Consider the following 72,089-nt stretch of genomic DNA (forward strand, 5'->3'; position numbering starts at 1 on the left):
CAAATCGTGCGGTTAGCGTGTTTGGACGCTGCTGTGGCCCAGGAGGGACCAGGAGGTCGCAAATTGGACCAGGAGGTAGAGGGAACGTCGAGCAAGACAAGGAGCCCTCTTAGCAGCAGGTAGCACCCGGAGAAGTGCCAGAAACAGGCACTACGAAGATGCGTGAAACGGTGCTCACCCGAAGTTACACAAAGGAGTCCCACGTCGCCGGAGACCAACTTAGAAAGTCGTGCAATGCAGGTTAGAGTGCCGTGGACCCAGGCTTGGCTGTGCACAAAGGATTTCCGCCGGAAGTGCACAGGGGCCGGAGTAGCTGCGAAAGTCGCGGTTCCCAGCAATGCAGCCTAGCGAGGTGAGGCAAGGACTTACCTCCACCAAACTTGGACTGAAGAGTCACTGGACTGTGGGGGTCACTTGGACAGAGTTGCTGGATTCGAGGGACCTCGCTCGTCGTGCTGAGAGGAGACCCAAGGGACCGGTAATGCAGCTTTTTGGTGCCTGCGGTTGCAGGGGGAAGATTCCGTCGACCCACGGGAGATTTCTTCGGAGCTTCTAGTGCAGAGAGGAGGCAGACTACCCCCACAGCATGCACCACCAGGAAAACAGTCGAGAAGGCGGCAGGATCAGCGTTACAGAGTTGCAGTAGTCGTCTTTGCTACTATGTTGCAGTTTTGCAGGCTTCCAGCGCAGTCAGCAGTCGATTCCTTGGCAGAAGGTGAAGAGAGAGATGCAGAGGAACTCGGATGAGCTCTTGCATTCGTTATCTCAGGAATCCCAAGAGACAGAGACCCTAAATAGCCAGAAAAGAGGGTTTGGCTACCTAGGAGAGAGGATAGGCTAGCAACACCTGAAGAAGCCTATCAGAAGGAGTCTCTGACGTCACCTGATGGCACTGGCCACTCAGAGCAGTCCAGTGTGCCAGCAGCACCTCTGTTTCCAAGATGGCAGAGGTCTGGAGCACACTGGAGGAGCTCTGGGCACCTCCCAGGGGAGGTACAGGTCAGGGGAGTGGTCACTCCCCTTTCCTTTGTCCAGTTTCGCGCCAGAGCAGGGCTAAGGGGTCCCTGAACCGGTGTAGACTGGCTTATGCAGAAATGGGCACCAAATGTGCCCATGAAAGCATTTCCAGAGGCTGGGGGAGGCTACTCCTCCCCTGCCTTCACACCATTTTCCAAAGGGAGAGGGTGTAACACCCTCTCTCAGAGGAAGTCCTTTGTTCTGCCATCCTGGGCCAGGCCTGGCTGGACCCCAGGAGGGCAGAAGCCTGTCTGAGGGGTTGGCAGCAGCAGCAGCTGCAGTGAAACCCCAGGAAAGGCAGTTTGGCAGTACCAGGGTCTGTGCTACAGACCACTGGGATCATGGGATTGTGCCAACTATGCCAGGATGGCATAGAGGGGGCAATTCCATGATCATAGACATGTTACATGGCCATATTCGGAGTTACCATTGTGAAGCTACATATAGGTAGTGACCTATATGTAGTGCACGCGTGTAATGGTGTCCCCGCACTCACAAAGTCCGGGGAATTGGCCCTGAACAATGTGGGGGCACCTTGGCTAGTGCCAGGGTGCCCTCACACTAAGTAACTTTGCACCTAACCTTTACCAGGTAAAGGTTAGACATATAGGTGACTTATAAGTTACTTAAGTGAAGTGTAAAATGGCTGTGAAATAACGTGGACGTTATTTCACTCAGGCTGCAGTGGCAGGCCTGTGTAAGAATTGTCAGAGCTCCCTATGGGTGGCAAAAGAAATGCTGCAGCCCATAGGGATATCCTGGAACCCCAATACCCTGGGTACCTCAGTACCATATACTAGGGAATTATAAGGGTGTTCCAGTAAGCCAATGTAAATTGGTAAAATTGGTCACTAGCCTGTTAGTGACAATTTGGAAAGAAATGAGAGATTATAACCACTGAGGTTCTGATTAGCAGAGCCTCAGTGAGACAGTTAGGCACTACACAGGGAACACATACATATAGGCCACACACTTATGAGCACTGGGGTCCTGACTAGCAGGGTCCCAGTGACACATAACAAATATACTGAAAACATAGGGTTTTCACTATGAGCCCTGGGCCCTGGCTAGCAGGATCCCAGTGAGACAGTGAAAACACCCTGACATGCACTCACAAACAGGCCAAAAGTGGGGGTAACAAGGCTAGAAAGAGGCTACTTTCTCACACAACCCCCCCCCCCCAAACGAAGGACAATAAGGCTAACCTTGGCCAGTTGAGACTTTATTGTCTAAGTGGTGATAAGTAGAGAGTAGCTCTGCAATAGACTGGTTACTCCCTTTATCATCCACTATATGGTTACTTCCCTGTGGGGATGTAAACCACCCTGCTTGAAGTGTTTTAGCTAAGCAACAATGTGAAGATGTATTTTCAGAGTTTCTATCAGTAAGTTTTCGTTTAGAGCAGTGGGAATTGTCCACTGAACCTATTTGTAGTGATGGAAATGCCAGACAGGGATGCTGTCTCAGAAAAGCCATAGCTGGGCAAAACTTTTGTCCATATGGCAGGAAGAGAGAACAAGGATGCTGTTTCTCTTGAGTTGGAGCAGGGCAGGGATGCTGTCCTATGAGCTCCACACTAGGGCAGGGATGCTGTCCTAAGTGTTGTGAGGCAGTGCAGGGTTTCTGCACTAAAGTTTCTGTGGGAGGGTTGGAGGGATGCTCCATGTTAACTAAAATGGTGCTCTTTTTCTCACCAATATTAGTTATCCCACAGAGAGGTACTTCTACCTCAGGGAGTCCAGCTTTGCCAGCTGATGATTCCCTTGGAACAGGTGCCACCCCAGGAGAGGTTTCTCCCACCACAGGAATGGTATCCTGAATGGTAGGGTGGTTAGGGGATACTGTGATACCCTTTTTACCTGTTGATGGAGAGGGATCCTGAGTTTTCAGGCCTTCTCTCCTTTGCTTTTTCATTTCAGTAGAAATGAGAGGGAACAATTCCTCAGGGATGCCCAGCATGGCTGCATGGGCATAAAACTCTACATCAGCCCAACCTGAGGCCTCTAGGTCATTACCTAAGAGACAGTCTACAGGTAAGCTAGGTGATACCACCACCTGCTTAGGGCCAGTAACTCCACCCCAACTAAACTGAATTATAGCTAAGGGAAGAAACTTAGTGGAGTTATGGACATCAATAATCTTATACTGTTGTCCAATGATGTGTTGATCAGGGTGCACTAGGTTTTCAGTCACCAAAGTGATACTGGCACCTGTGTCCCTGTAGGCCAAGGCCTCAACACCATTTATTGAAACTGTCTGCTTGTACTTATCCATTGTAAGGGGACAAGCAGCCAGTGTGGCAAGGCCAATGCCACTAGGTGTGACAGAAACTGTCATGGGACTGACTACCCCAGTTTCTACTATGGACCCATAAGTGAACCCAACTACACCCTTAACTTGACTGTTGCCAGCAGTCCCACCACTAGTACCACTACTGCTAGGGGCACTAGAGCTTGATGTATTAGTGGTGGTAGGCTCAGGGGGTTTACCTGGACAGGACTTATCCCCTGGCCTATGGCCTCTGTTTTTACACACAAAGCACCAAGGCTTTTTAAATTGTGTAGGTTGAGAAGAAGAGGAAGAATTTGTTTTATCCCCACCCCCTGAAGAGTGTTTAAGATTTGAAGTGGGATCTTTGGTTTTACCCTTATCCCCATGCTTATCTTTAGATTTTTCACCATCTTTCTTCTTATTGTTCTCTTTGTCACCCCCTGTATGAACTTTTCTGTTCACCCTTGTTCTGACCCATTTGTCTGCCTTCTTTCCCAATTCTTGGGGAGAGGTCAGATCAGAGTCCACCAAGTACTGGTGCAACAAATCAGACACACAATTATTAAGAATATGCTCTCTCAGGATCAAGTTATACAGGCTGTCATAATCAGTAACTTTACTGCCATGTAACCACCCCTCCAAGGCCTTCACTGAATGGTCAATGAAATCAACCCAGTCTTGTGAAGACTCCTTTTTGGTCTCTCTGAACTTTATCCTGTATTGTTCAGTGGTTAAGCCATAACCATCCAGGAGGGCATTCTTAAGAACTGTAAAATTATTGGCATCACTTTCTTTCACAGTAAGGAGCCTATCCCTACTTTTTCCACTAAATGATAGCCATAGGATAGCAGCCCACTGCCTTTGAGGGACATCCTGTACAACACAGGCCCTCTCAAGTGCAGCAAACCACTTGTTAATGTTATCCCCCTCCTTATAAGGGGGAACTATCTTATGCAGATTCCTGGAATCATGCTCTTTTGCAGGATGACTATGGGGAATACTGCTGCTGCCACCATGGGTTTCAAAACCCAACTTCTGTCTTTCCTTCTCTAGTTCTAAAGACTGTCTATCCAAATCCAGCTGTTGCTTTTTAAGCTTCAGTCTGGTTTGTTCCACCCTCAACTTATTGAGTTCCCTTTCTAACATTCTGTCATCAGGGTTGGTGGGAGGGACATTTCTAGATACAGAAGTATGAGGAGAATGGACAGAAGGAGACCTGTCCCTTACAGAGGGCACCCTAACAGCTTGGCTGACAGTGTAATGTGAGAGCACACCATCTGTATGATGTGACTCCACCTCAGTACCAACTATGCTAGACTGTCTAGTAATGGTCAGGCTAGGAAGTTTCTTTCCTGAATCTTTTCCTGGGGGAGTCCCTGGATCAGATTGGGAACCATTAGCTACTTTTTCAACAGATGGGGCACTTTTAGCCTTATCCTGTTCTCTAAGCATGTTAAGTAACAATTCCAAGGAAGGATTCTTCCCTACACTCAAACCTCTCTCTACACAGAGACTCATTGCTCCTTTCCAGCTAAGGTGGTCATATGCAAGTTTGGACAGATCAACATTTTGGCCTGTGCCAGACATTTTTAGAGAGAGTTAAAGTGATAGAAAAAGAGAAAAAAGTTTTCAGAACTTTTAGAAAGACAGAAAAAAAACTTTTAAAACTTTTTAGAACTTTTTAGAAAGTTTAGAAGTACTTTTCAGCACTTAGAAAAGAGTGAAAAGAGGAAATGCAAAACCTTTTGGTTATGTGTATATACACTGAACTTCTTTTGTATATTTTTCTCTTATGAAAAGTACAATGACAAGAGTGGCAAGTAGTCTCAAAGCACTGATCCCACCGCTGCACAGCCAATGTAGGAGGCTGGACTGGCTTGTAGTGAGTACCAAGGGGTACTTGCACCTTGCACCAGGCCCAGTTATCCCTTATTAGTGTATAGGGTGTCTAGCAGCTTAGGCTGATAGATAATGGTAGCTTAGCAGAGCAGCTTAGGCTGAACTAGGAGACGTGTGAAGCTACTACAGTACCACCTAGTGTCATATGCACAATATCATAAGAAAACACAATACACAGTTATACTAAAAATAAAGGGACTTTATTTTTATGACAATATGCCAAAGTATCTTAGAGTGTACCCTCAGTGAGAGGATAGGAAATATACACAAGATATATATACACAATAGCAAAAATATGCAGTATAGTCTTAGAAAACAGTGCAAACAATGTATAGTTACAATAGGATGCAATGGGGACACATAGGGATAGGGGCAACACAAACCATATACTCCAAAAGTGGAATGCGAACCACGAATGGACCACAAACCTATGTGACCTTGTAGAGGGTCGCTGGGACTATTAGAAAATAGTGAGAGTTAGAAAAATAACCCTCCCCAAGACCCTGAAAAGTGAGTGCAAAGTGCACTAAAGTTCCCCTAAGGATAAAGAAGTCATGTTAGAGGAATAATGCAGGAAAGACACAAACCAACAATGCAACAACGATGGATTTCCAATCTAGGGTACCTGTGGAACAAGGGGACCAAGTCCAAAAGTCACAAGCAAGTCGGAGATGGGCTTATGCCCAGGAAATGCCAGCTGTGGATGCAGGGAAGCTTCTACTGGACAGAAGAAGCTGAGGTTTCTGCAGGAACAAAAAGGGCTAGAGACTTCCCCTTTGGTAGACGGATCCCTCTCGCCGTGGAGAGTCGTGCAGAAGTGTTTTCCCGCCGAAAGAACGCCAACAAGCCTTGCTAGCTGCAAATCGTGTGGTTAGCGTTTTTGGACGCTGCTGTGGCCCAGGAGGGACCAGGAGGTCGCAAATTGAACCAGGAGGTAGAGGGGACGTCGAGCAAGACAAGGAGCCCTCTTAGCAGCAGGTAGCACCCGGAGAAGTGCCAGAAACAGGCACTACGAGGATGCGTGAAACGGGGCTCACCCAAGTTACACAAAGGAGTCCCACGTCGCCGGAGACCAACTTAGAAAGTTGTGCAATGCAGGTTAGAGTGCCGTGGACCCAGGCTTGGCTGTGCACAAAGGATTTCCGCCGGAAGTGCACAGGGGCCGGAGTAGCTGCAAAAGTCGCGGTTTTCAGCAATGCAGCGTAGCGAGGTGAGGCAAGGACTTACCTCCACCAAACTTGGACTGAAGAGTCACTGGACTGTGGGGGTCACTTGGACAGAGTTTCTGGATTCGAGGGACCTCGCTCGTCGTGCTGAGAGGAGACCCAAGGGACCGGTAATGCAGCTTTTTGGTGCCTGCGGTTGCAGGGGGAAGATTCCGTCGACCCACGGGAGATTTCTTCAGAGCTTCTAGTGCAGGGAGGAGGTAGACTACCCCCACAGCATGCACCACCAGGAAAACAGTCGAGAAGGCGGCAGGATCAGCGTTACAGAGTTGCAGTAGTCGTCTTTGCTACTATGTTGCAGTTTTGCAGCCTTCCAGCGCGGTCAGCAGTCGATTCCTTGGCAGAAGGTGAAGAGAGAGATGCAGAGGAACTCGGATGAGCTCTTGCATTCGTTATCTCAGGAATCCCAAGAGACAGAGACCCTAAATAGCCAGAAAAGAGGGTTTGGCTACCTAGGAGAGAGGATAGGCTAGCAACACCTGAAGGAGCCTATCAAAAGGCGTCTCTGACGTCACCTGATGGCACTGGCCACTCAGAGCAGTCCAGTGTGCCAGCAGCACCTCTGTTTCCAAGATGGCAGAGGTCTGGAGCACACTGGAGGATCTCTGGGCACCTCCCAGGGGAGGTACAGGTCAGGGGAGTGGTCACTCCCCTTTCCTTTGTCCAGTTTCGCGCCAGAGCAGGGCTAAGGGGTCCCTGAACCGGTGTAGACTGGCTTATGCAGAAATGGGCACCAAATGTGCCCATGAAAGCATTTCCAGAGGCTGGGGGAGGCTACTCCTCCCCTGCCTTCACACCATTTTCCAAAGGGAGAGGGTGTAACACCCTCTCTCAGAGGAAGTCCTTTGTTCTGCCATCCTGGGCCAGGCCTGGCTGGACCCCAGGAGGGCAGAAGCCTGTCTGAGGGGTTGGCAGCAGCTGCAGTGAAACCCTAGGAAAGGCAGTTTGGCAGTACCAGGGTCTGTGCTACAGACCACTGGGATCATGGGATTGTGCTAACTATGCCAGGATGGCATAGAGGGGGCAATTCCATGATCATAGACATGTTACATGGCCATATTCGGAGTTACCATTGTGAAGCTACATATAGGTAGTGACCTATATGTAGTGCACGCGTGTAATGGTGTCCCCGCACTCACAAAGTCCGGGGAATTGGCCCTGAAAAATGTGGGGGCACCTTGGCTAGTGCCAGGGTGCCCTCACACTAAGTAACTTTGCACCTAACCTTTACCAGGTAAAGGTTAGACATATAGGTGACTTATAAGTTACTTAAGTGCAGTGTAAAATGGCTGTGAAATAACGTGGACGTTATTTCACTCAGGCTGCAGTGGCAGGCCTGTGTAAGAATTGTCAGAGCTCCCTATGGGTGGCAAAAGAAATGCTGCAGCCCATAGGGATCTCCTGGAACCCCAATACCCTGGGTACCTCAGTACCATATACTAGGGAATTATAAGGGTGTTCCAGTAAGCCAATGTAAATTGGTAAAATTGGTCACTAGCCTGTTAGTGACAATTTGGAAAGAAATGAGAGAGCATAACCACTGAGGTTCTGATTAGCAGAGCCTCAGTGAGACAGTTAGGCACTACACAGGGAACACATACATATAGGCCACAAACTTATGAGCACTGGGGTCCTGACTAGCAGGGTCCCAGTGACACATAACAAACATACTGAAAACATAGGGTTTTCACTATGAGCCCTGGGCCCTGGCTAGCAGGATCCCAGTGAGACAGTGAAAACACCCTGACATGCACTCACAAACAGGCCAAAAGTGGGGGTAACAAGGCTAGAAAGAGGCTACTTTCTCACACCTATGATTTATAGGACACCCATTAATAATGTACCGGGAAATCTAGAAGGATTGAGGGTCACATGACTGATGGACTTGAGACAACTGGGGGATTTGGACAGCGAGGAGATATTTCTGTATCCACAAGAGGTTGCCATTCGGACAGGCTCCACACTTGTGCAGGGAAGTGATACACCATGTTTATTTCACTCATTCTTTGCTGAAAGAGATTAAGAAAGCAAGACGTCAGACAGAAAATCTTTTGCACTTATTATGGCAGTCTTCCAGATTGAAGAATATCTGGGACAAAATTCACAAATGATTAAACTCAGTACTATAGGTAATGCTAATATCAAATTCAAAGGTTTAATTACCGGAAATATGGGAACAGCACAGTATTAAAATATAACAGAATGATGTGTATTCTGGTATATGTTATTGTGTGTAAGATATAGTCAGATTCTAGCGTAGTCCAAAAATAGCATGTCTGACATTGGTAGTTAAATATGGATTGCCTTATGCTCGTGCAAACATTTGTTTACGAGGGTAGAGGCTGACCTGCGAAACACAAGAAAATCCTGGGACCCTCGATTAAATACACAGAGAATACTGGGAGAGAAAAAGGGAACTGATTTCAAAGAATGTCAATAATCAGGAAATGCCTGAAGTTAAGTCTCCTGAAGCCCCCGACCCCAATATGATAGTTCACTGGTAATGTGAATTGATAGTCCGCATGGTTAATTCATGCCAGCAAAATGCGAAATGGGCCTGAGAGGACATGCAGTTATTTGAATCTTGTGATTTCTCTCACTGCTAATTCTTTGAAGAACCCATGTTCTTTTGTAACTTTTTCCCAGTTGTGTACAAAATGGCAAATCCTTCCACCTCTGAACTTAGAGGGGAAGAACATTGATAACTTACCTTGAGGGGAATTTCTTTTTTGAATTTCCATAGATGTTTACACATGGTAAGTGTCCCCTGTGACCCCGACCTCTGGACAGAAAGAAAATGGCGCTCCTTTGATTGTCATTCCAGGTGCCCCTGTGACAGGGAAATCCTTTCTATAGTCTGGTAGAGGAAACCGCCCCCTCCCAGCCCTAGTGAAAGGGTTTAGTTGGAAAACTTTATCCATAATTAATAGAGCCTTATCCAAAGACGTAAATGTGTTGTCCAACCTAGTTACTTGTTTTTCAAAAGGATCTCCGAACAGGAGGCCTCCAGCTGAAGGACTAGCACCATCAGTTGTGAGATCACAAAGACTGGGGTTGATACATAAAAATATGGATCTACAGCGTTCAGCCGATAGGCACAGTTGGCATTGCCCAAATGACTCTTTAACCCCAACCTACTAGAATTGGACATGAGTGTTCGGGGTAGTGGAAGGTGGCATTGGCTGAGCGCTGTGTCTAGCACACAGTTAGAATTGCCACTGATTATCTATGTGAGGTGGGACCAGCGGACCAGTTGCACCGTCAGCTCTGACAGGAATTGCAAAAGGTCGGTATTTGGTGAGTAGACATTTCCTAGTAATATCACTGTGCCTTCCACAAACAAGTAGCGCCCGCCGCTACGGTATCCAAGCATTTGACGGGGACCTCGGACCTAATCCACACACGTGCCCCCTTGAAGAGCTAGAGGTCGTGCTGTAGTGCTGGCCCTGTCAGCATCTCTATAATCTGTGGTCTTCCCCCTCTCTGGCGTGGGTTTCCTGTAGGAGGGCGATGTGCGCCTCTTTACATCTGAGGTATGCATGTACCACGTGTCATTTTGGAGTGGAGCCCATACCCTGGACATTCCACGTTCTTAGTGTTATTCTGCCCATACTGTGTGAGGATGTGTCCTAGAGGGAGCTCTGGGCCTGCGGCCTGCAGCGATGCACTCGTGTGCCTGTGTTACACAATATTAACTGATGATCAGGCTTTGCCAATGCTTGTTTAATAGAGCCTATACCCTGGACATTCCACATTACTAGTGTTATTCTACCAATAGTGTGTGTAGTTGTGTCCAGGTGGGAGGTCCGGGCCTGAGGCCTGCATTGATGCACTTGTGTCCTTGTTTTACTGCACTATTAACTGATGATCAGGATTTGCCAATGCTTGTTTAGTAGAGCCCATACCCTGGACATTCCACATTACTAGTGTTATTCTACCTATAGTGTGTCCTAGAGGGAGGTCCAGGCCATAGGCCGGCAGAGATGCACTTGTGTCCCTTTCTTACCTTGCACTATAAACTGATGATCAGGCTTTGCAAGTGCTCATTTAGTGGAGCCCATGCCCCTGTTGTTCCACATTATTAGTGTTATTCTACCCATAGTGTGTGAGAGTGTGTCCTAGCGGGAGGTCCAGGCTTGGACCTGCAGCGATGCACCCGTGTCCCTGTGTTACTGCACTATTAACTGATGACCAGGCTTCACTAATGCTTGTTTAGTAGAGCCCATACCCCGGACATTCCACATTATTAGTGTTATTCTACCGATAGTGTGTGTAGTTGTGTTCAGGTGGGAGGTCCGGGCCTGAGGCATGCAGCGATGCACTCGTGTGCCTGTGTTACTACGCGCTATTAACTGATGATTAGGCTTTGCCATAACTAAAACTTTCCAACTCCCTCCCCAGGTCGACAGAGCAACTTCTGCCCGTCCAAACGATGTAACTGTGTTGTAACATCCACAACATGTGGTTCAGTGAGTCCTAGTGGGGTTGCAAGTGAGTGGGTGCCCATTTGCGTGGTTGCTACTGTGCTAGACATGGTGGCTCCATCAGGTGTACCAGCAGGTGGTATTTGCAAGGGATGAGAAACAGAAGGTTGTGACAGGCTGTGAACCAGGACGGTGAGCCCCCTTTAGTTACTGAGGGGCAGAGGTGCAGGGAGTAGTTGTGGACAGGGAGCTATTGCACAGCAGCATGGGTTGCATTTAACACCTGCATTCCATAGATCAACCAGTACTGAAATGAATTCTTTGGTGGATTGAAATGTTATGTTTGGATTATGGTTGTAACGTTCATTTTGAGTGCTCATGATTCTTTGTAGAAGCTCTGTCTGAGTTGGGCCTCCGAATTTCGAAATTGGGATGTGGTGGTCATTACTGATATATTTCCCTGAGCAGCTGTGCTGAAGAAGGTGCTCCAGACCCTAGTCCAGACCCCAGTCTGGCCAACACAACTTTGCAGCGTGTGCTGCACCTGCCCTGGGCCTACTTAGAGGTGGAATGTGCAGGGCTCCCTCGAGTTGCCAGTGTGGCACATTGCTGTGGTCAATCCATTCCCAAACCTCAGCAGGTTCCGAGAAGAAGTATGACCGTTGGTCCACGATCACCTTTCATTTTGCTGGGAAGAAAGTGTTTATTTTAATCCCATGTGTCTAACCATCATTTAGCACTCATGAACAATACCTGCCTGCATTGAACTTCGTTAGTATATTCTGGAAAGATCATTACATGTGTATTTGTGACGGAGATACAGCCTGCACGCCTGGCAGCGCTAAGTCTCTGTAGTTCAGTATTTTGGCTATTACCAGCTTGGTGGGCCCCTCTGATGGGGGAGCCATGGGGGGGCACCCGATAAGCCCTTTCCACAGTGAAACAGGAAGAGGGCCAGTGGGTGCAACCTGTGTGGAAATCCAATTTTCTATGGAGTTGGTGGGATTCGCACACTCTATGCCCTCAGGGGGCTCCACAATGTGGACATTATTGTGCCCTGAGCGCTCTATGGCGTTTTCGACCTTACTCTCCTGAAAGCGGAACTTGTCTATTAGGTTAGTGATCTTGTTGATAAGGTCCTTGGTTTTGGGCTGAAGATTCTGGATGGTCGACTCCGTACCCCCGTAGGGCAAGCGGTGGGGGGGCAGAAAAGCCTTTTCTTTTTGGATGTCTAAATGACGGCTCCTGTGAGCCTCTTGCTGACGAGCACTGGCGAGGCACCTGTGCGCCTACTGAGTGGTACAAAAACCTGTGAAGACGTTTGCTGGCATTTCAAGTGACCCCTTCAGTTACATACGCTCTCTGCTGATGACGGCCGAAAGCCAGAAACACGTGTCCAGAGATACGGCACTCGCTGCACCTACCTTAGGTGAAAGACTTTCTACAGCGATACGGCACTTCCTGCACCTACTTAGGGTGAATAATTTTTTTGAAAAATTCTGCTAACTTATATTTAAATGACTGCATTTACCATGATGCTTTGGGGCTGTTTTCCGCTTGAATGCAAGGCAGTGTGCTCCTTTTTTCTGTTTGGATGTCTAAATGACGGCTCCTGTGAGCCTCTTGCTGACGAGCACTGGCGATGCACCTGTGCGCCTACTGAGTGGTACAAAAACCTGTGAAGACGTTTGCCGGCATTTCAAGCGACCCCTTCAGTTACATACGCTCTCTGCTGATGACGGCCGAAAGCCAGAAACACGTGTCCAGAGATACGGCACTCGCTGCACCTACCTTAGGTGTAACACTTTCTACAGTGATACGGCACGTGCTGCACCTACTTAGGGTGAATAATTTTTTGAAAAATTCTCACTATTTATATTTAAATGACTGCATTTACCATGATGCCTTGGGGCTATTTTCCGCTTGAATGCAAGGCAGTGGGCTCCCTTCTTCTTTTTGAATGTCTAAATGACAGCTCCCGTGACCCTCTTGCTGACGAGCACTGGCGATGCACCTGTGCGCCTACTGAGTGGTACAAAAACCTGTGAAGACGTTTGCCGGCATTTCAAGCGACCCCTTTGGTTACATACGCTCTCTGCTGATGACGGCGAAAGCCAGAAACACGTGTCCAGAGATACGGCACTCGCTGCACCTTACTTTTTTACAGTGATACGGCACGTGCTGCACCTACTTAGGGTGAATAATTTTTTGAAAAATTCTCACTATTTATATTTAAATGACTGCATTTACCATGATGCCTTGGGGCTATTTTCCGCTTGAATGCAAGGCAATGTGCTCCTTTTTTCTGTTTGGATGTCTAAATGACGGCTCCTGTGAGCCTCTTGCTGACGAGCACTGGCGATGCCCCTGTGCGCCTACTGAGTGGTACCAAAACCTGTGAAGACGTTTGCAGGCATTTCAAGCGACCCCTTCAGTTACATACGCTCTCTGCTGATGACGGCCGAAAGCCAGAAACACGTGTCCAGAGATATGGCACTCGCTGCACCTACCTTAGGTGAAAGACTTTCTACAGCGATACAGCACTTGCTGCACCTACTTAGTGTGAATAATTTTTTGAAAAATTCTCGCTATTTATATTTAAATGACTGCATTTACCATGATGCCTTGGGGCTATTTTCCGCTTGAATGCAAGGCAGTGGGCTCCCTTTTTCTTTTTGGTAGTCCAGTGTGCCATTCCTCTTTTTTCTCTGGGGGACACAAGCTCCTCAGTGCCCTTTGCATTAAGCTGCATCAAGCGGGGCATAGTGGCCTCGTCCAGCCTCCGTCTAGTTTGCCTTGAGGGGCGTCTGGCGCATCCACAGCAACACCAGGGCCCCCATCTGAGTTGACTGTCAGGTCCAGGGGCTTTCAATGCCCTGCGGATGGTGAGAGATTACAGACCCGACCAAGAGCCCTTTTACGGCACGTCTGCCATTTTGCAGCAGTTGGCCTTGCCCCTCCAACAGGTATCCTTTTGTTGCTAGCTGTATAGTGTTAATGAATACACTTACAGCAGTAAAGGCAGGTTTATGGCCATTAACAGATTTGTCAGTGGACATTGATACTCTTGGTGTCCTAAAAGCTGTGGTGATCAGTTGAATGATTTCTTTGTTGCTCAAATGGATTTATTGTTACAAACAGGGATTTGTAGATTGTTTATAATTGGAAATTCGGTGCAGGTACTCATAGCCAACGAGTTGACAAGTTTCTATTTGCCACCACTTTCCAATTGACTAGTTTAATTTACGAATTACAATTGTAGAAAGAGCTATTGAGTAACAAAGACTTCTGAGAAAACCCAAGAACTATTCCTGAGGTTACCACTCGACATGAGGCTGAATGTTACTTCACACTCCAACTGTTTGTTCGTAAAATACAATAAGCCTTAAACATGTTTGACTTTTTGTTTCTGCTCAACCTTGTAAAAATGGCACAGCACCACTGAATCATCACTAAAAGTGTTGCTCCAGTAGTGCTAAGGGCTTGTAAATAACCCCCTTAGTTCCTCACAAGATTTCCTCCCCGTTGCTAGCGATTTACCGCACAGGTCCATACATTACTCTATGTGCCCAATGACAGCAATCCAGCTGTTCCTCTTCTTGTGCTGAGGTGTTTCCTTTTTTTAATTTAGGGATAAAACATCAATTATGATCTGTGTGAGAGAATGTGACATCCTGAATAAAGTGATTGTGTTTCTTTTTCATCTGCAGAACACCACAGCCTTTTTTCTCAACACCATGCATGCAGTCATATGACCGAGGTTCGACTAATAAATCTTCTTGTCTGCCAACCTCAGGTCTTTCATCTGGTACGTTCAAATGTCAAATAAGTATGCCACTGAGAATATCTCTTAATATCAAGAGAAAGAGAGAATTATGTTGGTCTGTCACACTTCCGCCTAAGTCACAAGTGTACACAGCAAGGTGCAGAGAGAACTCTAATTTGTAAAGCTACAGTTATCCCTATAATGATTTATCTCATTAGGCCCAGGAATTATATTTATCAGATGCACAGACCTGCACCCACCAAGGAGGCATGCTTTAACAGCGGGTCACACTCCACGTTGGGTTGGCTGTGCAGTACCTAATGGGCCTCCATCAGCAGCATGTTCTTAGAGATCTTTTGTATTGTTTATGCGCAGTGGGCGAAAGACCGATGCTTTTAATCCCTTGATAAGTGTGAGGATGGAACATGTTTAGATTGGGTGATATATAGATAGAATGACCTATGAATAACCTGTATTTTGTTAGTTGGTTTCATCCATATTACTATTAAAAAGAAAGAAGGTTGTCGACCAGCGGGTCATAATCATCCCACAAGACCAAGATAATTAATTACCATTCTGATATGGACACTCCATTGCCATAGTCAAGTAACTCATTGCAGTGATAATTGTAGCCCTACAAATTGCTGTTTTCTCTGGGTCGCCACACGTTGTTACATATACAACTGAGAATACCCCCAGCTGATCGCCTTCCTAGGAAGACTGCTCCTCTATATAGGATCTGTTCTCCGGTGTCCTTCTTCTAACTGTCTTTCCAGTTCTCTCTTCCAAGATAAATATATGTATACAGAGGTCGGATCCAGGTGGTGAGAAGGAAGGTATCATCTTGGCCCACAGTAAGTATGTTGGTCTAGCTGCAGAGGCTTAACCTATGTATTCCGTGGAATTGGCGTTGAGCTCTAGGGCAATTAACAATAAATCAGAAGATTTAGGCCCTCATTACAACCCTGACGGTAAATCCCGCTGACCGCCGACGGCCGCCAATATGCCGTGTCCACGGCGGAAATCCGCTACGGGTATTATGACCCACACTTAGAAAACCTCCACTATACAGACACCCACACAAGTCCGCCACACCAAAGGTCAGTGATAAACTGGCAGTACCAAAACCCACACCGTTACGCCAACAGAAATACGGCCACAGTATCACGACCCACGAATCAACACGGTGGTCATTCAGTCGCGGTAATCCATTGGCGTACTCACCGCCGCGCTCAAAATACCCACACATTTACAAAACACAACCACAATTGGATAATTCTAAGTGCACACACCTGATACACATACACACACCACACCCACACACTCACACCACTATAAAACCCACACCCACATTACCCACAACCCCTTACAACAACATTTTTTTTGAAGAAGAAGAGACACATAAAAGCTACGACAACACCAGCATTCAGAGGCATATAACACCATCACACATACACCATCCACTCACCTCAAATAACACACCCCAACACTTCACCCACACATCACATCAACCATCACCTCACACATCACCTACACCACATCATGGCTCATCAGAGACACCCCAGGTTTTCTGAGGAGGAGCTCAGGGTCAAGGTGGAAGAAATCATCCGGGTAGAACCACAGCTATTCGGATCACAGGTGTGGCAGACGTCCATTGCAAGGAAGATGGAGCTATGGCAGAGAATTGTCGACAGGGTCAACGCAGTGGGACAGCATCCAAGAACACAGGATGACATCAGGAAGAGGTGGAACGACCTACGGGGGAAGGTACGTTACGTGGTATCCAGACACCAGGTAGCTGTACAGAGGACTGGCGGTGGACCCCCATCTCCTCCCCCACAACTAACAACATGGGAGGAGCAAGTCTTGGCGATCATGCATCCTGAGGGCCTCGCAGGAGTAGCAGGAGGACTGAACTCTGGTAAGTCATATCTTTACTACTTTATCCCCCCACCCTACCTGCATGTCATCACAAACTTCTACCCCTACCCTCACACCCATCACCCCAACACCTCACAGATACCCCACTATTACAACCCACACATCCCAATACCAAGCCCTGCATGTGACAACTATGCATGGACACCCATCACAGACCTGCATGGACACCCATCACCACAGCATGTCCAAGGGAGAGACTCACCCAGGGCACACAGTCACCACTCACACAAGGGCCTAGGCGTTAAATCAAGCACAGTAGTAGAGGGAAACACACCCATTACACAAGATGGCACACACAGATACAATAACAATGCATTTACACCCCAACAAGACCCCTACCCAACATCACCAGACAGGAGGTGCCAGCCATATCCAGTCCCCCCACAGAAGAGGCCCACAGTGACGACAGCAGCTCTGCACGCCTGGCCAGCCCGGCCCATCAGGGACCTCTGGACAGTCAGTTCCCCTGCCACAGTCCCAAACCACCACAGAACCTCTCCCCTCAGGAAACACCAGCACAGCACCCACCCAGCGGGCCCATGCCACTGTCCCCAGGACACGTCAATCAGCAGTGTGTCCACCACTATATGGACCCAGGCAAACCCATTAACACAGGACAATCAGGGGCCTGGGGTCAATGGTAGTGGGCACACGGTTCAGGGGACAGAGGCACAGGACAACAGGGAAACTGGAAGGACTGCTGTGCGACAGGGGGAGGACAGGCCCAGGGAACCCACTCTCCATGAGGCACTCTCAAACATCATGGGAGCATACCACCATTCCCAGTAAACCATGGGCACGGTACTGGCCAAGTTTCAGGAGACCCAGCGGCTGCAGGAGGAACAGTACCTGGGGATCAGGGAGGACTTGAAGTCGATTAACACCGCCCTGGTCACCATTGCAGGGGTGCTGGCAGACATGGGCAACACCTTGAGGGAGGCAGTGGCACAACAAAGGGCCCCTGACACTAGCCAAACCGAGGAACAGCCTTCCACCTCCACCGGCGCTAATGGACAGGAGGCCCTGCCACAGGACCAACAGGCCACCAGCACCCCACCCCCTGCAGAAGGAGAAGCACCCCGCAAACAGTCCCTGCGATCCAGGCACAAGACAGAGAACATTGCCAAGACCCCCGCCAGGAAATAAAACTCTCCTGATTGTCACCCTTCTGTCCCACTATGTCACCCTGTCCACATTGAACTGCCATTACTCCCCTTCCAATGCCCCATTGGACAATGCACCTGTGATACAAAGAGACTGGACTCTACCATGGATATTCCTCCACCACCACCCCAGCCCATTGCACATCCCGTCTACTTATTAGCACTTAAATAAACACCCTTGAATCACAAAACAATCTGGAGGCAGTCTGTACTTTCACCAATGTATTATTACAACCTCTTAGACAAATATCAATGTATATGTTCGTTTGCACATACCAAAGTATGACAGTTGTTGGGCAGCAGTAAACATAGCAGAAGGCAGAATGTGGTACCCAGATCTGTGAAAAGGAAAGCCAAAGTAAACTGTCAGGGTCCATACACAGAGGTAAAAAGGCCGACTTATACAATATCCTACAGTAGTCAGATATGAGATGAGCTGTGCCAGTCTCCTACCTGTGTCTCATTGGAAGTACTGCATGATGATGTTGTTTCGGTTGTCATTCTCTTCCTCCTCTGCCTCCTCTTCCTCACTGTCCACAGGCTCAACAGATGCCACCAGACCAACATCAGGGCCATCCTCCTGCAGAAAAGGCACCTGGTGTCGCAATGCCAGATTGTGCAACATGCAGCATGCCACGATTATCTGGCACACCTTCTTGGGTGACTAGTATAGGGAGCCACCTGTTAGATGGAGGTACCGGAATCTGGCCTGCAGAAGGGCAAACACTCTGGTCAACAGGTTTGAAAACATTGGCTGAGACATCCCAGATGCCATGGCCACTGTTGTTTGAAAGGAACCACTGGCCAGGAAATGGAGCACTGACAGGACCTGCACCAGAGGGGGGATACCTGTGGGATGGCGGATAGCTCACATCAGGTCTGGCTCCAATTGGGCACACAGTTCTTGGATTGTGGCACGATCAAGGTGATAATGATGTGTCTGTCTTCCATTGTCGACAGGTCCACCAGGGGTCTGTACACCGGAGGATGACGCCATCTCATCATCTGCCCCAGCGGATGGGCCCTATGGAGGAGAATGGTGAGCAAAGGGTCATATACCACATAGGTTGCACAAGGGTTTTTGCACTAATGTGATTAAATCGGTGTGTGGCTTTGTCTGTCCGTATTTGTGCCCAAATGTGCTGTGACGCAGTTAGGTGCCCTGCCATGTGCCCCCCTGAAATGGCGGCTGCCTGACCTGCAAGGAGGGACAAGGGGAAATGAGGTAACTGCGCTGGCGTTGTGCTGCGTCGCGGTAGGCGGTCGAAGACCGCCGTGCAATTCAGCATTGGTTATCATTGGGCCCTATGGGTTCCAGGAGCTAATGACGATGTACGCCGTCGGTGACGGTACGCACCGCCGCAGAGGTGACCGCCATTTTCTATCTGTTCACTCACTTGATACCTGACCTTCTACAGGAGAGGACCTACACTGCAAGTGCTGCTCTGACCTCAGTCTGGAAGCGACAATGGCTCGAGTGTCTGGGGAAAGGGCCCCTGCCTTCACTGTGGAGGAGTTGGAGAGACTAGTGGATGGGGTTCTCCCCCAGTACACGCTACTCTACTGTCCTCCAGACAAACAGGTGAGTACACTGTGAGCATGATGCGTGGGACATGAGTGTATGGAGTGGTGTGGATGTAAGAGACATGTTGGGGGGGGGCTGAGGCCTGCATGTGAGGATGGTGAGTGTATGTGTGTCAGGGCATGGGTGGGAAGTGGTGGTCAATGGGTATGAAGAACCGGATGGGGGAGTGATTTCCTTTCCTCCTGTACCTTTCCTCTAGGTCAGCGCCCACCAGAAGAAGGGTATTTGGCGTGCCATCGCCAACGAAGTGCGGACCCTGGGCGTCTATCATAGACAGAGAACCCACTGCCGCAAGCAATGGGAGGACCTGCGCCGCTGGATCAGGAAGACAGCGGAGGCCCAGCTGAGGCTGGCTTCCCAACGTGGAAGGGGTGCCCGTTGCACCATGACCCCCCTGATGTTCCGGATCCTGGCGGTGACATATCCGGAGTTGGATGGGCGCTTGAGGGCATCACAGCAGCCACAAGGGGGTGAGTACAGTCTCATTCAGCTGATTCTGAGCGCTTTACAAGGTGATTGGGTGGGGGATGTGGGCTGTGGGTTCCCCTAGGCGAGGGAGAACTTCCTAGGGTAGGTCCCTTGTTTGGCTGGCTCTATGGCACTCCAACCACAATAGTGGTAGTGGCCATCTACAACTAGTCAGGCTCCTGTGGGTTCCAGGTGTGCAGCAAATGGGGTTAGGCATAGTCCCCCATGGGCAGGTGATTTTCCTAAGAACTGTTAGTGCATGGCCTAGTGCATAGGGCTGCTCCCTGTGTGTTGTGTCCACCAACGGTAGTGGTTTTGCTGGCATTGACCATGTGTCTCCTCTGTCATTCACCCCCTTTTTGTTTTGTCACCCTGTTCTTGTGTGCATTAGCACCATCTGGCGGAGAAGCAGTGGCACCGGAGCAGGAGGGAGCTGGAACCCACATGGCCCAGGAGGGTGAATGTACGGAGTCTGAAGGCACCAGTGGGATGGAGGGTGAGGGGAGCTCCACGACGGGGACAGCAGGGTACACCAGCGACAGCAACTCCTCCTCTGATGGGAGCTCCCTTGCGGTGGCGGGCACCTCTGTGCCCACCGCAACAACAGGTACAGTGGCCACCCCCCTACCAGCACCGCCCTCCCAGCAGCCCCTCAGCATGTTACCTGTGCCTGCTCACCCAGGAGGGTGGGCATCTCCTTCGCCCAAGGCACCTCAGGCCCTGCCCCAGTCAGCCCTGCTGCCCTCAGTGCTGCCCTCAGTGAGGAGGCTATTGACCTCCTGGGATCCCTCACTGTTGGGCAGTCAACCATTTTGAATGCCATCCAGGGTGTCGAGAGGCATTTGCAGCAAACAAATGCATACCTGGAGGGCATTCATTCTGGCGTGGCAGCCCAACAGAGAGCATTTCAGGCTCTGGCCCCAGCACTGATGGCAGCCATTGTCCCTGTGTCCAGCCTCCCCCCTCCAACATCCACTACCCAGACCCAATTCCCTCTACCTCAGCCTATCCCAAGCACACCATCAGACCAGCATGCACACACATCAACACACAAAAGTGGCTCAGGCAAACATAAGCACCACACATCACACAGGCACTCACACAAGCACCATACCCATGCAGACACACCAACATCCACTGCCTCCTCTGTGTCCCCCTCCTCCACATCCTCCACCTCCCTCCCAGTCTTGTCTCCACTCACACCTGCATGCACTACATCCTCAACCACTACCTCCATCACCAGCACGCCCATCACTGCAATCACCACCCCCACTACCATTCACACGTCCCCTGTGTCCTCTCCCAGTGTGTCTGTGACCCCCTCCTCCCAAAGCACACACCCACTCAACAGGCATCCACCTCACAACAGCCTCCAACCCATGCACCTTCACCCAAGCTCAGCAGACGTACACCTCCTACAACCCCTACCTCTTCCTCCACTCCCAAACCCCCTCCATCTTCCCATCCCAGTGTGTCTAAAACACTTTTCCTGGCTAATGTTGACCTCTTCCCTACACCTCCCCCCCCATCCTTCCCCTAAGGCCAGGTTGTCTAGAGCCCAGACCAGCACCTCAGCCACCAAATCGTCATCCACTGTGGTCCCTGCAATTCTGGGAGGGTCAAAGGGGGCACCCATCAGGGTTGCCAGTGTGCCACCTACTGAAGCCAAGGAGCAACCTATTCCACCACCTGCCAAGGTAAAGAAGGGGCCAGCATGCAGAAGAGAAAAGCTGCACCACCCACCCAGCAAGGCCTCATCCAGAACCAAAGAGGACAGTGCCAAGGTCCCAGCAGCGACTTCCAAGGTAGGGAAGGGACACAAGAGCAAAGGAAAGTCGCCTCAAGGCACGGAGCCTCTGGGTGAGGGACTGGTGACCCCCATTTCTCAAGTCAGGCCAGCAACCTGTACCGCGGTGAGCACTGCACAACGACCGCCACCTGCACTGCTACCTGCACCGCCACCTGCACCGCCACCTGCACGGCAGCTGCCACAACTACAGTCCCCAGCATCATCCCCAGTGGGCAGCCTTCCGAGGCTCCAGGAAACGGCCTGGCGTCTCCCTCCACTACTATAGACACCTGCACCACAGGCACCACCGGCAGCATCTCCGCCGCAGACACCGACACAGCCACCACCACCTGCCCTGGGATGTGCCCAGCCAGTGCCACTACAGCGGACATCAGCATCATCCCAGTGGGCAGCCGTCCGATGCTGCAGGAGACGTCCTTGACCCTGCCCACACTACATGAGGCACCAGCACTGGCACTACCAGGAGTTTGCAGCCTAAGTCGTCGCAAGGTGGATTGTGGCTCTGCCTCCATGGAGTATCATGCTACCTGTTAACGGAACATCTTGTGGCTCAGACACCCAGGTGAGGGAATGGGAACTGCCACACCCCTGGTGCTGCAACACCGGGCACCAAGCCCCCTACAGAACCAGTGGAGAACAGCATCCACTAACCCAGTCCTTGGCATGATGAAGCACTCTGGGCACCAAGCCCCCTCCAGAACCAGTGGAGAACAGCATCCACTAACCCAGTCCTTGGCAGGATGAAGCACTCTGGGCACAAAGCCCCCTCCAGAACCAATGGAAGACGCCACCCACTTGAGAGACTGTGACTTTGTACTCCCCAGGACCAAGCAGTGGGCAACCCACCCACTTGAGAGACTTGAGAGACTGTGGCTTTGCACTCCCCAGGACCAGACAGTGGGCAACCCACCCACTTGAGAGACTTGAGAGACTGTGGCTTTGCACTCCCCAGGACCAAGCAGTGGGCAACCCACCCACTTGAGAGACTTGAGAGACTGTGGCTTTGCACTCCCCAGGGCCAGGCAGTGGGCATGGAGCCCCATCGAGGAGTAGTGGCGTCACCCCATCATCCGGCTGAGGTGCCTCCCCTCCCCCTGAGGTGCCTGTTTTTTTCAACATGATGCCCCTGCAGTGTTCTCTCCGTTTTGAGGCAGATGTCATGTGTGGGCTTTGCCCATGCTTTGTGGGACCAATGGTCCACGGACATTTAATGGGACAGTGTACAGACCTGTGTACTTGCTGTTAATATTTGTATATACTGATGATTTAAAGTTATCTTGGGCTATCTGATTGTTTGAATATTACACTAGTTAAACTCATTTTATTTGGTCCTTGCATTCTTCCAGGGGGTGATGGGGTGTATGTGTGATGTGATTGCACATGTGTGTGTGTGTGTTGTTGTGGGTGGGGGGTGAGGGGTGCGGGTGTTGCATGCGTGTGTCACTCACTTTTCCCTCCTTCCCGGTGTGCTAGGTGCAGTATTCACCGTCGTCGTCGCCGCCGTCTTTGATGTTCCTGGTAGATGAGGAGGTAGACCAGCATCGGCAGGACCTGTAACTTCGGCTCCATGGCGTCCTGGTTGTTCATTGACTGTCGAGAGGTGAGTGGTTTCCCTTTCACAGACTTTTTCTGCCATGCTTTTGATGTCATTGGTACCGCCCCGGGAAAAGTTGGCAGATTGGTGCCTCGTAATAGTGTGGGCGGAACATTGTCTTCCACCTGTCTGTTGGCAGTTACCGCTGCGGTGTTTGTTTCTACCGCTGTAGCGGTCGGAGTGTTAAAGTGGCTGTCTGTGTTGGCGGTTTCCGCCATGGACGTAATTCCATTTTTTTTTTCGCCGGACTGTTGGAGGTATTACCGCCGCTTTAACATCGACCGCCAGGGTTGTAATGAGGGCCTTAATGTTTTGTTGTCAATAGCTTGGCACAGAGCCCCACATATAGCCAGTGGGTGGTGGAAATTGTCAGATGTTACTAGACATGACGAAGAAATGTAACAAATGCCCTTTGTCCTTCCCCACCCCCGGTGAAGTTGATTGCAGAAATCTATAAGTAACGAGGTTCCAGTAGTAAATAACCTTTATAATAGATGCATTAACAGTGATCGGAGACCTCTGTACGGACGGTTCATTTTGTGGGTGATATTCAAGAGTGCACTAGATGCAGACCCTTAGAGGTCTTCCTTTATTAAAGACTGGGTGGCACCTGCAGACAGATGCATCAAACCTTCCCTGAGTCCCCTTGTAGTCTTGAGGAGCATGATTTGCTTCTCGCTTCTTCCTCCGGAGGTAAATTGGTCACGTGATTCAACGGTACTACACAGGATAAGGCCCTCCTTAACAGTGCCCAGGGCTTGGGAGCGGTTGCAGGGTGAGCTTGGTGATACCATTACTGACCAGCAGTGGTGCTTCCGTACGCACATGCAAATACTCATTTCTAACTACCGGCTCCACCTCATCCACCTTAAGTATTTGCATTGTTTCTACCGCACGCCCCTTCACCTGCACCACATGGGGCTTCGACACAATGCACGCTGTGCACGTTGTGGGAAAGAAGGGGCTGAGTTCTTTATCTGGCGTGGAACTGCCCGTGCATAGTGGGATACTGGGATAGAGTACATGAGGTTATTACTGTCATTACGGCACATGCGATACCCCAAAGGCCAATATTGGCCCTATTGGGGTACATGAAGGATTTTCCTGCTAATGTTTGTAGACTTACTGTGCTGTTGCTGCTCTAGGCTAAGCTGTGGATTACGATGTGTTAGGCTGTGCTGCACTGCCCACTAGTGATGTTTGTCCAGCTGAAGCTGCGTTCTGCCAGGACCGTAAGGAAGACTATTGGGCTTTAACGCCATCACCCATCAGACCAAAGGACATATGGGCACCTGTAGGAAGTTGGCTCTGTATATACTATTTCAAAGTAAGAAATAGTGTGCACAGGGTCCAAGGGTTCCCCTTAGCGGTAAGATAGTGGCAAAAAGAGATAATTCCAATGCTCTATTTTGTGGTAGTATGGTCGAGCAGTAGGCTTATCAGAGGGTAGCGTTAAGCATTTGTTGTACACACACAGGCAATAAATGAGGAACACACACTCAAAGACTTACTCCAGTCCAATAGGTTTTTATATTGAAAAATATATTTTCTTAGTTTATTTTAAGAACCACAGGTTCATGATTTACAAGTAATACCTTAAATTTAAGGTACTTCACTTAGATACTTTAGGAACTTTGAATAAAAGCAATATCACATACAGTCTTTGTAAAAATTGCAATAAGCTATTTTCAAAGTGGACACAGTGCAAAAATCAACAGTTCCTGGGGGAGGTAAGTAAAGGTTAGTTTTGTAGGTAAGTAAAACACTTACAAGTCTCAAAGTTGGGGCAAAGGTAGCTCACCGTTGGGGGTTCAAGGCAACCCCAAAGTTACCACACCAGCAGCTCAGGGCCGGTCAGGTGCAGAGGTCAAAGAGGTGCCCAAAACACATGGGCTTCAATGGAGAACAGGGGTGCCCCGGTTCCAGTCTGCCAGCAGGTAAGTACCTGCGTCCTCTGGGGGCAGACCAGGGGGGTTTTGTAGGGCACCGGGGGGGGACACAAGAAGGCACAGAAAGTACACCCTCAGCGGCACAGGGGTGGCCTGGTGCAGAGTGCAAACAGGCGTTGGGTTTTAGATAGGAAGTAATGGAGGGACCCGGGGGTCACTTCAACGATGCAGGCAGGTACAGAGGGGGCTTCTTGGGGCAGCCACCACCTGGGCTAGGCAGAGGGTCGCCTGGGGGTCGCTCCTGCACTGGAGTTCGGTTCCTTCAGGTCCTGGGGGCTGCGGGTGCAGTGTTGGTTCCAGGCATCGGGTCCCTTGTTACAGGCAGTCGCGGTCAGGGGGAGCCTCTGGATTCTCTCTGCAGGCGTCACTGTGGGGGCTCAGGGGGGTCGTCTCTGGTTACTCACGGGCTCGCAGTCACCAGGGAGTCCTCCCTGAGGTGTTGGTTTTCTGCAGGTCGAACCGGGGGCGTCGGGTGCAGAGTGGGAAGTCTCACGCTACAGCGGGAAATGAGAAGTCTTGCAAGTTGCTTCTTTGTTGCAAAGGAGTTGCAGATTTTTTAACAGAGCCGCTGTTCACGGGAGTTTCTTGGTCTTTGGGTGCAGGGCAGTCCTTCAGAGGTCGCTGGTCCCTGTTGGATGCGTCGCTGTTGCAATTTTCTTCGAAGTTGGGAGACAGGCCGGTAGGGCTGGGGCCAAAGCAGTTGTCGTCTCCGTCTTCTCTGCAGGGCTTCAGGTCAGCCGTCCTTCTTCTTGTTAAGGTTTCAGGAATCTAGTTTCCTAGGTTCTGGGGTGCTCCTAAATACTGAATTTACGGGTGTGTTTAGGTCTGGGAGGGCAGTAGCCAATGGCTACTGTCCTTGAGGGAGGCTACACCCTTTTTGTGCCTCCTCCCTGTGGGGAGGGGGGCACATCCCTAATCCTATTGGGGGAATCCTCCAAACTCAAGATGGAGGATTTCTCAAGGCAGGGGTCACCTCAGCTCAGGACACCTTAGGGGCTGTCCTGACTGGTGGGTGTCTCCTCCTTGTTTTTCTCATTATCTCCTCCAGCCTTGCCGCCAAAAGTGGGGGCAGTGGCCGGAGGGGCGGGCATCTCCACTAGCTGGGATGCCCTGGGGGGCTGTAACAAAAGGGGTGAGCCTTTGAGGCTCACCGCCAGGTGTTAGTTCCTGCAGGGGGAGGTGAGAAGCTCCTCCACCCAGTACAGGCTTTGTTCCTGGTCACAGAGTGACAAAGGCACTCTCCCCATGTGGCCAGCAACATGTCTGGTGTGTGGCAGGCTGGCAGGAACTGATCAGCCTACACTGGTAGTCGAGTATGTTTTCAGGGGGCATCTCTAAGATGCCCTCTGGGTGTGTTTTTACAATAAATTGCACACTGGCATCAGTGTGCATTTATTGTGCTGAGAGGTTTAATACCAAACTTCCCAGTTTTCAGTGTAGCCATTATGGTACTGTGGAGTTCGTGTTTGACAAACTCCCAGACCATATATTCTTATGGCTACCCTGCACTTACAATGTCTAAGGTTTTGCTTAGACACTGTAGGGGCATAGTGCTCATGCACATATGCCCTCACCTGTGGTATAGTGCACCCTGACTTAGGGCTGTAAGGCCTGCTAGAGGGGTGACTTACCTATGCCACAGGCAGTGTGAGATTGGCATGGCACTCTGAGGGGAGTGCCATGTCAACTTAGTAATTTTCTCCCCACCAGCACACACAAGCTGAGAGGCAGTGTGAATGTGCTGAGTGAGGGGTCCCTAGGGTTGCATAAGGCATGCTGCAGCCCTTAGAGACCTTCCCTGGCATCAGGACCCTTGGTACCAGGGGTACCAGTTACAAGGGACTTACCTGGGGTGCCAGGGTTGTGCCAATTGTGGAGACAAAAGTACAGTTTAGGGAAAGAACACTGGTGCTGGGGCCTGGTTAGCAGGGTCCCAGCACACTTTCAAATCATAACTTAGCATCAGCAAAGGCAAAAAGTTAGGGGGTATCCATGCCAAGGAGGCGTTTCCTTTCAGCACCCTTTGTGCAGTATATGGTGCCCAGGCGGAGAGATCATGGGAGGGCGCCAGCAGTTACAATATGGTGCAGACTCGGTCCACATTAGTGAGACTTGCTGACGATGGCTGTCCTGGCTGCCGGGTGCGCCGTGTACCGATTGCAGAAGGCCTATCTGTGATCTCTTGTAGCTCCCAGTGTATCATTCGTCATCCATGGTGCAGACTCGGCCTACATTAGTGAGACTTGCTGACGATGGCTGTCCTGGCTGCCGGGTGCGCTGTGTACCCATTGCAGAACGCCTATCTGTGATCTTTTGTAGCTCCCGGTGTATAATTCGTCATTCATGATCTCACTTTGTTGTGAAGTGTACACTTTCTAAGTACTGACTTGTTTTTGCATTATCAATAGGCTAATTAAAATAATTTATATTTTGATAGCCATGATCGTATTCCCTCAGTCCAAATCATGGGTTAGCTATGTTGTTCTTATATTTTATGCGTCGTTAGTCTTTTCCTCAGACAGTCACTAGCCCTAGATTTCTTTAGTAATTTGGAAATGCAAGTTCTCTGAACTTGGCTGCGAGGAGCTTTATGAAAGAAACCCATGGTGTCTAAGATCATGGATTTGTCCCCATTCCAAATCTGGTATTGGTGGGCCAATCCCATGCATCCTGGGGGCTCCACCATGGACCCCCAGTACTGCCAAAACAGCTCCCTTAGACTTGCACTGCAGCTACAGCTGCTGCCACCTCACAGACAGGGTTCTGCCGTCCTGGGGTCTGAGCAGCCCAGTCCCAGGAAGGCAGAGCAAAGCATTTGCTTTGGGAGCAGGGTGTTACACCCTCTCCCTTTGGATATAGGTGTTACAGGCTTGGGAGGGGTAGCCTCTCCCAGCCTCTGGGAATGCTTTGAAGGGCACAGATGGTGCCCTACTTGCATAAACCAGTCTACACCGGTTCAGGGACCCCCCTGTCCCTGCTCTGGCACGAAACTGGACAAAGGAAAGGGGAGTCACCACTCCCCTGTCCATCACCACCCTAGGGGTGGTACCCAGAGCTACTCCAGTGTATCCCAGACTTCAGCCATCTTGTTTTCCAAGGTGTGGGGACACTCTGGAGGCCTCTGAGTGGCCAGTGTCAGCAGGTGACGTCAGAGACCCCTCCTGATAGGTGCATACCTGGTTAGGTAGCCAATCCCCCTCTCAGGGCTATTTAGGGTCTCTTCTGTGGGTTTCTCTTCAGATTCTACTTGCAAGTTTCCATCGGGAATCCTCTGCAACTCCTCTTCATTCCTATGACCTCGGATCAACTGCAGACTGCTCCAGGAACCGCTGTAACAGCAACAAAGTATCCATAAGGGCTACTTTTCCCCTGCAACTTCAGCTCCAGCCAGCAACTGCAACAGTTTGCACGGTGTGCACGCCCTGTCTTCACCCTGCACCAGAAGGACCAAAGAAATATCCCGTGGATTGATGGAGTCACTTCCCTGCTCCAGCAGGCACCTTGTAAGACGACGACCGGTTCTCTTGGACTCCTCTCCTGGCGACGAGCGTGCTCCTTGGAACACAGGTGGTGGACCCCTTCGACACAGACTGTCCTAAGGTCTTTCTGTCCAAATTTGGAGGAGGTAAGAGCTTGCCTTCCCGTTTGCAACAGTACCCCGGTGCACCGCATCATCTTCACCTCCTGGGGCCTCTGTGCGCTATTTGCAGGAATCCCTCATGCACAGCCTGGCCCAGGTCCCCAGCACTCTATCCTGCGACGCTCAACTCGCTGAGTTGTTCTCCGGCGGCGTGGGACCTTCTTTTTGTAGTGCTGCAAGAACCGCAATTTGCACCTTCGTTGTCCCCGTGTCCTGGGACCTGCGTGGGTACTGCCTGGTCATCTGTGGGTTCCCTCCTGTGTTGGGAGCCACCTCTGCCCCCTCAGTCTGAGTTGAGGCCCCCAGGTCCCTCGAGGGTCCAGGCAGTGCCCTTTTGACGCAAGCTGTGACATTGCTTGAACCAAGGCTTGTTGGAAGAATCCAGCGCCGAAACTCGCCTGCATCCAACATCTCCACATGGGACATCCATTGCATCATGCAGGAACCCGCAGCCATCTTCCCTTGGTGTATTTCTGTAGTCTTCTTTCAACCGAAGACTCCTCTTTTGCACCATCTTCTATGTTGGCAGGGGCTCCTGCCCTTCCTGGAATCTTCTGCGACTTCTGGACTTGGTCTTCTCTCTTTACAGGTCTTCAGGTCCAGGAATCCACCATTTGTTTGCAGTCTTGCTTGGTTCTTGCAATAACTCTTGTAGTGTTTCCTAAGGAAACTTGCAGTACTTTACTCCTACTTTCCTGGGCTCTGGGGTGGGGTATTTTACTCACCTTTGTGGTATTCTTACTCTCCCAGCGATTCTCTACACACTACACTTGCCTAGGGGGGAATTTGTGATTCCACTTTCTTAGTAATGTATATGGTTTGTGTTGTCCCTAGACCTGTTTTCTCCTATTGCATTCTATAGCAATTCCTATTGTTTGCACAAACCTATGCCTAATTGCGTACCTTATTTTGGTGTCTAGTGTATATATTGTGTATAATACTTACCTCCAGAAGGAATATTGGCTCTAAGATATTTTTGGCCTTGTGTCACTAAAATAAACTACCTTTATTTTTGGTAACACTGAGTATTGTCTTTACTTGTGTATAAGTACTGTGTAACTATAAGTGGTATTGCAGGAGCTTTGCATGTCTCCCAGTTCAGCCCAAACTGCTTTGCTATAGCTATCTCTATCAGCCTAAGCTGCTAGAACACTACTACATTTCACTAATAAGGGATAAATGGACATGGTATAAGGTGTAAGTACCCAAGGTACCCACTACCAACCAGGTCAGCCTCCTACAGTCTCTCGTCTCGTCTCTCTGGCCTATGCCATGTTATTGCGGCTCGTTTCATGCTTGCTCTGTATGGCCTCTCATCTGTCTAGCCTACAGTCTGTTATTTTTTTTACTTTTTGTATTTTTATTTTTTTTGCAATTAAGAAGCAAACATCATCAAACAACACAAACCAGGGTTCACATATTGTGTACATAGAAGAGATTCTGCTGGGAGGGCTCGCAGAAGCGCTAACTTGTCCAGGTTGCAAAAGAAACATCAAGAGAAACTTATCCCATACATGAGCACCTCCATTCGGTATCGCAGGTGAACTTGAGGAACAGAAAACAACAGAGGGGGGAGGAAAAAGAGAACATAGCAAAAGTAAGAAAAAAAGCAGCGCTGCCAACATATCACCCTCAGCGTACAAAGTAGAACCACACATCTGGATAATCAAGGGGAGGCACAGAAAGCTAGTCATCTCCATGTGCACGAGCTGCAAGAAACGCTACCAAGGGGGCCCATATATCCCTCGGTCGGGAACCCTCAGGCATCGACTCCCAGTACACTGCCAGCTGCTCCTGGCAGTATGCTGCATCTCAGCCAATCATCACAGCGAGGTACCCGCTTCCGTCCCCAGCACATCGCCTCCCTGTGGTTAGCCAGTATCAGCAGCAATCCCACCAGCCGCCTGGACGCAGAGGGGATCTCCTCCACATAGCCCAGAAGCCCAGTCATCGCGCAACGCCCGCAGTCCCACGCAAATGCATAAAATCAGCCTCCAAGGTCGAGCAGTGTACACAATTAGCATCCGCTCTAAGACCCATTTCCTTCAGTCGACTAGGGATATAGTACAGCCGATGCAGAAAATTAAAATGGATTAGGCGCAATCTGTAATTAGGGGAGAGTGCCCGCATCTGAGCACAACAATAGCGCCACTGCTCCTCCGAGATGGGCAAACCCATAGCCTACAGTCTGTTATTGTGGCTCTTTTCATGCTTGCTCTGTATGCTGTCTCTTGCCTATAGTCTGTTATTGGGACTCTTTTTATGCTTGCTCTGTATGCTGTCTCTTGCCTGTAGTCTGTTATTGTGGCTCTTTTCATGCTTGCTCTGTCTCTCTGGCCTACAGTCTGTTATTGTGGCTCTTTTCATGCTCGCTTTGAATGGTCTTTCGTCTCTCTTGCCTACAGTCTGCTATTGTGGCTCTTTTCATGCTTGCTCTGTATGGTCTCTTGTCTCTCTAGCCTACAGTCTGTTATTGTGGCTCTTTTCATGCTCGCTTTGTATGGTCTCTCGTCTCTCTTGCCTACAGTCTGTTATTGCAGCTTTTTTCATGTGTGCCCTGTTGATGTTGAGGTAGTTTTGATTGCCAGTTGTCATCGAGCTCTGGTTTTCTTTGTGAGTAGTTTTGTAAATATGGTCCCTTCTGCTGAAATTCTGTTTTAGCAGCTCCTTTCAAACTTTCTTGAATATTTTACCCCACCAGCACTTTCTCTATTTATGGTTTTTCCACTTTGGGTCACCCGCATTTAGTGTTTAGTTACTGATCTGCTGTCTCCCAGGGGAATGGGGGCAATCATCTTTTGCCCTGATCAATTACTATCTTCATATTTAGAGCTCTCCACAAGCCTGGTGAACTCTATGCTTTCAGAGGAGCACTGAAACCTTCCTCAGCAAATGTTTTTTTCTTCCAAAGTAACACATTTTTATAAGGGCAAAAGTGTGACTCTGACACCCTGGGAATTTTCTACCACGGAGTGGTGATCCTTGTTCTTTTTTCCCCTTGTTTTTAGGTCCAGCCTAAAGGAAGCTTTAGCTGTCCTGCCAGCCTCATGTTTTCTAAAAATATCATACAGAAATACATACATAATCTGGGCTCCCAATCAGCATTCTCTCCTTTAATCTGTGGACATGTTGCTCTAATTATACTCCCTCCCACCCTAGTTGAAGGTATAGATGATTAGACCATCCCACTACAGAAATTGGATGCCTTCACTTTAAGTGACTGCATTTTGCCCTTGCACACATACACATACACATAAAAATAGCTCCTCACAAAATTTAATTGTTAGACTATGCAAATGATGCCAGGCATTCTGCAGGGGTTTAATCTTCACTACCACCATGGCTGCTTCTTCACGCAGCAGCGTAGTTTGCCTTCACCATAGATCCCGTACTTTACAGACACATACAAGGACTTTGTAGCAGGTAGAGCTATAATAGGCCCAGATCAGATGTTAAAAATACATTAGCCCAGTAGCCCAGTACTTTCTTGGTATCTCAAGGCAAAGACCGGTGCAGAGTGACACTGGTTTAATAAATGAGCACGGAGCACCACAGGAGCACCCCACTATATAAATCTCACGTCTTAAATTAACATTTTTATTTACCAAATCGTTGCTATTTAACTGAAGAACAGAGCAGCCAAGAAGGTGTGCTAAAATCCCACCATTAACCTTTTATATGATACAATCAAATCTTAATGGGTGCAAACATATCTCACTGATGCACATCCTTGCCATGGGGCACAACTGGATGGCTGTAAAGCGGGACTTGCTGAAGCGCGAGCACAGTTAGAGACAGCGTACAACAGCCACAGACCTGTACAATGCTGCACCCACTTATACACAATATTTGAAAATGTATCTCGGCGAAAGAGCAGTCGGTGACAGTCATTTCTTGGCAACGCAAGTCTCTGGGCCTCACTTTTACCAGCTCTGTGACCACAATCTGCCCTGTAACATTTAAAAAAGAACAGAAAATCTTTCTGTTCCAAAGGCCTTGCGAATATGGCCCAAAATAATTTAGCCTTTTCTCATTTTTTTTTCTCTGTTGAATTCTCTTTCTGTAGCGCATGCTCTGAACTCCCATGTCCTACTCACTTCCGTATTTTATACATTTCTGGAGATATCTCACTTTCCTTACTTGCTCTTTTAATATTTTCTATTCTTAACATAACCTCCCTCCTAGTAGTTGCATTATATGAAAGTGCACAAATGGATGCATAGGAAATGCAGTATCCTGGGATCAGTTGGGGAAAGCATGGAGCCAAATGTAAACATACCCACTCATGTGCCCCGACTCATGAAAATACTTTTGGGGGTTGAATGTTTGCATTCGGCTGCTTGGAATCTCACAGGTAACATTCTGCAACCACGATCCTCGGCCAGGTCATGGATGCCTTGTTCACTGTGGGTGATCAGCACATTGTCTCCCTCACTGTCTCTCTAAATAAACTCACCTCCATCTCTTCATGAGGGCCTGAGCTATCCAACAAGATTAGAACTCCAAGTCATAACTCTCTATTTCAAGTTCCTTTATTTGACCGAAATGTACCCATGTTAGGGTGGAAACAAAATGTGAAGAAGTTGCGCCATCACAGACATTAGTAGAGAGCATTACAGAGTTAAACGTGGTGAAAGAACAGTGCAGGCCTAAGTTCCACAATTACGCAAGACAGGTGAAGAGTTTACTGGAAAACAGAGTGGATGATCAGCAAGGTCTTAGTTAAAGGAAACCTGTTTGTAAGCTTTGTGGAATTTAGGGTCACAGCACACAGACATTGTGACAGGGAGGTGCCCGAGAAGAAGGATGGCGTTATTCCTAGTCCAACCCCAGGGTCTGTACAAGAGTAACTCGAGGGCAGTAATGAGGGAAGAACTTCACCTGGAAGTTTCTCTCACAGAAGGACGGTGAGGAGGGAGAGGGCGCGAATGAATGAGCCAAGCACAGTGGACCAGTTGAAGCGGAGGACCGTAACAGGAGCCTCACGACGACAATGGGAGGATAAGCGGGTACAGCTGGAGAAGAGGCCAGCAAAAGATGAGGTCCTGTGGATCCACCCTAGGCTTCCGATCACACCGGGAGCAGCCCTGAAACCACAGTCTCCCGCCATGTCTCGGGCGATACGTGGTTTTCTCAACTACGAGCCCAGGGCTGGAAGTGGCTCAAAGAGGACCCAGGGAGAGGGAACACCCAGGGAGTGGGAGAGTGAAGGGAAAGCAAGTACGGGGATATTATGGGGGTCCTTACGACCCCGGCAGTCAGTGTAATAGTGGAGGTATTACCCCCAACAGGCTGGCCAAACCTCCAAGTTAACACACCGACCGACACGGCGGTAACGCCACCGGACTGGAGACTACCGTCTCCAAACTGGCGGCCACCACTAGGCCACCCATGGCATTTTGACCCCGCCCGCCGCCATGGTTACGGAAACCGCCACGGAAACCATGGCAGTAGGTGCTAGGGATTTCCTTTCCTGGCACTGATAAGGGTCTAGCCGCCCTCCTCCCCAGAGTCCGCCCCACCCTCCCCATCCCGCCCCCTCCACATATACACACATATACGCACATACATACACACCATACACACACGCATACACACATTCACCCACACATGCATACTTTCATACTTATAGCAACACTCACGAGCATACATCCAGGTGCACACACAATCACACAACACAACATGCACGTACACACACACACGCATTACACACGCATGCACGCATTCAAACGCAGTCACACACACCCCCACACACGCACACAACATCCCCCACCCCTCCCTCCTGTGGGAGAACCTGACATATCTACTTGCAGAGGTGCTCCGGCATGAGTCGGGATGCGACACTGCTGCCAGCAGCAACGTCCGCCAGCAAAACACCGCCAGGCTGTATCATGGAACATGATACGGTAGGCAGTGTTTTGCTGGTGTGGCACCTCCCTGTACACCTTCTCGATTCGTACAATCCAGGGGAGCTTCTAAAAATGAAGTCGTGATCCCCATACTGCCAACCTTGGCCGTTTGACTTTCAGGCTGTTACCTGATTTCTGCTCTATCCAGGCATCGAGTTGTTCCCGTGCTTTGGCTAACAGTGAGCCCTGTAGAGTGAGTATGCAGATATAGAGGAGTGTGCGTGTGTGGACGGGGGTGTCAAGGAAATGAGGTAAACCTGGAATTAAGAAATGCCTAAAGGAAGAAATGCTGCATTCACCTGTGGACAATGGACACCTCCTCCTATTCTGGCAAAGGCTCTACCAGCCCCGGAGTAGTCTCCGCGACACTAAACTGACAACACTATGAATCTGACTTAGAGTTTGGTGGACGGGGTTGCTCCGTTACACAAGTGACGGATATCCCGTCCACCGTATTACGATCCCATGATACCCCATGGGAATTGTAATACAGCAGACAGGATATCTGCTGCGGTTGTGACGGAGTAACCCGTCCGCCAAACTCTAAATCAGGCCCGAAGTCTGTTCCCTTTTGTTGGCTGCGGGGATATGTCAGTCAATGATTAATTGTGATGAATTCACTCTATTAAGAGTTAAATGACTGATTGCTGCTGTGTGTGTGCCTTGTCTGCGTGTATAATGTAAAGGTGGGTATTCCAATGACTCCCTCATTCTGGAAGCAGCTTAAGGTGCAACAGGGTCCGAACATTATCGGCTTGAGGAAGAAGTAAAGAATCTCTTGTTTGTGTAAAGTGTCAGCGCCAGAGCTAGGCTGTGTAAGCTGCACTAGTGTCAGGGAGATAGACGGATAATATGGCGATAGAAAATACACCTCAACTCACAATAATGCTCCAATGTTCCAGGTGTGAAGAAACCAGAAATGCTTGACCCTCCCCAGGGTGACTGGGAACGTGGCAAAGATAACTTAACAAACAACAGTTTGAAGGCAGGAGTTGGTACTCCAGCTGATCCAATGTGAACAGGTTAGGACTGTAAAGAATAGTGTGAAAGAGTTACCTTTATGGTATACTTCCTGAAGAGTACCTTTGTTATATACTCACTGAAGAGTTTCCTTTGTTTTACACTTCCTGAAGAGTTACCTTTCTTCTACTCTTCCTCAGACAAAAGTGACAGCATCATGTCCTGATCCATCTCTGTTTCCACAATCTATTCTTGTTTAAATGATATCTTGTCCATGTATTCTTCCTAAAGCTGTACCTGTACCACATTGGTGCTCCGTGAATGCCCTTTCTTTACTGAGTTTCTCTGTGAACGCTAATAAATCACCTCCTTGTCCATGTGCATATTCCTAAAGCTGTACCTGTACCACATTGGTGCTCCATGAATGCCCTTTCTTTACTGAGTTTCTCTGTGAACACTGGTAAATGTACACTTTTTCTGACATAAATATGTGATGTGCTCAACCACCTTGTAGTTAAATATTTGTGTATGGTGAAATGCCCCTTGATAAGACTCAGACATAGTGAAGAAGAGATGACTTTTACAACCAGATAAATATTGGGCATTCACATTCCATTACGTTTCCATTTAGCGATTTTCATTCTCTTTACATCCAACAGGAAAATGATTATGAAGAATGAAGATAATATTGGAAATCTGAAAAAACTGTCATAAATAATGTCAGAAAAACATTATTGCTGTCGGAGAGAGAGGAACCTGAACAAAACTGGGGGATCCTGGAAGAAGCAGTCAAGAGCCTTTCAGTGAATGTAAGAGTCAGAGCTGTGCACCTGCACACCACAAGACTAAGAAATGACCTCTATAAAACTAAGGCAACAACACTGACAAACTTCCTCATGTGTAAACATGTGCACAAGTGCAATACTAGGGTTGATCTTGAGATCAGTGTGATGTGTTTACATCATTGCTCTGTCCCTAAAATGATAACAGACCCCTATTCAATCTTCTAGGTGTATTGTAAACTCTTTGTGGCCAAACCACAGCAACCAGAGAAATGCACAATGGAGCCAGACAACTGAAGGGCAAAGGAAAGAAAAGTTCTGCTGTCTAAAATACAGAGTGCTGCCCAATTTGAATTGACCAGAAGGGGGATGAATCTTTACCTGCAAGTGTGCAAAACCATTATCTAATGTGAAGACAAAATCACCCCAAAAATCCTCACACATATTATGCATGTGATAAGAATTTATTGCTCAATCTACTTTATTTAAACAGGAAATCGAATGTCCAAAATACCACACACATACAGGCAATGTGAGAATTACACAAGTGCTTTATCAGCCATGTTGGCCTTTCAGGAATCACAGGCATGGAATTTAGATAAATATATACCAGACTCCGAGACACTAACCAAGAAAGAAAAATCATACACATGCGGCAAGAGCTTTTGTTTGTCATCAGAACTTAAGCACCCGCAGCAAACACACAAATGTGGAAAAAAAAAATACACTGAATGTGTCAATCAATCAGCACCCTTAAAAGGTCATCAACGAACACCCAGAGTAGAAAAAACACATTATTGCAGTGAATGTCTGAAAAGCTTTAGGGAGTTATCATTCCTAAAACAACATCAACAAACCCACTTAGGGGAAAAGCCATTCAAGTGCAGTGAATGTGGAAATAGCTTTAGTCAATCAATACACCTAAAATACCATCAGCGAACACACTCAGGGGAAAAGCCATTTAAGTGCAGTGAATGTGTGAAGAGCTTTAGTCGTTTATCGAAACTACAAAGCCATCAGCGAACACACACAGGGGAAAAGCCATTCAGGTGCAGTGAATGTGAGAAGAGCTTTAGTCAGTTATCAAATCTCCGAAGACATCACCGAATCCACACTGGGGAAAAGCTCTTCAAGTGCAATGAATGTGTGAAGAGCTTTATTCAGTTATCAAGCTTACAAAGCCATCAACGAACCCACACAGGGGAAAAACCATTCAAGTGCAGTGAATGTGTCACTAGTTTTAGTCACCCTTTATCATTAAAGATTCATCAGCGAAAACACACAGGGAAAAAGCCATTCAAGGGCAGTGAATGTGGAAGTAGTTTTAGTCACCCTTTATCATTAAAGATTCATCAGCGAACGCACACAGGGGAAAAGCCATTCAAGTGCAGTGAATGTGTGAAGAGCTTTAGTCAGTTATCACACCTCCGAAGACATCAGCGAATCCACACTGGGGAAAGGCCATTCAAATGCAGTGAATGTGTGAAGAGCTTTAGCCAGTTGTCAGCCCTAAAACAACATCAGCGAACACACACAGGGGAAAAACCATTCAAATGTAGCGAATGTGTAAAAAGCTTCAGTTTGTTACCATCTCTCCGAAATCATCAGCAAACACACAGATGAAAAAAACATACCATTGCAGTTAATGTCTGAACAGCATTAGTCAATTATCAAACCTACAAAAACATCAGCGAACACACATTATCACTGAACAGACAGAAAACTAATTTATGGAGATGCAGCAAACTTGGCAAGAATTTAAGTACAGCAACAGTAATAATGGCCCATCTGTGGACTTACACAGGAGCAGAAATGTGCAGTTATTTGTAATGACAAAATTACAAATATGTGAAACATTCAAATACCAGATGTTAAAAAGCAGAAGATGGAAGACCTGACTAGTTGGAATGAAGAAAATACAAAGGGCCATATTTATACTCCGTTTGCGCCGAATTCGCGTTGTTTTTTTTAACGCAAAACGAACTCCATATTTATACTCTGGCGTTAGACGCGTCTAGCGCCAAAGTCCATGGAGTTTGCGTCATTTTTTAGCGTGGACACCTACTTTGCGTTAATGATATGCAAGGTAGGCGTTCCCGTCTAAAAAATTGACTCTGAGGCATGTGCGCCGTATTTACACTCCCGGGAAAAAATCACGCCCGGGAGTGGGCGGGTCCCAAAAAATGACGTCCAGCCGCTTTTGCGTCGTTTTTAGCGCCTGGTCAGGGCAGGTGTGAGAAAGTAGCCTCTTTCTAGCCTTGTTACCCCCACTTTTGGCCTGTTTGTGAGTGTATGTCAGGGTGTTTTCACTGTCTCACTGGGATCCTGCTAGCCAGGGCCCAGTGCTCATAGTGAAAACCCTATGTTTTCAGTATGTTTGTTATGTGTCACTGGGACCCTGCTAGTCAGGACCCCAGTGCTCATAAGTTTGTTGCCTATATGTATGTGTTCCCTGTGTGGTGCCTAACTTTCTCACTGAGGCTCTGCTAACCAGAACCTCAGTGGTTATGCTCTCTCTGTACAAATTGTCACTAACAGGCTAGTGACCAATTTTACCAATTTACATTGGCTTACTGGAACACCCTTATAATTCCCTAGTATATGGTACTGAGGTACCCAGGGTATTGGGGTTCCAGGAGATCCCTATGGGCTGCAGCATTTCTTTTGCCACCCATAGGGAGCTCTGACAATTCTTACACAGGCCTGCCACTGCAGCCTGAGTGAAATAACGTCCACGTTATTTCACAGCCATTTTACACTGCACTTAAGTAACTTATAAGTCACCGATATGTCTAACCTTTACCTGGTAAAGGTTAGGTGCAAAGTTACTTAGTGTGAGGGCACCTTGGCACTAGCCAAGGTGCCCCCACATTGTTCAGAGCCAATTCCCTGAACTTTGTGAGTGCGGGGACACCATTACACGCGTGCACTACATATAGGTCAATACCTATATGTAGCTTCACAATGGTAACTCCGAATATGGCCATGTAACATGTCTAAGATCATGGAATTGCCCCCTCTATGCCATCCTGGCATTGTTGGCACAATTCGATGATCCCAGTGGTCTGTAGCACAGACCCTGGTACTGCCAAACTGCCTTTTCTGGGGTTTCACTGCAGCTGCTGCTGCTGCCAACCCCTCAGACAGGTTTCTGCCCCCCTGGGGTCAAGCCAGGCTTGTCCCAGGATGGCAGAACAAAGGACTTCCTCTGAGAGAGGGTGTTACACCCTCTCCCTTTGGAAAATGGTGTGAAGGCAGGGGAGGAGTAGCCTCCCCCAGCCTCTGGAAATGCTTTCTTAGGCACAGATGTGCCCAATTCTGCATAAGCCAGTCTACACCGGTTCAGGGACCCCTTAGCCCCTGCTCTGGCGCGAAACTGGACAAAGGAAAGGGGAGTGACCACTCCCCTGACCTGCACCTCCCCTGGGAGGTGTCCAGAGCTCCTCCAGTGTGCTCCAGACCTCTGCCATCTTGGAAACAGAGGTGCTGCCAGCACACTGGACTGCTCTGAGTGGCCAGTGCCACCAGGTGACGTCCGAGACTCCTTCTGATAGGCTCCTTCAGGTGTTAGTAGCCTATCCTCTCTCCTAAGTAGCCAAACCCTCTTTTCTGGCTATTTAGAGTCTCTGTCTCTGGGGAAACTTTAGATAATGAATGCATGAGCTCAGCCGAGTTCCTCTGCATCTCTCTCTTCACCTTCTGATAAGGAATCGACTGCTGACCGCGCTGGAAGCCTGCAAACCTGCAACATAGTAGCAAAGACGACTACTGCAACTCTGTAACGCTGATCCTGCCGCCTTCTCGACTGTTTTCCTGCTTGTGCATGCTGTGGGGGTAGTCTGCCTCCTCTCTGCACCAGAAGCTCCGAAGAAATCTCCCGTGGGTCGACGGAATCTTCCCCCTGCAACCGCAGGCACCAAAAAGCTGCATTACCGGTCCCTTGGGTCTCCTCTCAGCACGACGAGCGAGGTCCCTCGAATCCAGCGACTCTGTCCAAGTGACCCCCACAGTCCAGTGACTCTTCAGTCCAAGTTTGGTGGAGGTAATTCCTTGCCTCACCTCGCTGGGCTGCATTGCTGGGAACCGCGACTTTTGCAGCTACTCCGGCCCCTGTGCACTTCCGGCGGAAATCCTTTGTGCACAGCCAAGCCTGGGTCCACGGCACTCTAACCTGCATTGCACGACTTTCTAAGTTGGTCTCCGGCGACGTGGGACTCCTTTGTGCAACTTCGGCGAGCACCGTTTCACGCATCCTCGTAGTGCCTGTTTCTGGCACTTCTCCGGGTGCTACCGGCTCAGCAGCGTCCAAAAACGCTAACCGCACGATTTGCAGCTAGCAAGGCTTGTTGGCGTTCTTTCGGCGGGAAAACACTTCTGCACGACTCTCCACGGCGAGAGGGATCCGTCCACCAAAGGGGAAGTCTCTAGCCCTTTTTGTTCCTGCAGAAACCTCAGCTTCTTCTATCCAGTAGAAGCTTCTTTGCACCCGCAGCTGGCATTTCCTGGGCATTTGCCCATCTCCGACTTGCTTGTGACTTTTGGACTTGGTCCCCTTGTTCCACAGGTACCCTAGATTGGAAATCCACAGTTGTTGCATTGCTGGTTTGTGTCTTTCCTGCATTATTCCTCTAACACGACTTCTTTGTCCTTAGGGGAACTTTAGTGCACTTTGCACTCACTTTTCAGGGTCTTGGGGAGGGTTATTTTTCTAACTCTCACTATTTTCTAATAGTCCCAGCGACCCTCTACAAGGTCACATAGGTTTGGGGTCCATTCGTGGTTCGCATTCCACTTTTGGAGTATATGGTTTGTGTTGCCCCTATCCCTATGTTTCCCCATTGCATCCTAATGTAACTATACATTGTTTGCACTGTTTTCTAAGACTATACTGCATATTTTTGCTATTGTGTATATATATCTTGTGTATATTTCCTATCCTCTCACTGAGGGTACACTCTAAGATACTTTGGCATATTGTCATAAAAATAAAGTACCTTTATTTTTAGTATAACTGTGTATTGTGTTTTCTTATGATATTGTGCATATGACACTAAGTGGTACTGTAGTAGCTTCACACGTCTCCTAGTTCAGCCTAAGCTGCTCTGCTAAGCTACCATTATCTATCAGCCTAAGCTGCTAGACACCCTATACACTAATAAGGGATAACTGGGCCTGGTGCAAGGTGCAAGTACCCCTTGGTACTCACTACAAGCCAGTCCAGCCTCCTACAGCAGGCGTTAAGGGACCTGTGGGCTCAGAATGAGCCCAGAGGTGCCCTCCCATGCCCCCAGGGACCCCCCCTGTCACCCTTGCCCACCCCAGGAGGACGCCCAAGGATGGAGGGACCCATCCCAGGGAACATAAGGTAAGTTCAGGTAAGTAATTTTTTTTTTTTTTTGTGGCATAGGGGGGCCTGATTTGTGCCCCCCTACATGCCACTATGCCCAATGACCATGCCCAGGGGACAGAAGTCCCCTGGGCATGGCCATTGGGTAAGGGGGCATGAATCCTGTCTTTGCTAAGACAGGAGTCATTTCAATGGGGGTTGGGAGAAAAAAAAAATGCCGCAAATCGGGTTGAGGCGAAAATTTTGCCTCAGCCTGACTTGCCCCATTTTTTGGTGCCCAAGCTCCATATTCCCCTACGCCGGCGCTGCCTGGTGTACGTCATTTTTTTTCACGCACACCAGGCAGCTCCGCCGGCTAACGCCGGCTAACGTCATTGAATAAATACGGCGCCCGCATGGCGCTTCAGAATGGCGTTAGCCGGCGTTAGATTTTTTGACACACAACTGCGTTGGCGCAGTTATGCGTCGAAAAGTATAAATATGGCCCAAGGTATTTTAAAGATGCCAGAACAAAATTGGATTATTTGTAGAAGGGGGTGAGAACCTTGTCTAATAATAATCACAGTCCTTGTCAGGGTGAACCACAAAAGTCACTAAACAAACCTGAGGTTAACCCTCTGGTAAGCAGTCAGGCTTAACGTATGGGCAATGTGTAAAGTATTCATGTAGCACTCTAACGGCCAGATGTACTAAAATGCAATTTAGCATTTCCTAAATAGAGACTTCATAGAAATCGCTATTTAGGAAATGCAAAATGCTATGTACAGAGATACTGATTTCCTAATAGTGATTCCTACAAAGTAGGAATCGCTCTTAGGGAATCGCCAATAAGAAATTCCATTGCTTTAGTGTCAGTGGGTCGGTTTTGCATTTCTCAAATAGTGATTTCCTATTAGGAAATCGCTGTTTGGGAAATGCAAAACCAAGGATGGCGATGGGCAACAGGCCCTCCCTGGTGCACCCCAAAATTAGGGGCATGTGTGTATTCTATTGCAATTTAAAAAAAGTGTTTTGGGGTGCTTTTTTAAATTGCACATGGTTTCCATCGACTTCAAGTGGAGGGTAATTGCATTTCCTAAATGCCCAAATCGCATTTAGGAAATGCTTTGTACATCAGAGTAGAAATTGCAGTAAGGTAATACCTATTTGCGATTTCCTATTCTGGGGATCACAAATTGCGATTTCTACCGGATATAAATCACAATTTGTGATTTCCTAAAGGCCTTTGTACACCAGAAAATGCTGTTTTGCATTTCTTAACAGCCCGAAATACTGATTTGGACCATAAGGAAATGCAAAAGGGCTTTGTACATCTTGTCCTAACAGTGATAAAGTGAAAACACAAAACAAGAGGAAAAAAAATTGCAAACCAATTTAGAACAATAGAAGATATTTTAATAAATAAACTGGCACTGTAACAACAAAACTCCACTCAGTAGAATTGGTGTTATACGTTTTTACAGTTTTAGCTAAAAATAGCACAAAAAGGCACGAAGCATCATTTGTGGGTATCTTATTGCGACAAAGTCACAAGTTCAGGCTGACCACGATGGAACACGGGCCGGATAAAGGACCAGGTTTGTCCCGCTGGAAGTTTTACCTTGTGACTTTTGTGCGAAGACGATGTGGTGTGACTCTGCAGTGATCTGCATCGTCCTGTGCAGGCTGATTTGGACCTGGTGAAGCCACGGCTCTGGAGCTGTGCGGTGATGTGATGCGAGACTGCGTCAACCTGCGCTAGGGTTGGTGCAGTGCAGGAATGGAGCTGCTTTGTGAAGCTCTGGGCCTTGCTTGCTGGAGCCAAAGATCGGGAGCTGCACAGTGCTGCAATGCAAGTCTCTCGGTCCAGTCCGATAAATCTGCTGACCAAGAGCTGGGGGGTGCTGTGCTGCGTGGTGCTGCGGCATCATGCACTGGATATGGTGAAACCTTCAGTGGGGCATTTAAGAATACACACTGACTCCAGCCAAGGGTCCAGGATATGGAGGTCAACACTTGGAGCTCAGGACTCGGTCCCTAATAGGGCAGCAGAGTTTAATCTGTGGCTAGTGGGGCTATTGCTTCTTTTCTAGCTTTGTACTTGATCCTTCACCCATGAGTCGGAACAGGCTCAAATCCCAAATAAAGTAAAAACTTTCTAGAAGTGGCATTTTCAAAATCGTGAGTTATAATCAGTTTTATCTATTAAAGGAGATTTAAAATTACAATGCAAATGATGAAAGAAGTATTTCTCTAGCTGTTCTCAAACTGAAGTTATCGCTTATTAAATATAATAAACTATCCCACTGTTAATATAGGGTAGGCGAGCTTTGCCACAGCGAAAAACATCCTTAGGGTTTTTTTACTGACACAACAAACTTAAGTACACATGTCCTACTTTTTAAGTACGAGGCTCCTTGACCTATGAAACTTTAGGGTCTACCTTAGGAGTGACTGACAAGTATTGATCAGGAAGGTTTCAGCCTGGCAGAAGGTGCTTTTTGCCATATTGAAATGTCTGTTTAAAACGGCACTACAGGCTAAAGTGTCGGGCCAGAGACAGGTTTACAGGACTACTTTAGTGGGTGTCACAATGAGTGCTGCAGCACTCTAGTACTGTTTAATTTACTGGCCCTGGGTATATGTACTACCATTTACTAGGGGCCTGTAAGTAATTTAAAGGTGTGTTACCATGTTGGGAAGGAAAAGCGGGTTCAGCACAAATCTGAATGCCACACAAAAGATGGCCATTTCTAACAGCGACCTTTCCCATCAATTGTTCATTTTTCTACACATTGCAGGAAGAAACATGAAAAACAGGAAAAACCTTATGAGTTTAGCACAATGTGGAGTAAAAGAAATTAAACATTTTGTGAAATCGACGTATAAAGAAAAACTTGCAAACAGACTTGATGGAGCTAACTGTCAAATCAACACTAGGAAGAAGTGTGCGACGAACAAGAAAGAGTTACCCAGCTGTAGTTCTGGTTCTGCATCGTAAGATCGTCATTGTTAGTGCTAAACGCTAGAGTAATTCCATGCAGATCTCGGATCATCTATTTACATGGTTCTTCCATACACAGAATAGCATCTGAAGAAAGCCTTTTGTCCACGAGTCTATTACAGATATCTGTGGGATGGAGGTCGTCTAAGGCTTCATATTTCCTGAATGTTCTAGTAAATCTTTTTAATCATATTCATATAACTGCTTTGCACCATACATTTGCAGAGAAAAAAAGCATGTTTTTTAGAAGGGAACATGAAGGTAAAATGTAGCCTCATTGATAGGAAAGCAGAAAAAGGAGCCTGTCCTTTTAAGAGCGTGAGAGGCACCTCTGCCCAAAATATGCAATACTGGCAGTTACCTTTGAGACCCAGTTCTTTTTAAGGCTAAAAGTAACGTAGAGATACTTATTTACATATGTATTTAGAGATGCACCCAGACCCGTCCTTTAAAAGTACAGTCGGGGAGGAGGGCAGGACATTTATGGATTCATTGAACATTCCTACAATGCAGAACCCGGACGGCAGGTGCAGAACATTTTCTACTGCATTGTAGGATCTTCATTGACAGTCATAAATGCTAGAATAAAATAGTGAGCTAACACATTAACGAGGTGGTTGGTAAATTATAGTCCAGCAGAAACAACAGTAAAAACCTTATTTGGTAAGGTTTTAAGGAGTTGCCTGACCTACTCTACCTTCTGCTTTAGTCTCAGACAAGCAATAGTGTTTGGCGAAGGTGTGGATAGATTTCCATGCTGCAGCTCTACAGATGTCGCCAATTGAAATATTTCTTATTCATGACATAGTACCTGCTTTTTCTCTTCTATAATGAGCTCTGGGTTTGTCTGGCAATAGTTGGTTTATTAGAACAGTGGTAGCGTCATTACATGCATTCTACTAGATATATTGTTTAGAAGTGGACATTTTTTCTCTCATGTGACCATAGTTTATAAAGAATTGATTTGTTTTTCTGATGTCCTTGGTTTTATCTAACAAAAAAACAAGATCCCTTCTGGCATCAAACTAATTAAGAGCCCTCCCTGCTGGTGTAGAGGGGTTGGGAAAGAAGGTTGGTAAATTAATGGTCTGGTTGATGTGAAATTCTGAGACAGCTTTAGTTTGGAATAAAGGGAGCGTTCTTCAAACTACCTTATTGAAATGAAAAACAATGAATGCTTTATTGAAGATAAATCATGGAACTCACTGATTCTTCTAGCTGAAGTGACAGCAATTCAAAGGTGGTTTTCCATGAAAAATGCTGAAAAGTGGCTCTACGAATATGTTCAGATGTAGAAGCCATTAATTTTGACAGTACCAGATTCAGCTCCCAAGTTAGAGATGCATTTTTAAAAGGAGGGAAAACTTTTCAAAGCCCCTCTAGAAAATGTTTTATGGCAGGAAATTCAAAGAATGAAATTTCTTGTGTTGCTTTTCTCTAGGCAGTTATAGCAGCAGGATGCACTTTTATGGAACCTGGGCTTTGGTTGATGCAGTGGATGCGGAAGTAAAACGTTTGTCTTGACATGCAATTAGGTTGTGTCCTTTAGTGTGACATTGTATGCAAAATCTTTTCCATTTTAGAGCATAGCATGAGTGGGTTTTTCACTTCTTTTAGTATGTCCACACAACCCTTAGGTGGGTTCAGGTGTCTATAATCGCTGAACTCAGGAGCCCTGCTGTAAAATTCAAGGATTAAAGTTTTGACTATCAGACTTGCCCATGGAGCCTGGTCAGCAGGTCTGGTCTGCAGTAGGGTCTATTGTGCCATCCTCATGATATGTCTAGGAGGTCCAGGAACCACCATTGGCTCAGCCAACTTGGTGCAATCAAAATCATTTTGATATTTGACTTGCTAAATTTTACAATCACTTTTGGGATGAGTGGGATTAGAGGAAATGCATAAACAAATGCTCTTGACCCATTGATCAAAAGAGCATTGCCCACTCTGTTCTGGCCTCATGCCCAGAACACAGTACTTCTTGCTGTGGAGATCACATCTAATGTTTGGGATCACTATTTTCCAAAGATGTTTCTTATTACTTCATTGTTTAGGACCTATTCGTGATTTTCCTTGTGCTGTGTCCTGAGGAAATCTACTTGTAGGTTATGACTTCCTGGAATGTGATTTGCTGATAGAGTGATTCCTCTGGTTGGAGCCCAATGCTTCATTGCATGAACTTGCATTAATCTTGTTTTTGCTTGTTCGTGTAATGCATGCTGACGGGCTTGACTATTTCACTTACTTAAAGTAGACACCCTCTGGAGGTACATTAACGCTTGCCATTACTACCTGTATCATTTGTCTCATATGTTATGTTATGGTAACTTGCACTCCTGGTCCTACTACTTACATATTAGGTTTGTCTCAATTCAAATAACTTTCTTTATACAGACATGACCTCCTATGACGACAATAGGGACCCCCTTACTACTGAACTATTTTCTAACAGACCAAGGGCCTCTGGCCCTATTAACAACACATCCGAACATGAAGGTCTCAAACAGAAATTTATTAGACTAGAAAGACTAAAGAAACAAGAACTTTCCAGATGGTGGGATGCCACTACACTTAAAAGTTTAATAGAACTAAAACAAGTCCCCCGTGGTTACGTGTTATCATTTTTCCCTCTTTCGACGATCTGGACCCAGATATTCTAGAAGAGTGGGAACATCTTATTTCTTCATCCTCCATCGGGATGATGAATTTACTCATTAGACATGCTGATAGAAAAAGGGATGAACTGCTAGCTGACATTGCCTCCCTTGAACTAGAGATTAAGAACTTGATCCTGCCAGAAGCAACGGTTAAAAAATACACTATCCTAAAAGAGGTCCTCAACACACACCAACTGTACCTCAAGGACAAAAAAACGGAAAAAGTTTACAAGGGATGAAAATGACTATCGTAATGGTTGTATTTACACGTTTTCACACACGTTTGACCAGATCTAGATTGACACCCACTCCAAACCTTCTGACCCTCACTCCACCAAACAGCATGTCTGACATCTCCAGTGTCTCCAGCAATGAAGTGGACCCTCCTACAGAAGGGACCTCATCCATCATCTTTATTAGAAGAACTGGCAAGGTACAGAAAAAGTGTACGGCACAACTACAACAGATCAGGTCCAAACTTAAAACAACCAGGAGGGGAGGGAAGAAACACGGGTCCGGACACAAGGGAAGGCGTGACAACACGCTCAATCTCAAAGAATCAGAGAACATGAGTGCAAGTTCCATACCAGGTGTTAACAATACCGTTCAGGGTACTGTGCAAGTCATCAATCTGTCCACTTATACTCTTTCCCAAGCAAAGGCCTGGGTTTCTGTCCTGTTTTGAGACCCGACTTCACTGATATACATATTGACTTGTTCAAATACATTTGTCGCTTAAAACTAAGGAAATTCTTCATGGATAAACCACCACCTCTAGGAACTTTGACATATCGTCACTCAAAAGTAAAAGATCAATTAGGGTTGTGCAGGACATTCATATGTTATTGTCTCTAGATACTATGACATCTTCAACTCCTAGCCTGAACAAACTTTTTGAACATTTAGACATCCAGCCCAACCTGGATTTAGACAGTGGATTGAGACCTAAATCCACTTTTATGCCCACATTACCTCCTGACAACAATATTGGCATTTTCTACAAAGCAGTAAGCGCAGATCTGTTCACTATGGAGGATAGCCACAATACCAGGGGTTTGAGTTATAAGAACAATTTAACCTCAACAGAACTCAGAGCACTCAACAAGCTCACTACCTGCACTGACATTGTAATAAGAGAGGCTGACAAGGGTGGTGATGTGGTATTGATGGACAGGACGGATTACATGTCTGAAATCGATAGACAACTAGGAGACACGAATGCATACATACGTACATACAAGTTGAGCCTTGTTTTATAGTGGATGAAATAGTCCCTTTCCGTAGTGTTCGTCTGTTATTGTTTTCCACTCTTCCAAGTGGTATGCCAGCACTCTCCCCATAGGAGTTGGGAGCTGTCAGTGGTGGTGTTAGAGGATCATTGGCAATTGCCAGATGAGTTTCTCCCTCTAGAATGTGAATTTCTGGGAGATGGCAGTTTTTTCTTTTGATACTGACACTGGTATTGCTGTTCCTGTCCTTTTTTTTGCGGCTAAGGCCGTTTTTGATGTTGCACTTCATGTTTCGTACCGAGCATCTTTTTGTCCGTCTAGTGGTCAAACAGGGCTATACTTGAAAAAGGGGAGGTTAGCGATTTTGAGTTGCACCTCTGGTTCCAGGATTCTAAGTTGCAGCACTAACTCCAAATCACCTAATCATATCTCTATGGTTTCTCCCAGGAAGTGTTGTGACACGTATGTTTTTCCAATGTGTTGATGCTCATCCTCACATTTTCTTCCTAGTGATACCAAATCTCTTGCTTTCCCCCTAAGGAGCAGCAGATGATTCGGGATCTGTGGGATGTTTTCATCTCACAGCTGTGACAATGACTGAATCAGACTATTTGAGATATTCTGGATCTGTCTGCGTTGGTTTGTATTTTTTCAGGAGGCGTGGAGTTGTTGATTGAGAAACTTTGTGTCCTCTGCTATTTCTAGAAATCTTGAGGCTAATTGTAAGAGAGGGTGGGGTGCTGCTCATGGAAGGTAATAGTGTCATCTATTGGAGACACACTGGAAGGCGATAGACCTGGTGATGTAGGAGCGTATGAAGACAGATCCGATATGTGCATGGCGATCTGGACCTGGTGTCAGATCCTGAACTTCTTCTAAGGGAGGCTCTTGGAGATGTACTTCTAGGTGTTTGCCGAGTAGGTGGTTTTCACTTGTGTATCAATGACATTGAAGTGGCCTTTGACATCTTTCTTGGAGGTGATAAGCCGGCGATGTATGTCGTTGTCTGGATGTTGAATTTGGTCAGTGTTACAAGGGGGACACTCTCTGGATGGCAAACATGTTGGCTCTGATGGGCTTGATGTCTCTCTTGGTTCGATCTATGGTGACGTTGAGGATGATGTTGTTTTTCTTTATTCATTTTCTCTTTTGACCGACCTCTGTGCCTTTTGAAAGAGAGTGTGATGTAGATTGCGGAGCTGATCTGTCTAGGTCATTCTTTTCTTTCTCTCTTCCTCAACTCTCATATCTTCTAACATGCCTCTCAGTCTTATTCCTTCTCTGTCCTTTGGTGTTCTTTTTGACATCTTTTTAGAGATATCACATTCTGGGACAGAATGAGAGTCAAGCAAGCAAACTATCTGGTTTTAAAGGCAAAATAGTCTCAAACATGTGTTGAGATCCTTCTCTCACAAGCTGCAAAAACTAACTTGGCCAGAAAGGCAGCTGGCAGTACAGTGTGTTGTGGAAGGGGTGCCTCCAAGGCACCTGGCAGGACAGGCTCATTTTTCAACTTTCCTATCAGGGGTTAATTTAAACCAAAGGGCCTGCATTTTACCTTCATGTTTCCTTTTAAAAAACATCCTTTTTCTCTCTGCACATGTGTGCAGCAAAGCAATTCTATGAATATAAAAACAAACTATTTATTGGAACAGTCAGGGAAAACAAAGCCTCTGATGGACTCCATCCCACAGATATCTGTGTAAGAACTATGGACAAAAGAGTTTCTTTACATGCTATTTTATTCCAGGAAAGAACCACATAAAAACAATTTCCATGATTCACATACGTTGTGGGGAATTATTTGAGTGTTTATGACTATCAATGAAGATCGTGCGATGCAGAAGGTATTTTTTGCTAACTTTGGGGATAGTGAAAAACCATTAAACTCAAAGCCCTCTGAATGAAGCAGGAAAACTGCTATGGTCATCACCAAAACTATACCTGACTTTAAGACCGTAATCCTGCAAGAAGAACCAAATTAAAAAGCACACACTGGAGACTTTTCATAGTTAATTGTGGTGTTGAGTCATATTTATTGGTCATTTCACATTATATCGTGCAAGAGTCCAGGGAACAGTTCCAAAGATGAAGATTGAAAGGTGAGCAGTGAATAATTTCAGTTCTTAGGAGCTAGACTCGGAAGTCGACCACCTGCTTAATGTTTCTGGAACCTTAGCACTGCAAGAACAAATCTGGATTCAGAGAAGAAGAGACACAAATTAAACTGGGACTTGACTATGCCAAAAAAAGGAAAACCCATTTCGGAAGTTGAATGCATAGCTATGAAAAGAGTATGCTGCCTTGTGCGCACAAAGTTCACAAATAAGATGCAGTACACTTCTACTTCTTCATACCACAAATACAATTGACGGCAGCATTCTGAATCATCTGAAAATGACGTGTGTTGCTGGAACCACAAAACACAGGGCATTCCCAAAGTCCAATGTCACGCATAAAGCAGTCTAGCAATAAAGTATGCACATCTTAAGAAAAAAACAGAAATGTCTTTATTAGACAAAGGCAGTAACAACCAATGCATTCCAGTGAGTTACGTTTATCCGAGTGGCAAGTCCTGCAAGATCTCCCTACCCTCGACCACCATCACCACCACCCAGCCAGTGAAAAATGGCAGACTTGTCTTCCACAGACACATCCTTATAAATTACACAACACACAACCCTTTAGGAAAATTAAACTTTTATTTCTTTTGTGCCAACACAACCAGTTTGAAAATGGACATTTTATATATAGGGATATTTGGTTTGGATGACCATTTGGTGGTGAAGCAAATGTGAGTGAAGGATCATTAATGGAAATCACTGACCAGCAGACGGTGTGATAACCAGGCCTAGGACAAGGCTTCTCTCCAGAAGAGTGAGGGATCATTACTGGAAGTCACTGACCCCCCACACACTGTGTGATAACCGGTCCTCATACAAGGCTTGTCTTCAGACGAGTGAGGATTCATTACTGGAAGTCACTGACCCACACACGGTGTGATAACCAGGCTTACGACAAGCCTTCTCTTCAGAAGAGCGAGGGATCATTAATGGAAGTCACTGACCCCCCACACACTGTGATAACCGGTCCTCATACAAGGCTTGTCTTCAGACGAGTGAGGATTCATTACTGGAAGTCACTGACCCACACAGTGGTTGATAACCAGGCCGAGGACAAAGCTTCTCTTCAGAAGAGTGAGGGGTCATTGATAGAAACCACTGACTCACGCACTGTGTGATAACCAGGCCTAGGACAAGGCTTCTCTTCAGGAGAGTGAGGGATCATTAATAGAAGCCACTGACCCCCCACACACTGTGTGATAATCAGGCCTAGAACAAGGCTTCTCTTCAGGAGAGTGAGGGGTCATTAATGGAAGTTACTAACTCACACACTGTGTGATAACCAGGCTGAGGACAAAGCAAACAAAATTCATTTACATGTTTTGGGGAGTATTATAGATGGCAGATGGCAGATGGAGTCCAATTTTGAAATGCTTGCTCAGCATAGGAAAGGAGGAAAAAGAGACTAATTGCTCTAAAATGTGATACAGTTAGAACAAATCATGATATTATAAAATGTACAAAATAACGTAAAATAATGTAAAATGTTAATACGAGATGTATGTTGAGTTGTAATACAATAAAAATATATTTGAATTCATGGTATTTGAATGGTGATTACATAGAGATGTTAAATGAGTTTCCCCCCCATAAACTATCAAGATAATTTGTGCTGTCTGCAGGGAGCCTGGCATTCCTGGCATCAGGGGTCTCCAGTGTTGATATTGTGGCAACTCTCTGCAGAACCCTGGAATTGGTGGCATTAGAGGGTCCAGTGTTGACAGCGTGTCCGTTCTCACTTGGTAGCCATGTACTGATGGCATTAGAGGGGTGCCAGTCTCAATAGCACGTCTGCTCTCTGCAGGGATTCTAGGACAGGTGAGTTTAGAAGTCTCCTGGATGCTTGCTTCTACCCCTGAAGTCTGTATTTTGATCCAGCTGGGGCTTGGCGCAGGTGGCATTAGAGAGAGTTCAGTATCGATAAAGTTACTGTTCTCATCAGGGTGAGGCACTGTCTAGTCTTGATGGAGTGACTGCACTTTGCTGGGCTTCGTTGTGGGTATTTTCTTCTGGCATTTGAAGGTGGCGAATCAGAAGGGTTGAGTCTGGATAGCGTGATCACCCTCAGGAGGAGTCTGGAACAGGAGGCGGTGGAGGAGTTGAGTCTCAATAGTGTGACTTGTGTCAGCAGGCAGCTTGTTATAGGTTACGTTAGAGGGGTCCGGTCTGAATAGCGTGACTGCTCAAAGAAGGACCCCTCTTTGGATGTTTCTAGGAATGACGACAGGTTCTTCGCTAGAGATGTTACTCGCTCTCCTTCTGGGATGATGGAGGGAGGAGTGCTATGAATGTATAATAATCAAAATGGGTGTTCAAGAGGGAATGATGAAAGTTACCAAACCACAGTGACTTCAGGCACTAACACCTGTGAGTAGGTAAAGTTCCAGGTCTGGATCACATCTCCTAGAACTTGCAAATAGTAATCCTGGGAAGTAGTTCACTCCTGTTTTGGGAATTTCCTTCACTCATTTTTACCAATTCAATACCTGATTTATGTTGGAAAGCTGGGAAATTCCTATTTGTGTCTTGGCATGCCTTTTGTTCATAATCATTATAAATACCACCTGCTGCAGACTGTCAGAGAGCAAGTCACAAGTACCAACAAGGGCTACATTCGACTCCTTATCTTACTCTTTACTACTAACACATGCCCTGGCACGCCTCTTGTTCATAATTCTTATAAATGCCAACTGTAGCATTGTCAGAGAGTGAGTCAGAAGCACCAACGAGGACGACCTTTGAGTGCTGATCCTACTCTTTACTACTAACACATGTTGTGGCACGCCTCTCGTTCATAATCCTTATAAATACCACCCGCTGTGGATGTCAGAGAGCGAGTCACAAGTCCCATCGTGGGCGACGTTCGAGTGCTGAGCCTACTCTTTACTACTAACTCATGTCCTGGCACGCCTCTTGTTCATAATCCTTATAAATACCACCCGCTGTGGACTGTCAGAGAGCGAGTCACAAGTACCAATGAGGGCTACATTCAACTCCTTATCCTACTCTTTACTACTAACACATATCCTGGCATGCCTCTTGTTCATAATCCTTATGAATACCACCTGCTGCACACTGTCAGAGAGCGAGTCAGAAGTACCAACAAGGGTGACATTCGAGTGCTGATCCTAATCTTTACTACTAACACATGTCGTGGCACACCTCTCTGACATAATCCTTATAAATACCACCCACTGTGGATGTCAGAGAGCGAGTCACAAGTACCATTGAGGGCGACGTTCGAGTGCTGAGCCTACTCTTTACTACTAACTCATGTCCTGGCAAGCCTCTTGTTCATAATCCTTATAAATACCACCCGCCATGGACTGTCAGAGAGCAAGTCACAAGTACCAATGGGGGTGACATTCAACTCCTTATCCTACTCTTTACTACTAATACATATCCTGGCACGCCTCTTGTTCATAATCCTTATAAATTCCATCCGCTGTGGACCGTCAGAGAGCGAGTCACAAGTACCAACGAGGGCGACATTCGAGTGCTGATCCGACTCTTTCCTACTGACACATAGCCTGGCATGCCTCTTGTTCATAATCCTTATGTATACCACCTTCTGCACACTATCAGAGAGCGAGTCAGAAGTACCAACAAGGTGACATTCGAGTACTGATCCTAATCTTTACTACTAACACATGTTGTGGCACGCCTCTCGTTCATAATCCTTATAAATACCACCCGCTGTGGACTGTCAGAGAGCGAGTCACAAGTACCATCGAGGGCGACGTTCGAGTGCTGAGCCTACTCTGTACTACTAACACATGTCCTGGCACGCCTCTTGTTCATAATCCTTATAAATACCATCTGCTGTGGACCGTCAGAGAGCGAGTCACAACTACCAACGAGGGCGACATTCAACTCCTTTTCCTACTCTTTAGTACTAACACATGTCCTGGCATGCCTCTTGTTCATAATCCTTATAAATACCACCTGCTGCAGACTGTCAGAGAGCAAGTCACAAGTACCAACAAGGGCGACATTCGACTCCTTATCTTACTCTTTACTACTAACACATGCCCTGGCACGCCTCTTGTTCATAATTCTTATAAATGCCAACTGTAGCATTCAAATCAAAAACATTTATAAAGCGCGCTACTCACCCGTGAGGGTCTCAAGGCGCTAGGGGGACGGGGTTACTGCTGCTCGAAGAGCCAGGTCTTGAGTTGCCTCCGGAATGCGAGGTGGTCCTGGGTGGTCCTGAGGTTGGTGGGGAGGGAATTCCATGTCCTGGCCGCCAGGTAGGAGAAGGATTTCCCACCCGCCGTGGTGCAGCGGATGCGAGGGACGACGGCGAGTGCGAGGTTGGCGGAGCGAAGTTGACAGGTGGGCGTGTAGAAACTGAGGCGACGGTTGAGGTATTCGGGTCCCTTGTTGTGGAGGGCTTTGTGTGCGCGGGTGAGGAGCGGAAGGTGATCCTTTTGTTGACGGGAAGCCAGTGTAGGTGTCTCAGGTGGGCGGAGATGTGGCTGTTGCGGGGTATGTCGAGGATGAGGCGGGCTGAGGCTTTTTGTATTCGCTGCAGACGTTTCTGGAGTTTAGCGGTGGTTCCTGCGTATAGGGTGTTTCCGTAGTCCAGGCGGCTCGTGACGAGGGCGTGGGTCACAGTCTTTCTGGTGTTGGCGGGGATCCAACGGAAGATCTTTTGGAGCATGCGGAGGGTGAGGAAGCAGGAAGATGATACGGCGTTGACTTGTTTGGTCATGGTGAGAAGTGGGTCCAGGATGAATCCGAGGTTGCGTGCGTGGTCTGAGGGGGTAGGTGCGGTGCCAAGGGCCATGGGCCACCAGGAGTCGTCCCAGGCGGACGGAGTGTTTCCGAGGATGAGGACTTCCGTTTTGTCTGAGTTCAGTTTCAGACGGTTGAGTTTCATCCATTCTGCGACGTCTTTCATTCCATCTTGCAGGTTGGTCTTGGCGCTGGTGGGGTCCTTGGTGAGGGAGAGTATCAGCTGAGTGTCGTCGGCGTAGGAGGTGATGTTGATGTTGTGTTTGCGTACGATGTCGGCGAGGGGGCTCATGTAGACATTGAAGAGAGTCGGGCTGAGCGAGGAGCCTTGTGGGACGCCGCAGATGATCTCGGTGGGGTCTGAGCGGAACGGTGGGAGGTAGACTCTTTGGGAGCGGTTGGAGAGGAAAGAGGTGATCCAGTCCAGGGCCTGTCCTTGGATACCGGTGGAGCGGAGGCGGGATATTAGGGTTCGGTGGCAGACGGTGTCGAAGGCAGCCGAGAGGTCGAGGAGGATGAGGGCGACTGTTTTTCCGTTGTCCATCAGAGTTCTGATGTCGTCTGTGACTGAGATGAGGGTAGTTTCTGTGCTGTGATTGGCTCGGAATCCGGACTGAGAGGGGTCGAGTAGGTTGTTGTCTTCAAGGAAGTTGGTAAGTTGCTTGTTGATGGTCTTCTCTATGACTTTGGCAGGGAAGGGGAGGAGCGAGATGGGGCGGAAGTTCTTCAGGTCGCTGGGGTCCGCCGTAGGTTTCTTCAGTAGGGCGTTGACTTCTGCGTGTTTCCAGCTCTCGGGGCAGGTGGCAGAAGCAAACGAGCTGTTGATGATGGTCTGGAGATGCGGGGCGATGATGTCGTCGGCTTTGTTGAAGATGAAGTGTGGGCAGAGGTCCGAGGGGGCACCGGAGTGGATGGAGTTCAGGGTAGCTTTGGTCTCCTCCGTGCTGATGTGAGTCCAGGCGTTGAGGGTGATGGCTGGGGTTGTAGGTTCTGTGGTGGTTGGCTGGGTCTGGTGTCCGAAACTGTTGTGTAGGTCGGTGATCTTACGATGGAAGAAGGTGGCGAGGGAGTTGCAGAGGTCTTGTGAGGGCTTGATGGTGTTGGAGTTGGCGTTAGGATTGGAGAGCTCTTTGACAATGTTGAAGAGTTCTTTGCTGTTGTGAGTGTTCTTGTCCAGTCTGTCTGTGAAGGAAGTTCTTTTAGTGGCGCAGATCAGTAGGTGGTGTTCGCGGGTGGCGTTTTTGAGGGCAGACATGTTTTCTGCGGTGTGGTCCTTGCGCCAGGCTTTCTCGAGGGTGTGGCAGGTTTGTTTTAGATTCCTTGAGGGTGTCTGTGAACCAAAGAGGTTTCCTGGTGTTGGTCTGTCTTGGGAGCCATCTGAGGGGTGCGAGGTTGTCCGCGCAGTTGGTGATCCAATGCGTGAGGCTGAGGGCTGCGTCGTTGGGGTCGGTGGAGAAGGTGGGTTGGTTGTCGCTGAGAATGGAGAGAAGCTGTTCCGTGGGGATTTTGTTCCAATGTCTGCGTGGGATGGGTTGTGTGCGGAGGTGGAGAGTCTCGCGTCTGAAGGTGAAGTGGACACATCTGTGGTCGGTCCAGTGTATTACGGAGGAGTGGCTGAAGGATACATGGTTGCTGGAGGAGAAGATGGGGTCGAGCGTGTGTCCGGCGATGTGGGTGGGGGTGTTCACCAGTTGCTTGAGACCAAGGTTGGCGAGGTTGTCAAGCAGGGTGGTGGTGTTGGGGTCGTTGTTCTGTCCCAGGTGGAAGTTGAGGTCACCGAGGAGGATGTAGTCCGGCGAGGCAACGGTGTGCGGGGAGATGAAGTCAGTGATGGATTCGCTGAAGAGGGTGCGTGGTCCAGAGGGTCTGTAGAGGAGAGTTACTCTGAGGGTGGTCCTGGGGTCGGTGTGGATCTGGAAGTGCAGGTGTTCGGCGGCGAGGGGGGTGTCTTCGGTGGAGGTGGTGACTTTGATGGAGTGCTTGAAGACGATGGCGATTCCTCCACCGACTTGGTTGGTACGGTCTCTCCTGGAGATCTTGTAGCCGTCGGGGATGGCTATGGCGATGTCGGGGGCCGAAGAGGCGTTCATCCAGGTCTCAGTGATGAAGGCGACGTCCGGTGCGGTGGAGTCCAGGAGGTCCCATAGTTCAACGGCGTGCTTGTGGACGGAGCGTGCGTTGATCTGGATGCATTTGAGGTGGTTGTTGGCACGTGGGCTGGCGGGCGGGGTGGATTCGCTGTGGAAGGTGAGTTTGCAGGTAAGGCATGCGAAGGGTGCATGGGTGCGTTTAGGGTTGGCTTGGAAGCAGGTTCTAGAGCGCCCCGGGTTGAGGACGTGGAGGGTGTTGGGGTCGTAGCGGTGCTGTGGGGATTGGGAGTGCTGGGGGCCAGGGGTCGTGGCGCGGGGCGCGGACCAGGCGCGGACGGGCGCAGACGGGCTTGCAATTGGCGCGCCTTTGGCGCGCCAGCGGCACGGCCGCGCAGCAGCCGCCATAAGAGGGAGGAGGGGGGGAGGAGGGGTCAGCTGGGGGTGGGAGGCGGGAGGGGGGGCGACAAATGGGAGCAGGGGGGGCGGGCCGAGCAGGAGGTGGCAGCGGGAAAGCGGAGGGTGGGGGGGTCAGGTAGAGGGGAGGGGAGAAAAGATAGGGGAGGGGGGATTACAGAAGAGGAGGAGAGAGAAGAGTCAGGAGAGAAGAGTCAAGAGAGAAGAGACAAGAAGAAGAGTCAAGAAGAAGAGGAGAGAGGAGTCAAGAAGAAGAGTCAGGCAGAAGAGGAGAGACCAGAGAAGCAGAGGAGGGAAGCGTCTAGAAGATGAGGAAAAGGCCACAGAGGAAGAAAAGGAACATGCAGAGAAAAGTACAGAAGAAGAGAAGAACAAGCAGGTCGGGGTGCAGAGGAGAAAAGAAGAACACAGATGAAGAAAGAACACGCAGGTCGGGTGCAGAGGAGAAAAGAAGAACACAGATGAAGAAAGAACACGCAGGACGGGGTTCAGAGGAGAAAGGAAGAACACAGATGAAGAAAGAACACGCAGGACGGGGTGCAGAGGAGAAAAGAAGAACACAGATGAAGAAAGAACACGCAGGACGGGGTGCAGAGGAGAAAGGAAGAACACAGATGAAGAGCAAATCAGGAAGAGAGCGCGGTGAGGAAGAGGAGAAAAGAAGAAGAACACAGATGAAGAAAGAACACGCAGGATGGGGTGCAGAGGAGAAAAGAAGAACACAGATGAAGAAAGAACATGCGGGACTGGGTGCAGAGGAGAAAAGAAGAACACCGATGAAGAGCAAAGCAGGAAGAGAACGCGGTGAGGAAGAGGAGCGGGGCACAGAGGAAGAGCAGAACACGCAGCGAGTGGGCTGCAGAAGAGGAGCAGAGAACGGAGGAAGATGGCTACCAGATGGAGGAGCAGAAACTGAAGGGAAATGGACAGCAGTGGTGCGGAGAAAGGTTGGAGGAGAGAGCGGAAGGCAGAAGACAGAAGAACAGGGAAAGAGAGGTGAGTAGCACGGGGCTGGGCGAGGGGCTGGGCGGGGGGGAGTACTTACGGTTTTAGCAGGTCCTGCTGGGAGGTGTCAGGAGCCTGGGCTGGTGGAGCTGCAGCGGCAGGGGGAGCGACCTACCGTCGGGTCAAGGGTCGCTGACTCTGCCACACAGCGGCCACCATAAGAGGGAGGAGGGGGGGAGGAGGGGTCAGCTGGGGGCGGGAGGCGGGATGGGGGGCGACAAATGGGAGCGGGGGGGGCGGGGCCGAGCAGGAGGTGGCGGCGGGAAAGCGGAGGTCGGGGGGGTCAGGTAAAGGGGAGGGGAGAAAAGATAGGGGAGGGGGGATTACAGAGGAGGAGAGGAGTCAGGAAGAACAGAAGAGGAGGAGAGAGAAGAGTCAGGAGAGAGGAGAGAAGAGTCAAGAGAGAAGAGACAAGAAGAAGAGTCAAGAAGAAGAGGAGAGAGGAGTCAAGAAGAAGAGTCAGGCAGAAGAGGAGAGACCAGAGAAGCAGAGGAGGGAAGCGTCTAGAAGATGAGGAGAAGGCCACAGAGGAAGAAAAGGAACACACAGAGAAAAGTACAGAAGAAGAGAAGAACAAGCAGGTCGGGGTGCAGAGGAGAAAAGAAGAACACAGATGAAGAAAGAACACGCAGGTCGGGGTGCAGAGGAGAAAAGAAGAACACAGATGAAGAAAGAACACGCAGGATGGGGTGCAGAGGAGAAAGGAAGAACACAGATGAAGAGCAAAGCAGGAAGAGAGCGCGGTGAGGAAGAGGAGAAAAGAAGAAGAACACAGATGAAGAAAGAACACGCAGGACGGGGTGCAGAGGAGAAAAGAAGAACACAGATGAAGAAAGAACACGCAGGACGGGGTGCAGAGGAGAAAGGAAGAACACAGATGAAGAGCAAAGCAGGAAGAGAGCGCGGTGAGGAAGAGGAGAAAAGAAGAAGAACACAGATGAAGAAAGAACACGCAGGACGGGGTGCAGAGGAGAAAAGAAGAACACAGATGAAGAAAGGACACGCAGGTCGGGGTGCAGAGGAGAAAAGAAGAACACAGATGAAGAAAGAGCACGCGGGACGTGGTGCAGAGGAGAAAAGGAGAACACAGATGAAGAGCAAAGCAGGAAGAGAGCTCGGTGAGGAAGAGGAGAAAAGAAGAAGAACACAGATGAAGAAAGAACACGCAGGACGGGGTGCAGAGGAGAAAAGAAGAACACAGATGAAGAAAGAACACGCAGGACGGGGTGCAGAGGAGAAAAGAAGAACACAGATGAAGAGCAAAGCAGGAAGAGAACGCGGTGAGGAAGAGGAGCGGGGCACAGAGGAAGAGCAGAACACGCAGCGAGTGGGCTGCAGAAGAGGAGCAGAGAACGGAGGAAGATGGCTACCAGATGGAGGAGCAGAAAGCGAAGGGAAATGGACAGCAGAGGTGCAGAGAAAGGTTGGAGGAGAGAGCGGAAGGCAGAAGACAGAAGTACAGGGAAAGAGAGGTGAGTAGCACGGGGCTGGGCGAGGGGCTGGGCGGGGGGAGTACTTACGGTTTTAGCAGGTCTTGCTGGGAGGTGTCAGGAGCCTGGGCTGGTGGAGCTGCAGCGGCAGGGGGAGCGACCTACCCTCGGGTCAAGGGTCGCTGACTCTGCCGAGCACGGCCGCCATAAGAGGGAGGAGGGGGGGAGGAGGGGTCAGCTGGGGGCGGGAGGTGGGGCGACGAATGGGAGCGGGGGGCGCTGCCGAGCAGGAGGTGGCGGCGGGAAAGCGGAGGGTGGGGGGGTCAGGTAGAGGGGAGGGGAGAAAAGATAGGGAAGGGGGGATTACAGAGGAGGAGAGGAGTCAGGAAGAACAGAAGAGGAGGAGAGAGAAGAGTCAGGAGAGAGGAGAGAAGAGTCAAGAGAGAAGAGACAAGAAGAAGAGTCAACAAGAAGAGGAGAGAGGAGTCAAGAAGAAGAGTCAGGCAGAAGAGGAGAGACCAGAGAAGCAGAGGAGGGAAGCGTCTAGAAGATGAGGAGAAGGCCACAGAGGAAGAACAGGAACACGCAGAGAAAAGTACAGAAGAAGAGAAGAACAAGCAGGTCGGGGTGCAGAGGAGAAAAGAACAACACAGCTGAAGAAAGAACACGCAGGACGGGGTGCAGAGGAGAAAGGAAGAACACAGATGAAGAGCAAAGCAGGAAGAGAGCGGGGTGAGGAAGAGGAGAAAAGAAGAAGAACACAGATGAAGAAAACACGCAGGACGGGGTGCAGAGGAGAAAAGAAGAACACAGATGAAGAAAGAACACGCAGGACGGGGTGCAGAGGAGAAAGGAAGAACACAGATGAAGAGCAAAGCAGGAAGAGAGCGCGGTGAGGAAGAGGAGAAAAGAAGAAGAACACAGATGAAGAAAGAACACGCAGGACGGGGTGCAGAGGAGAAAAGAAGAACACAGATGAAGAAAGAACACGTAGGTCGGGGTGCAGAGGAGAAAAGAAAAACACAGATGAAGAAAGAACACGCAGGACAGGGTGAGAAGGAGAAAGGAAGAACACAGATGAAGAGCAAAGCAGGAAAAGAGCGTGGTGAGGAAGAGGAGAAAAGAAGAAGAACACAGATGAAGAAAGAACGCACAGGACGGGGTGCAGAGGAGAAAAGAAGAACACAGATGAAGAAAGAACACGCAGGACGGTGTGCAGAGGAGAAAGGAAGAACACAGATGAAGAAAGAACACGCAGGACGGGGTGCAGAGGAGAAAGGAAGAACACAGATGAAGAGCAAAGCAGGAAGAGAGCGTGGTGAGGAAGAGGAGAAAAGAAGAAGAACACAGATGAAGAAAGAACACGCAGGACGGGGTGCAGAGGAGAAAAGAAGAACACAGATGAAGAGCAAAGCAAGAAGAAAACGCAGTGAGGAAGAGGAGCGGGGCACAGAGGAAGAGCAGAACACGCAGCGAGTGGGCTGCAGAAGAGGAGCAGAGAGCGGAGGAAGATGGCTACCAGATGGAGGAGCAGAAAGCGAAGGGAAATGGACAGCAGAGGTGCGGAGAAAGGTTGGAGGAGAGAGCAGAAGGCAGAAGACAGAAGTACAGGGAAAGAGAGGTGAGTAGCGCAGGGCTGGGCGAGGGGTTGGGCGGGGGGAGTACTTACTGTTTTAGCAGGTCTTGCTGGGAGTTGTCAGGAGCCTGGGCTGGTGGAGCTGCAGCGGCAGGGGGAGCGACCTACCCTCGGGTCAAGGGTCGCTGACTCTGCTGCTCAGCGGCCGCCATAAGAGGGAGGAGGGGTCAGCTGGGGGCGGGAGGCTGGCGACGAATGGGAGCAGGGGGCGGGGCCGAGCAGTAGGTGGCGGCGGGAAAGCGGAGGGTGGGGGGTCAGGTAGAGGGGAGAAAAGATAGGGGAGGGGGGATTACAGAGGAGGAGAGGAGTCAGGAAGAACAGAAGAGGAGGAGAGAGAAGAGTCAGGAGAGAGGAGAGAAGAGTCAAGAGAGAAGAGAGAAGAGACAAGAAGAAGAGTCAAGAAGAAGAGGAGAGAGGAGTCAAGAAGAAGGATCAGGCAGAAGAGGAGAGACCAGAGAAGCAGAGGAGGGAAGCGTCTAGAAGATGAGGAGAAGGCCACAGAGGAAGAAAAGGAACACGCAGAGAAAAGTACAGAAGAAGAGAAGAACAAGCAGGTCGGGGTGCAGAGGAAAAAAGAAGAACACAGATGAAGAAAGAACATACAGGAGGGGGTGCAGAGGAGAAAGGAAGAACACAGATGAAGAGCAAAGCAGGAAGAGAGCGCAGTGAGGAAGAGGAGAAAAGAAGAAGAACACAGATGAAGAAAGAACACGCAGGACGGGGTGCAGAGGAGAAAAGAAGAACACAGATGAAGAAAGAACACGCAGGTCGGGGTGCAGAGGAGAAAAGAAGAACACAGATGAAGAAAGAGCACGCGGGACGGGGGGCAGAGGAGAAAAGAAGAACACAGATGAAGAGCAAAGCAGGAAGAGAGCGCGGTGAGGAAGTGGAGAAAAGAAGAACACAGATGAAGAAAGAACACGCAGGACGGGGTGCAGAGGAGAAAAGAAGAACACAGATGAAGAAAGAACACGCAGGACGGGGTGCAGAGGAGAAAGGAAGAACACAGATGAAGAGCAAAGCAGGAAGAGAGCGCAGTGAGGAAGAGGAGAAAAGAAGAAGAACACAGATGAAGAAAGAACACGCAGGACGGGGTGCAGAGGAGAAAAGAAGAACACAGATGAAGAAAGAACACGCAGGACGGGGTGCAGAGGAGAAAAGAAGAACACAGATGAAGAAAGAACACGCAGGACGGGGTGCAGAGGAGAAAGGAAGAACACAGATGAAGAGCAAAGCAGGAAGAGAGCGCAGTGAGGAAGAGGAGAAAAGAAGAAGAACACAGATGAAGAAAGAACACGCAGGACGGGGTGCAGAGGAGAAAAGAAGAACACAGTTGAAGAAAGAACACGCAGGACGGGGTGCAGAGGAGAAAAGAAGAACACAGATGAAGAAAGAACACGCAGGACGGGGTGCAGAGGAGAAAGAAAGAACACAGATGAAGAGCAAAGCAGGAAGAGAGCGCGGTGAGGAAGAGGAGAAAAGAAGAAGAACACAGATGAAGAAAGACCACGCAGGACGGGGTGCAGAGGAGAAAAGAAGAACACAGATGAAGAAAGAACACGTAGGTCGGGGTGCAGAGGAGAAAAGAAGAACACAGATGAAGAAAGAGCACGCGGGACGGGGTGCAGAGGAGAAAAGGAGAAAACAGATGAAGAAAGAACACGCAGGTCGGGGTGCAGAGGAGAAAAGAAGAACACAGATGAAGAAAGAGCACGCGGGACGGAGTGCAGAGGAGAAAAGGAGAACACAGATGAAGAGCAAAGCAGGAAGAGAGCGCGGTGAGGAAGAGGAGAAAAGAAGAAGAACACAGATGAAGAAAGAACACGCAGGACGGGGTGCAGAGGAAAAAAGAAGAACACAGATGAAGAAAGAACACGCAGGTCGGGGTGCAGAGGAGAAAAGAAGAACACAGATGAAGAAAGAGCACGTGGGACGGAGTGCAGAGGAGAAAAGGAGAACACAGATGAAGAGCAAAGCAGGAAGAGAGCGCGGTGAGGAAGAGGAGAAAAGAAGAACATAGATGAAGAAAGAACACGCAGGACGGGGTGCAGAGGAGAAAAGAAGAACACAGATGAAGAAAGAACACGCAGGACGGGGTGCAAGGGAGAAAAGAAGAACACAGATGAAGAGCAAAGGAGGAAGAGAACGCGGTGAGGAAGAGGAGCGGGGCACAGAGGAAGAGCAGAACACGCGGCGAGTGGGCTGCAGAAGAGGAGCAGAGAGCGGAGGAAGATGGCTACCAGATGGAGGAGCAGAAAGCGAAGGGAAATGGACAGCAGAGGTGCGGAGAAAGGTTGGAGGAGAGAGCGGAAGGCAGAAGACAAAAGTACAGGGAAAGAGAGGTGAGTAGCGCAGGGCTGGGCGAGGTGCTGGGCGGGGGGAGTACTTACGGTTTTAGCAGGTCTTGCTGGGAGGTGTCAGGAGCCTGGGCTGGTGGAGCTGCAGCGGCAGGGGGAGCGACCTACCCTCGGGTCAAGGGTTGCTGACTCTGCCACGCAGCGGCCGCCATAAGAGGGGGGAGGAGGGGTCAGCTGGGGGCGGGAGGCGGGAGGGGGTGACGAATGGGAGCGGGGGGCGGGGCCGAGCAGGAGGTGGCGGCGGGAAAGCGGAGGGTGGGGGGTCAGGTAGAGGGGAGGGGAGAAAATATAGGGGAGGGGGGATTACAGAGGAGGAGAGGAGTCAGGAAGAACAGAGGAGGAGGAGAGAGAAGAGTCAGGAGAGAGTAGAGAAGAGTCAAGAGAGAAGAGAGAAGAGACAAGAAGAAGAGTCAAGAAGAAGAGGAGAGAGGAGTCAAGAAGAAGAGTCAGGGAGAAGAGGAGAGACCAGAGAAGCAGAGGAGGGAAGCGTCTAGAATATGAGGAGAAGGCCACAGAGGAAGAAAAGGAACACGCAGAGAAAAGTACAGAAGAAGAGAAGAACAAGCAGGTTGGGGTGCAGAGGAGAAAAGAAGAACACAGATGAAGAAAGAACACGCAGGTCGGGGTGCAGAGGAGAAAAGAAGAACACAGATGAAGAAAGAACACGCAGGACGGGATGCAGAGGAGAAAGGAAGAACACAGATGAAGAGCAAAGCAGGAAGAGAGCACGGTGAGGAAGAGGAGAAAAGAAGAAGAACACAGATGAAGAAAGAACATGCAGGACGGGGTGCAGAGGAGAAAAGAAGAACACAGATGAATAAAGAACACGCAGGACGGGTTGCAGAGGAGAAAGGAAGAACACAGATGAAGAGCAAAGTAGGAAGAGAGCGTGGTGAGGAAGAGGAGAAAAGAAGAACACAGATGAAGAAAGAACACGCAGGACGGGGTGCAGAGGAGAAAAGAAGAACACAGATGAAGAGCAAAGCAGGAAGAGAACGCGGTGAGGAAGAGGAGCGGGGCACAGAGGAAGAGCAGAACACGCAGCGAGTGGGCTGCAGAAGAGGAGCAGAGAGCGGAGGAAGATGGCTACCAGATGGAGGAGCAGAAAGCGAAGGGAAATGGACAGCAGAGGTGCGGAGAAAGGTTGGAGGAGAGAGCGGAAGGCAGAAGACAGAAGTACAGGGAAAGAGAGGTGAGTAGCGCGGGGCTGGGCGAGGGGCTGGGCGGGGGGAGTACTTACGGTTTTATCAGGTCTTGCTGGGAGGTGTCAGGAGCCTGGGCTGGTGGAGCTGCAGCGGCAGGGGGAGCGACCTACCCTCGGGTCATTGTCAGAGAGTGAGTCAGAAGTACCAACGAGGACGACATTTGAGTGCTGATCCTACTCTTTACTACTAACACATGTCCTGGCTCACCTCTTGTTTATAATCCTTATAAAAACCACCTGCTGCACACTGTCTGAGAGCGAGTCAGAAGTACCAACAAGGGTGACATTCGAGTGCTGATCCTAATCTTTACTACTAACACATGTTGTGTACGCCTCTCGTTCATAATCCTTATAAATACCACCCGCTGTGGATGTCAGAGAGCGAGTCACAAGTACCATTGAGGGCGACGTTCGAGTGCTGAGCCTACTCTTTACTACTAACTCATGTCCTGGCACGCCTCTTGTTCCTAATCCTTATAAATACCACCCGCCGTGGACTGTCAGAGAGCGAGTCACAAGTACCAACGAGGGCGACATTCAACTCTTTATCCTACTCTTTACTACTAACACATGTCCTGGCACGCCTCTTGTTCATAATCCTTATGAATACCACCTGCTGCACACTGTCAGAGAGCGAGTCAGAAGTACCAACAAGGGTGACATTCGAGTGCTGATCCTAATCTTTACTACTAACACATGTTGTGGCACGCCTCTTGTTCATAATCCTTATAAATACTATCCGCTGTGGACCATCAGAGAGCGAGTCACAAGTACCAACGAGGGCGACATTCGAGTGCTGATCCGACTCTTTCCTACTGACACATAGCCTGGCATGCCTCTTGTTCATAATCCTTATGAATACCACCTTCTGCACACTGTCAGAGAGCGAGTCAGAAGTACCAACAAGGTGACATTTGAGTACTGATCCTAATCTTTACTACTAACACATGTCCTGGCACGCCTCTTGTTCATAATCCTTATAAATGCCACCCGCTGTGGACTGTAAAAGAGCGAGTCACAATTACCAACGAGGGTGACATTCGACTCCTAATCCTACTCTGTACTACTAACACATGTCCTGGCACGCCTCTTGTTCATAATCCTTATAAATACCATCTGCTGTGGACTGTCCGAGAGCGAGTCACAAGTACCAACGAGTGCAACATTCAACTCCCTATCCTACTCTTTACTACTAACACATGTCCTGGCACGCCTCTTGTTCATAATCCTTATGAATACCACCTGCTGCACACTGTCAGAGAGCGAGTCAGAAGTACCAACAAGGGTGACATTAGAGTGCTGATCTTAATCTTTACTACTAACACATGTTGTGGCACGCCTCTCGTTCATAATCCTTATAAATACCACCAGCTGTGGACTGTCAGAGAGCGAGTAACATGTACCATCGAGGGCGAAGTTCGAGTGCTGAGCCGACTCTTTACTACTAACTCATGACCTGGCATGCCTCTTGTTCATAATCCTTATAAATACCACCCGCCGTGGACTGTCAGCGAGCGAGTCACAAGTACCAACGAGGGTGACATTCAGCTCCTTATCCTACTCTTTACTATTAACACATGTTGTGGCACGCCTCTTGTTCATAATCCTTATAAATATCACCTGCTGTGGACCGTCAGAGAGCGAGTCCCAAGTACCAACGAGGGCGACATTCGACTCCTTATCCTACTCTGTACTACTAGCGTGTCCTGGCACGCCTCTTGTTCATAATCCTTATAAATACCATCCGCTGTGGACCGTCAGAGAGCCAGTCGCATGTACCAACGAGTGCGACATTCAACTCTTTTTCCTACTCTTTACTACTAACACATGTCCTGGCACGCCTCTTGTTCATAATCCTTATAAATACTATCCGCTGTGGACCATCAGAGAGCGAGTCACAAGTACCAACGAGGGCGACATTCGAGTGCTGATCCTACTCTTTCCTACTGACACATGGCCTGGCACGCCTCTTGTTCATAATCCTTATGAATACTACCTTCTGCACACTGTCAGAGAGCGAGTCAGAAGTACCAACAAGGTGACATTCGAGTGCTGATCCTAATCTTTACTACTAACACATGTCGTGGCCCGCCTCTCGTTCATAATCCTTATAAATACCACCCGCTGTGGACTGTCAGAGAGCGAGTCACAAGTACCATTGAGGGCGACGTTTGAGTGCTGAGCCTGCTCTGTACTACTAACACATGTCCTGGCACACCTCTTGTTCATAATCCTTATAAATACCATCTGCTGTGGACCGTCAGAGAGCGAGTCACAAGTACCAACGAGGGCGACATTTGACTCCTTTTCCTACTCTTTAATACTAACACATGTCCTGGCACGCCTCTTGTTCATAATCCTTATAATTGCTACCCGCTGTGGACTGTAAAAGAGCGAGTCACAAGTACCAACGAGAGGGACATTCAACTCCTTTTCCTACTCTTTACTACTAACACATGTCCTGGCACGCCTCTTGTTCATAATCCTTATACATTCCACCCGCTGTGGACTGTCAGAGAGCGAGTCACAAGTACCAACGAGGGCGACATTCAACTCCTTTTCCTACTCTTTAATACTAACACATGTCCTGGCACGCCTCTTGTTCATAATCCTTATAATTGCTACCCGCTGTGGACTGTAAAAGAGCGAGTCACAAGTACCAACGAGAGAGACATTCAACTCCTTTTCCTACTCTTTACTACTAACACATGTCCTGGCACGCCTCTTGTTCATAATCCTTATACATTCCACCCGCTGTGGACTGTCAGAGAGCGAGTCACAAGTACCAACGAGGGCGACATTCAACTCCTTTTCCTACTCTTTACTACTAACACGTCCTGGCACGCCTCTTGTCCATAATTGTTATAAATACCACCCGCTGCGGACTGTCAGAGAGCGGGTCACAAGTACCAACGAGGGCGACATTTGACTCCTTTTCCTACTCTTTACTACTAATACATGTCCTGGCACGCCTCTTGTTCATAATCATTTTAAATACAACCGGCTGAAGACTGTCGGAGAGCGAGCCACAAGTACCAACGAGGACGACGTTCGAGTGCTGATCCTACTCTTTACTACTAACACATGTCCTGGCACGCCTCTTGTTCATAATCCTTATAAATACCACCCGCTGTGGACTGTCAGAGAGCGGGTCACAAGTACCAACGAGGGCGACATTCGACTCCTTTTCCTTCTCTTTACTACTAACACATGTCCTGGCACGCCTCTTGTTCATAATCCTTATGAATACCACCCGCTGTGCACTGTCAGAGAGCCTGTTACAAATACCAACTAGGGCGACATTCGAATCCTTATCCTACTCTTTACTACTAACACATGTCCTGGCATGCCTCTCGTTCATAATCCTTATAAATACCATCTGATGCAGACTGTCAGAGAGCGAGTCACAAGTACCAATGAGGACGACATTCGAGTGCTGATCCTATGCTTTACTACTAACACATGTCCTGGCACGCCTCTTGTTCATAATCCTTATAAATACCATCCGCTGTACAGTGTCAGAGAGAAAGTCACAAGTACCATACGAGGTCGACATTCGAGTACTGATCTTACTCTTTACTACTCACACATGTCCTGGCACGTCTCTTGTTCATAATCCTTATAAATACCACCTGCTGTGGACTGTCAGAGAGCGAGTCACAAGTACCAATGAGGACGACGTTTGAGTGCTGATCCTACTCTTTACTACTAACACATGTCCTACCACGCCTCTTGTTCATAATCCTTATAAATACTACCTGCTCGCACTGTCCAAGAGCGAGTCACAAGTACCAACGAGGGTGACATTCAACTCCTTGTCCTACTCTTTACTACTAACACATGAAATTATTCTGACACAAGAGGCTTAAATCTGAAAGTGATTTTATGTTTTTTAAGGTTCTTATATGGCACTACTTTATCTACTGTGATGGATGTGGAATGGAGGAGCCCAGTAGATACAAAAAACAAGAGGTGCCCCTCGAACCAAGGGACAAAGCACCATATAAACAATAACATGTAAATCTCCTCTTATGTAATCTTTATAATACACCAATTATAAATCCACACATCGACCCAGATCTAGTGAATCGACCACATACTCAACCAAAATAAAGGAGTCCAGTACAAAGAGTTACTCATAAAGCTACGAGCACCTGGAACGGGTGAAATATGAAACTTTGATTATTTGAGGGTTGGGTTTTTGTCTAAACGTTCCTGCAAATATGATCTCAGACTAACTGAGCATTTTAGGTTTTTTTCATAATATGGGCGGCTGTTCATTGATCCTCAAAGCCTCTATCAGTAATGAAAAGGTCCTGTTTGAGCTGTTGTGATATGTAATGTAAAAGAGAATTCTGTGACTTCTTAGGATGGCTCCTAATTCCATAGCTGTATGGTACCTTAACTTTAGGTTTATAGCCACTACATTATACTTAAAAGCCCTCCTATACTGGGCCTAGATATGGGAAAGTAAGTAACCTGTACTGATAAATGTCTTTGTTATCTGGCAGGCCGTGCTGAGCTTCTGGGGTGAAAGGTGACTGCATTTGTTTGAGAATCTTTGTCGTCAGTGAGTGTAAGTGATAGGTGCAGGGATCAGGGACATTTCACAGTTTATGCTGCTAGAATATGAAAAGCTGCTTGTTTCCCCTGGTAATGGCGGATTTCAAGGACTTTATGGGCCAGCATTCCTGCCGGCTGAGAGCAGGTGAGGCTGCACAGAACCCCACCACGGAGGCGCCTAAAGGCAGCACAGATAGTCCGTGGCGCAGGACGCTACTCATTTGCCCTTGGTGAGGGTGGATTTCAAAGGCTTCAAGGGCCAGAATTCCTTCTGGCTGAGAGGAAATGGGGCCACCCAGCATAGTGCCGCCTAGGAGCTTCCAATCAGCAGAGAGAGCCCGGGGCGCACCCTGTAGGAGGCTGGACTGGCTTGTAGTGAGTACCAAGGGGTACTTGCACCTTGCACCAGGCCCAGTTATCCCTTATTAGTGTATAGGGTGTCTAGCAGCTTAGGCTGATAGATAATGGTAGCTTAGCAGAGCAGCTCAGGCTGAACTAGGAGACGTGTGAAGCTACTACAGTACCACTTAGTGTCATATGCACAATATCATAAGAAAACACAATACACAGTTATACTAAAAATAAAGGTACTTTATTTTTATGACAATATGCCAAAGTATCTTAGAGTGTACCCTCAGTGAGAGGATAGGAAATATACACAAGATATATATACACAATAGCAAAAATATGCAGTATAGTCTTAGAAAACAGTGCAAACAATGTATAGTTACAATAGGATGCAATGGGGAAACATAGGGATAGGGGCAACACAAACCATATACTCCAAAAGTGGAATGCGAACCACGAATGGACCCCAAACCTATGTGACCTTGTAGAGGGTCGCTGGGACTATTAGAAAATAGTGAGAGTTAGAAAAATAACCCTCCCCAAGACCCTGAAAAGTGAGTGCAAAGTGCACTAAAGTTCCCCTAAGGACAAAATAGTCGTGTTAGAGGGAAAATGCAAGGAAAACACAAATCAGCAATGCAACAACAATGGATTCCTGACTGAGGGTACCTGTGGAACAAGGGGACCACGTCCAAAAGTCACAAGCAACTCGGAGATGGGCAGATGCCCAAGAAATGCCAGCGGTTGGTGCAAAGAAGCTCTTACTAGGCTGAAGAACTGTGAATACTGCAGGAACGACAAGGGCTAGAGACTTCCCCTTTGGAGGATGGATCCCCCACGCCTTGGAGAGTCGTGCAGAAGTGTTTTCCCGCCGGATGGACGCCAACAAGCCTTGCTACACGCAAATCGTGCGTTTGGCGTTTTTGGACGCTGCTGGGGCCCAGGAGGGACCAGGAGGTCGCAAATTGGACCTGCAGAGAGAGGGGACGTCGAGCAAGACAAAGAGCCCTCACTGAAGCAGGTAGCACCCGGAGAAGTGCCAGAAACAGGCACTACAAGGATGCGTGAAACGGTGCTCGCCGAAGTTGCACAAAGGAGTCCCACGTCGCCGGAGACCAACTTAGAAAGTCGTGCAATGCAGGTTAGAGTGCCGTGGACCCAGGCTTGGCTGTGCACGAAGGATTTCCGCCGGAAGTGCACAGGGGCCGGAGTAGCTTGCAAAGTCGCGGTTCCCAGCAATGCAGCCCAGCGAGGTGAGGCAAGGACTTACCTCCACCAAACTTGGGCTGAAGAGTCACTGGACTGTGGGGGTCACTTGGACGGTGTCGCTGGATTCGAGGGACCTCGCTCGTCGTGCTGAGAGGAGACCCAAGGGACCGGTAATGCAGCTTTTTGGTGCCTGCGGTTGCAGGGGGAAGATTCCGTCGACCCACGGGAGATTTCTTCGGAGCTTCTGGTGCAGAGAGGAGGCAGACTACCCCCACAGCATGCACAAGCAGGAAAACAGTCGAGAAGGCGGCAGGATCAGCGTTACAGAGTTGCAGTAGTCGTCTTTGCTA

At 48.4% G+C, this 72,089-nt stretch overlaps 1 protein-coding gene across 1 annotated transcript; it reads left to right on the top strand.

Moving 5' to 3' along the window:
* Positions 1-36,965: 36,965 nt before the first annotated feature.
* Positions 36,966-38,325, top strand: LOC138286951 (oocyte zinc finger protein XlCOF6-like). Its single transcript, XM_069227324.1, has one exon. The coding sequence runs from the start codon at positions 36,966-36,968 to the stop codon at positions 38,025-38,027; it is 1,062 nt and encodes a 353-aa protein (XP_069083425.1). The 3' UTR covers positions 38,028-38,325.
* The last annotated feature ends 33,764 nt before the right edge of the window (positions 38,326-72,089 follow it).

The sequence above is a fragment of the Pleurodeles waltl genome, chromosome 4_1, assembly GCF_031143425.1.
Source record: "Pleurodeles waltl isolate 20211129_DDA chromosome 4_1, aPleWal1.hap1.20221129, whole genome shotgun sequence".
Classification (NCBI taxonomy): Eukaryota; Metazoa; Chordata; class Amphibia; order Caudata; family Salamandridae; genus Pleurodeles; species Pleurodeles waltl.

Bases quoted from the DNA above. Each gene is read 5' to 3' on its own strand.
- LOC138286951 (XM_069227324.1), top strand. From the start codon at position 36,966: ATGTTGGCCTTTCAGGAATCACAGGCATGGAATTTAGATAAATATATA.